The 72,089-nt window shown below is 36.7% G+C and overlaps 2 protein-coding genes, 3 long non-coding RNA genes and 1 pseudogene across 8 annotated transcripts; 5 read left to right on the top strand and 1 right to left on the bottom strand.

Annotated features, from left to right (window-relative positions):
- The first annotated feature begins 30,747 nt into the window (after positions 1–30,747).
- On the top strand, positions 30,748–36,173 carry LOC147515577 (trihelix transcription factor ASR3-like). 2 transcript variants are annotated; one of them, XM_086588409.1, is made up of 2 exons: positions 30,748–31,606; positions 35,529–36,173. In XM_086588409.1, the coding sequence occupies exons 1-2, from the start codon at positions 30,979–30,981 to the stop codon at positions 35,804–35,806; spliced, it is 906 nt and encodes a 301-aa protein (XP_086444535.1). In that variant the 5' UTR covers positions 30,748–30,978; the 3' UTR covers positions 35,807–36,173. The 2 variants fall into 2 exon arrangements, with proteins under 2 accessions (XP_086444535.1, XP_086444528.1); XM_086588402.1 differs by having other exon boundaries at positions 35,526–36,173.
- A 3,293-nt stretch (positions 36,174–39,466) lies between these two features.
- On the bottom strand, positions 39,467–44,597 carry CHLM (magnesium-protoporphyrin IX methyltransferase). Its single transcript, XM_086588389.1, has 2 exons — positions 43,963–44,597; positions 39,467–40,074 (listed from the first exon to the last, which is right to left on the bottom strand). The coding sequence occupies exons 1-2, from the start codon at positions 44,515–44,517 to the stop codon at positions 39,688–39,690; spliced, it is 942 nt and encodes a 313-aa protein (XP_086444515.1). The 5' UTR covers positions 44,518–44,597; the 3' UTR covers positions 39,467–39,687.
- A 5,337-nt stretch (positions 44,598–49,934) lies between these two features.
- On the top strand, positions 49,935–50,716 carry LOC147515575 (uncharacterized). Its single transcript, XR_015213466.1, has 3 exons — positions 49,935–50,107; positions 50,241–50,344; positions 50,644–50,716. It is a non-coding gene; the product is annotated as an uncharacterized LOC147515575 (long non-coding RNA).
- A 3,073-nt stretch (positions 50,717–53,789) lies between these two features.
- LOC147515574 (uncharacterized) lies at positions 53,790–58,054 on the top strand. 2 transcript variants are annotated; one of them, XR_015213465.1, is made up of 6 exons: positions 53,790–54,390; positions 54,884–54,951; positions 55,031–55,070; positions 55,191–55,349; positions 55,820–55,906; positions 57,889–58,054. It is a non-coding gene; the product is annotated as an uncharacterized LOC147515574 (long non-coding RNA). The 2 variants fall into 2 exon arrangements; XR_015213464.1 differs by lacking the exon at positions 57,889–58,054 and having other exon boundaries at positions 55,820–56,543.
- A 1,277-nt stretch (positions 58,055–59,331) lies between these two features.
- LOC147515573 (protein CASP pseudogene) lies at positions 59,332–61,236 on the top strand (annotated as a pseudogene). Its single transcript, XR_015212981.1, has 5 exons — positions 59,332–59,542; positions 59,630–59,762; positions 59,834–60,121; positions 60,205–60,354; positions 61,129–61,236. The product of XR_015212981.1 is annotated as a protein CASP pseudogene (transcript).
- An 863-nt stretch (positions 61,237–62,099) lies between these two features.
- On the top strand, positions 62,100–62,866 carry LOC147515572 (uncharacterized). The gene is made up of 3 exons (XR_015213463.1): positions 62,100–62,127; positions 62,326–62,488; positions 62,620–62,866. It is a non-coding gene; the product is annotated as an uncharacterized LOC147515572 (long non-coding RNA).
- The last annotated feature ends 9,223 nt before the right edge of the window (positions 62,867–72,089 follow it).

Genomic DNA, 72,089 nt, shown 5'->3' with positions numbered 1-72,089 from the left:
TTTTCAGAGGCTTGGAATCGTTTCACCGATCTGCTTATAGAGTGTCCACACCATAACCTAGCAAAAAGACACGTTAGTTCGTTGCCTTTTCAAAGGACTTCAACATCACCATAAAGAAGTCCTTGACATAATGAATGGGGTAGTTTCTTAAGTAAAGGAGACTTCGGAGGCTTATAAATTTTTAGAGGACCAAACTAAAGCGAAATAATAATTGGGGGTAGTGACGATTACTCCCCGCTCCGCTAGTTCTACTAATACGTTAAGGCCGCCCGGTATGTTTGAAATTAAACACGATTCGAGCTTAAAACTCTAATCGAATCACCCACTAAAAAAGGAGGCCATTTCGTACAACAAAAGCCTATCCCCTGGTCATGAATGTAAATTCAAACCCATGTAGTTTTACGTTTGGAGTCCCGAGCATCCCGACTCCCAGCGTCCCTATAGCCTATGAACAGGCTTGTTCCATTAATAGTGAACCTAACGCCTTTGAGACAAAATCCCAACTCGGTTGGAGAAATAACCAACAAGTCACACCTCGAGAGGGTACAATAATCAATATGTTAGGCCCACGCACAGCTTTAACCAAGCTCCACCACGACAAGGACAGGGTCAGGGTAATTTTAATAATTATAACAACCAAGTGCAACCTCGACAAGGTCAAGCACAAGGTCAAGGTAATTATAATAATTATAATGCTAATAGAGGTATCGTTCCGGTCAATAATAATTATCAAAATCCACCCATAAATAATTCCGTGAAATAGTTCCAGTCCACACCACCCGTGACTACTACACCCACACAACCGGATCGCCTTGACACCTTCATACAAGTGAGCCAAAAACTTTTCCAAACCATGGCTCAATCTAACCAACAACTTCTACAATCCGTTAATAATTTAACCCAACAGTTGGCTCAAGGTAAAGCCCAAACCAAAGGTGTGTTGCCGGTCACGCAATACCTAATCCTAAAAGAACAAACACAGACCTTTGAGGTAACCGATAATACTAGTAATGAATATGTAAATGTAGGTGAGATAAATGCCATCACCACTCTCCGATTAGCAGAGTGGTTGATAACAAGGTAACTATGCCTATAGTTACCCCACCATAAGCCCCTACACCGCTATTTTACTAGATACGAAATAGAAACCGAAGAGCCTACCACCGTAGAGGTACCGGTTACAACACAACCTAAGAAACGAAAGCCACGGTTAAACATCCGGTGATACCATTGCTAAATATCGGCGAAACCACCGTTTCCACAAAAATTACCCATGTTAACTAGGGATACAAATTACGAGGAGATTAGGGGCGTTTTCAAGAATCTAACTATAAACCTTCCCTTCCTCGAAGCTATTAAAAGCTACCACATCATGCTAAATTTCTTAAGGAATTGTGTACTACTACTAGGCGAAAGACAAATATACCAAAAGACGCTTTTTTAGCGAACAATTCCCAACCTTATCCGAACATAATGGAATTGTTAAGTACAAGGACCACGGTCGATCCCATCTTGTCTGATAATGCACCTTAGGAGATTCTTATCTGACGACCGTTATTAGACACGGGGGCTAAGCGTTAACTTACTCCCATTTTATTTGTATAGACAAATAGGTCTAGACAAGATGCAACCCACTAAAATGGCGTTGCAATTAGCTGATCGGTCTATTAAGTATCCTAAGGGTGTAGTCGAAAATGTCTTTGGTAAAAGTTCGGGATTTCTACTATCCGGCTGATTTTGTAGTCCTCGATACTGAAATTCGCTAACGACTCTGTCCGATCATTTTAGGGCGTCCTTTCACGGCAACCGCCAATGCGCTCATTAATTCTTTGTTGAAGTCAATGTTTTTAAAACAAAGACACATTTACCCGATTCATCTATGGAGGAAGAGGTTAGCATGATCGAGAGCTTCGCTCGAGATTATTTCAACAACACATTCCCTGATAGTCATATGCCCAAAATTCTTTCCTTTGGAAAGTCAGACTCCAACATTTTCATCCCTACACTAGTCGATACACATATTATTGATGAGGATGGGATAGATGACTTTCTCAAAGATGTAGAGGACTACCATAGTAATGTGGATATGACCAATCTAGATGAGGAATTCGATGAGTTTCTTCGAGTAGGTGACGATTCACCCTATCAAGATCTACCTTGCACAACATCCACCTCGATTCCCCTCCTTCCACCCTTTCAAAGGAATCTCGAGTTTGCACTTTCGATCCTTTTGTTTCTCCCGTAGCTTCATAATTTTTTAAATCCTCCTAGCAAACGGATACTTGAAAGGACAAACTATTTGACACCTTCATTTTCAGAATTGAGACAGTCCACACACACAATGAATGAGTTCGGTTGCTAAAACCACATCCTCATTGTGTATGCAGGCTGTCTTTCTACAACTTATCCATATCCACCATATTCTCCACAACCATTCACTTTTCCACACTTATTTACTAAAACACCCACGCATTCAAAATTAAAAAGAAGGTGCATTATAGGTTACACAATAGGGTTATCCGACTTCGTTTGGATTCCACTAGGTCGTCGTCGGAAATCTTGGTGCTTGATTGTGTTTGGATATGTTTTCTGTGATATTTATTTATGGAATGATCCACAACTATTTCGGTTGTTGATATATGATCAACTGCATGTTCATACATATGTTTTAGATAAAGTCTCGAGTATCTGACTATAAACGACTCAATTTCTGTATTCGGTGCACTTCCTTTCACTTTAATATATTGGTGAGTGCACCATTAAGGTAACCGGGCCCTCCTTATGGAGTGTGTGGCTGTAAGTACCGGATCCTAAGTCCACGGTTCACATAGTTCACGTTTTCCACTCTTGCATGTTTTTCTCGGATTTTTGAGTCATGTTTCTCTATGGTGTGAATTATGTCTTTATTGCTTATTGTTTTTCCTTCTAAAAATAAAATAAAAATAAAATAAAATAAAAAATAAAAATAAACATAGTAATCTAGGAAGTCTCGGGAATCTGACTTTAAAAGACCCACTGCTAAAAACAAATTTTCTAAGCTTCGTTGTAAAAAATTTGTTTGGGGGTGGGTGTTAAATGTTCCGTATACTAAAATGTTTTATGTCCCATTAGAGTTGCTTAGGCCGTTTTATTGTATTACGATTCGGATTGACATAATCTATTAATTTAGAGTTCATGCGTTAAGATAAACTTACGTCATGCACGCACTTCGGTATGTTTTCCACTATCTCGTATGTCATCTGAAGTCGAATAGAGTGTCTTATGGATCATTGGATAGGAAATTCTCTCCTGATCATGTCCATATCTCATTCACCAAAATCGGACCGTAACGGCGGAAATTTTAGTTTGAAATCGCTAAAAATCGTAAAATTCGACAAATTAGCATTGGGCTTGGGCCCAACCCGCTTAACCCATACAAGCAACAGCGAGCCACACCTTCCATCAGTTCATTCACCATTTTTTTTTTTTTTTTTCTCTCACAAACCTCCATTAACAAAGCTTCCAACCCGACCTAAAAATCAAAATAAAAAGAAAACCTAATCAACCCACGCCCAAAATCCAACTCTAACCCCAAATCTTCTCTAAAACAATACCACCACAACCACCACCGATTTCCATCACTAAAACCCACCGAAAATTCATAATTTTGGTGTTTGCCTCCACCACTCCACCACCACCACCACCATGTTGCTTCAACCGCCTATTCAAATCCCACCACCACATCACATTTCAACCCTCACTCCATTCCAAACACTAGATGGCTCAACAACGCCGAATTTTACCGGAGCAAGTTTTCACTGCCGACCACTTCGCGCCGTTTTACGGTGACGAAATGGCTAGTAGAGACTGGGGTAGTTTGTGGTACTCGACCGAAGCCTTCTACCACGAAGACTTGGTCCGACGGTTCTACAACACCAGGGAGTTGGAGGGGAGTAGGATTTTTGTGTTGGTAAAGAAGAAGAGGAAGGAGTTGACTCATCGGATCGTTGTTGGTTGAGATTCTAGGCATTCCGCCTAGAATCCATCCGATGCCACTTTACAGAGCCCCGGTTTGACGGGGGTAGAGCCTTTGATGGGCGTGGATCGTCATCAATGGGAGCTACAATACAAACTCCCATTGTGTTAGCCGGGCATCCCTCGGGACCAACCAAATTTCTGGCTCGATGGATTGGTCGGAATGTCCTAGGGAAGGACAAGGTCGGTGACATCGGTCCGACCTACCTCCACATCTTATGGGTACTCCAGGGAGCGTAAGTCACGATTTCTGTATCTTGGAGTTTTTTTGAAACATGATTAGGGGGTCGGAAAGTCTTTGGCACCTCTTCCCGTGTTAATTACCAAGATCATCTTTGAAGATGAAAGCAGCTCCGTCGATAGGATTTACATTACCCCGCACCGTAACTTCGGCGTATCTATAGGGAGTGTGTCCAACAAGTCTGGAAATTGCCCGAGGATAGGGAAACGGGATGAGGATGATTCGGAGGAGGATGAGGAGGACGTGACTTGCTTTGATAACGGATGCCTTCCGAGGTGTTGGTCGGATCAACGAGCACGGGCTGTGCTTCATAGGGGCATCGTTCACTAAACACTATTTGTCGCGGACCTTCGGACTCGACAGATGACTATTCATCACAACTTCGAGCTCCGCACCCGGAGAGGATGAGAGATGGGAACAGGCGAGGGCTGAGATGGAAGCCCAAATGGTTTAGAGTGGATATGCTTGCACGCTTCCCACCTCATACGATCGCCGAGGACACTTCTACGAGACATGGCGTCGTCGACGAAGGACGACTGCTGCTTTGACCTTCGGGGAGCCCGGAGAGCCACCACTAGAGAGTGCCCCCTCGCCACCCGCCCGTGGCGAGGTGTTTAGAGAGTGTGAGGATTGATAGTGGTTGTTGTTTTATTTATTTTTGTTGTTTTATTGTAATGTAACTTTTATTTTCGTAATTTGAATTTTGTGTACGAAAGGTACTCCGAATGAAAATTTTAATATAAGGGGTTATTTTCAGTATGTGTGGTTGTTTCATATTGATCCCACCTTCCCAACTTGTTTGGGGGTGGTTTTATCAATTCAAGCTTTATTTTTATATAACCCTAGTGTTAGAATTTATTATGAGTAAGGTGAAATTATGGCCGTTTAGGCATATCTATGATTGAGAATCATTGTAGGATGAAATCTAGATTAAATAGGTACATTCAATCATAAAATCAACCTAAAAGATACTGGGTTTGAATTAGAATCAAGAAAATGAGTTGTTTCCGTTTTCGGGTTTGGAAATTTTAGGATTTCCGGAAACTGCCGTAAATACTTTTTGGCAACTTCCCGATCCGTTTTAGCAACTTAAAACCTATATAAACTTCATACATTCTACACTCACAACTCACACTACATCTAACTTCCATCACACACCCTTCACACCCGCGATTCCCCGTTTTCGTCTCCATTTTTTCGCAAATCTGCACCTTCGGGCTTCCAGCGCTCTGAGGAGGCCGCGCCCTACACTTCGACGAAAATTTTGCTCGAGCGCCAGCTTAAGTCAAAGCGCGACTTCGGCTCAAACACCGGAATTCCAAAATACAAAAAGCGCGACTTCGCGCCCTTAGGCCTTCAGCGCCGACTTCCGTGGACCAGAAAAATTCCAGTTTTTCCGCAAGTTGTGCCGGTTGTTTTGCAACCGCTTCGAGGCGTAGTTTGAGATGACATCTCCTATAATAATACCGAACAGTCTTTTCGAAGATTTGTTCCAAAGCACTACTTACGGTGCTTGGTTTCATGAGGTGATCACATACATTGGTGGGAACCTCTTATGGTAAGACCGGTGAACTTTATTCTCCAAAGACTTGCATCTTATTTTTATAATAACTGCATTTTCTTTGAGAGACCGGATGGAGAACAAGTGTTCTCCATCAACATTGACGATGAACCAATGGAAATTACCGTGTTCTTGCTAGCATTTGTTCTTGGACTTGCTATGCCCGGAGATACAAGACCCATGGTGCTATTGGGTCGATAATATGCATGTCTACACTTATGAGTTTTGCACGAGGCTTATGGGGCGGGCATTTTCCGTATTGAGGACCAAAGGGGACTATAACGTTGCCGCGGTAGCCCGGTCCATGAACATAGGAACTGTTATGTTGTGGATTATGCTAAACATTTTAGGGAATGGCGTTTTTCTTACGTGAATGGCGCCACTTGCGGCGTTTTCCTTGCTTTAGCCACGGGACGCGCCCGTTCTATGACCTTCCCGAACTTTGATGTCTAGTTTAGCACGAGCCCATACCATGAGGCATAAAGTACCTTCTTATGCCTGTTCTAATTTCAATATTATGCTATGTTTCTTTCCTGTTTTTTGTACACGTTTCACGGATTGGATTAGGGTAGACGGTCGCGACCCACCAATAGTATTATTCGATCTTTCCGCGCAATGACTTGGCAAGGGTGGATCTACAACCTCACCAGTTGCACCCTACACCCCATCGGACCAAGTGGCACTTAATAGGTTAGCAACCATAGATGATAAATGGCGTGAAGCCCGGCAAATTATCATAGCATGGCAGGGCTGAAGGAGCCTCACTTCTTTATAGAAGTAGAGGATGACGAAGATGACAAATAACAAATGGAGTGGAGGTAAGTTTTAGTTTACGTTGAGTGTCCGCTATGTCCCAAGCAATTTAATTCTGTTAACCCCATAATGGGTGGAACTCTTATAGAGTTGCGTCAGTTTTTATTTCCTATATTAGTACGTTCTAACCTTGTTTTGCAGATGTTTCTGAATTTCACGCGTTTCAATGGTATTTTTCCTACCCTCTTTATTTAAATGCTTTGAGGACAAAGCATGCTTCTTTGTTTCAGGGCATAGAAACACGTGTAATTAAGACATCTGCTAGGATATAAATATGTATAATATGCATTTGTTTTCTAGTTAAAATTTCAAAAATTCAAAAATATAAATAAATAAGTTATGTTATAGACTTAGGAATATTGGTATTGTTTCTTTCTCCATGCTCTTAATAATCTAGAAGTCTCACGTAGCTGTTGCATCAGAATAATTGTTAGAAACTTAGGTTAATATATAGGTAATAATCTTTACATCTATCTATAAATATATTACATGAGTATCTATGATTGTTAGCGATGAAGTTTCTCAAATCTAGGCTAGACTACTTATTCTACAAATCCTGTGAGAATATAGCCTAAAGCCTTATATGAACGAAACATTTGAGAAATGACACAAGGGAGAAGTAAAATCCAGATAGAGAAATCACACGTCCACTTGCTTGATCACTAAACCATATCCTAAGCGAGAATTTAGGCCCTTTTGGATCGATATAGCTAGAAATTCTGACCTAAGTATATTTTTTCGCTAGTCGCCTAATCGAGCCTTTCATTAGCCCTTCCATAAACCACAATTCCTTTACCCTCGTTAAAAAAACAAAACAAAATAAAAAAAAATCGACCTACCCAATTTAGAATAAGTCCGAGAATAGAATGATGAAGAAAGAAGAAGAGAAAACCTCGTGTAAACAAAAATTAGTTAGTTGCTTGAAAAATAAAGAAAAGAAGTTTCCATCCAAAGAAAAGAAAAATAAAATAAAAATAAAATAAAAACTCCAAAAATAGAATAAAAGGGAGTCAAAAGCCAAAGAAAAGAAAAAAAAAAAATATGGCTAAGGATGGAAACAAAGTGTAGAAGCAAAAGTAAATAACAAGGTTTCTCTAGTTACGTAATATGAAGACTCTATTATCTCGGACTTGTCCTTTTAAATATCCATTTCCTTCCTTCTTAAACCATCTCCTAATCCCGTAACACCTAATAAAGACCTCTAGCTCAATTAGGAATAGGTTAGTGTGATAGTAAGTGGCGGATGTGTTTGATCGACTCCGCTTCCTCGCGTGTGTCATTGAGATTGTAAGGTAAAGTGTGCCCCACGCATTAATCGGAGTAGCTTAAACTTGAGTGGAAAAATCAGAGTGTTGTTTCTTGACTATTATTGTGAGAACCTACTTAAGGATGCTATTCCGAGTTCTCAGAAACAAACCTGCTAAACATTTTATAGTACTACTCATTGTGTATATGTTTATTGTAGATGATAGATTATTATGCATATATTAACTTAGGGTTCTGACTTGGTTATTCTTATTCAATTGCTAGAGAGATGTATAGATAGTTGAGCATGAATAAGGAAACAATAGTTTTATTTTCTTAGTCGTTGTAGTATAGATGAAGTTTGTGAGTACCTTCACTGGAAAACTCTCACGAGGCTATAACTCGTCCACTAGGGAATTCCTAGTGGTTTAAGGCCTTGTTGCATATGGTCAATGCAATCGCGACTCAGTAAAACGAGTAGTTAGAACTCCATTTTTGGTCACTTATTCTAATTTCTCATCTTTGCTTGAGGACAAGCAAAAATCTTTGTTTGGGGGTGGTTTGATAAGAGCCCAAAACTGTAGTTTTAACCCCTTAATAATCATCTTGTTAGACCAATTATGTGAATAATAAGTAAGAGTTAATACTGATTACGTGTTTTTATACATTTCAGGCTTCAAAGTCCATTATGTGCAGAAATGTGCCACTTTAGCGAGATAAAGGAGCAAAAGTCAGCAGAACTTCCGAATGCCATATCTTTGGACTCAGACCTCGGAATTGGGCCTACCTTATGTCAAAACGACCGACTCGGAAAGAGCTTTGCAATGGTCCAAGCCTTGACCCAATCAAAGGAGCAGAAGTGGACGAAAAGTCTGTTGAAGCCGAATCTAGCTGAAGAGGCCTTTTTTGACTGAAAGAATTGGGTTTTGGGCCTGATTCTCTGGCCCAAAACATGGCTCCAAGCCCATGCACGATTTTTGGATCTGGATGTATAAAAACAAAAGCTTAGCTCTTTGTTAATGGTAGATGGTTAATGGTAGATAGGTTAGAGTAAAAAGTAGCCATTAAAATAGCTTCTAGATCTAGTTTTATTTAATTGTTTTTGATTAAGTGTAGTTTAAAAATCCAATTATTGTATTAGATTAAACCCTTGAATCTTGTTCTTCATTTTGATTAGATCAATAAAGTAGTATTTCTATCAACTTCGATTTTTGTCATTTCCATTTCTAGATCTAATTTAAATTCCTGTCCTTATTGCATTTTAGTCATTAAATTAGATTTCATTATTGTTTAATTAAGTAAATTTCAATTCTTTATATCATGTTTAGTTTAAATTTAATCGAAATGATTAAGTAATGATTCTCGGCTAAACCTCCATTAGAGGGGGTGAGAAACCTTGATGAAAGCTTGATTCGATTAACGTAGATTAGTCGTAATTTCCTTTCCACTCTAGAAACGTTTAGTTCACCATGAGAATGGGTTTAATCGTTCACATGCTAGTTATTAATTGGTAGAAATGCCATGTGTAATTAGGGATTAGGAAGAACCAATTGTTCTGCGAAGCAGTTCAATTCGGATTATGACGATTCGTAGTTAATAGGATTAAGTCGAGTTAAGGTGGAATCAATTCCCCTCTAACTCCTTATCATCGAATCAACGTAGCATTCCCTTAGTTATTCCTATCGTCGACTAGTTGCATTTTAGGTGGGTAGTTGCATCGTAGTCTAGTTGCCTTTTCAGTAAATCTCTCATTAGACTTTAAGTAGAGAGTAATTACACGCCAAAACAAGCATCTTGGAAGGACTAGGAGTGGAACGAATCACTCTACTCCACTATATCTCATAGGATTGAGAGTAGAATCTTTGATAAATGTAGGCACGTATTAAGTTTTAGTTTACTTACGTTTTGAGTTTTATCGTTCATTTCGTAGGTAAACTATCTTTTTATGTTTTATCAACACGCAACAAGTGCCCACACATATCAGACACGCGCCCGCACATCGTTCACCCGCACCCGCATGTGACACGTGTCCGCGCCCCATTCACCAGTGTCGCGCCTTGATTTTTTCAAATGAAGATTCTGTTGGCTCATAATCCTCTTGTGTAAGTCACCTGTAATTCCCTCTAGTCTTTTTAATTCAACTATTTGTAGATAAAAAATAGATAGATTTGCAAAGTGTTGAGTTTTCAAAACCAAAAATTCAATTAAAAAAGGAATTTTAAAATTTTAAAATGTTTATTAATTAAAATGAATTAGTAACCCATTAGTAAAATTAAACATTAAAATTAGTTTAGTAGAATGTTTAGGTTTTATTTTCTATTAATTGTTGTTTATGCATGATTAGATTAAGATAATATCATATAGTTAAGTCAAAATACAAAAAAAATTAATTAGGATAAATACAAAATAGTTTAAGTTTGGAAGTTTATTCTTTTGGTTTAAGTTTACTTACCAAGAGTTGGGGATTCAACCAACTTGGACCAGTTGGGTGTGCGAGGCGAGTAGTGTAACATCACGCTCGCGCATCGTAACCCAACTTGGGGATTGAAGTTCTACTCTTTGATGAACTCTTTCCAAGCTTTTACATATTTTGTTAAATTAATCATTAGGGAATAGTTAATTAGCTAAACGTAGTTAATTTTTGTGTTTACTACTTCCATAGTTTTAAGCCCACAAAGGCAACCAATTGTATCTTATTGGCTTTGCCACATTTTCACCCGACTTGTGGGTCTTAGTTAGATTAAACTTGTAACCGTAAGGAAAAGCTCGAATGGTGGGTTGACACGCAAAATACCAAACACTTCGTCAACCCCACCATGTTGCCTTCACCCCAAGGGTTGTGTACGCACACCTTGGGCGGTAATTTCAAAACCTCCTCGCTACAAAGTGTAAGAGGATACTTGTGTGTTACTAAGCATGCTTGGATGATTATGTGATTTACGTTTCAGTCTCGTCTTTTGAAGATGTAGATTGTAGTGAGTATACTTCAAAGATTTGTAAGAAGTTGAGGTTCATCCTAGATTGTTTAGAGTTGAGAGATTGGGAGTTTAGGGAAGAAGGTAGACTCTTAGTTTAGGACTTAGCTAGTTTAGTTGTGAATGAAAACATTGAAAAGCAAGTTGTTGAAGATTGAAATGACTCAAAACATTGAAAACAAATAATTGAATGAAAGATTAAAACAATAAGAACAAGGAAATATTATTTGATTGAAATAAACAAGATAAAATAACAAGATTGAAATACAAGAAAATAAAGAACAATAAAGTAAAACTTGAATTGAAAAACAAGACTAGAAAAGTAAAACAAACCGAATGGTTTGGATCCTAATACAATGGATTAGTTCTCTCTCCTTTGCTTTTTTATTATATACCCCTCCTTTTGCCAATTATAGATTTGCCCTCATCCATTCTAAACTAGACACCTCACCCCTTTCACTTTTGCTTTTGCTTTATGGGTGCTTTCTTGACCAAGATAGGTTTAGGGATAAGTCTTCATAATTTGAGATAAGGGCCTCCATCTTTAGTCTTCTAATTTGAGTCCTTTGACTGTTGACTTTGACCATTGACTTGACTTTTTCAACACTTTTCCATAACAGCTACTGGTCTTCATAATAAGCGTGATTAATGATCCAAGACTATATGCATATGATGGATGATATGTTATTATCTATATACTAATAATCTAAATAGTTGGGGATCTTTATAGAAAAACATGTAAAAGCATACACCCCCAAACAAAATGAAATGATGCATTTGGAGTGTAAGATGCAGAATGATAAGAGAAATTTTATGCAACCCATCATGGAACTTCTGCAATAACCCGTCATGTTTGAATTGTCCAAAAGAGTGTGAGGTTGGTAGTAGATGTCCTTCATGAAGCTCAGATGATATGAAATAGGACATACCAGGTTTCTCAACTACTGAATTGATGGACTCTTGTGTTTGTATAATGGGCGAAGTCTCTTTACTAGGCAGGTTTAGAAAATTATTAATGATGTCAAAAGCAATTAGCTTAAGTGCGAATTTGAGGTTTCTTTGAAATGATTTCATGGTGCAGTCCTCAGAAATTGGTAGATTTTTTATGAATGGAGGTTAGATATCAAGAGGTGTTAAATTAAGATGGTGATGGTTGGGTGGTGGTTCTTCACATGATCTCGAGGACTCGGAATTCTTCATCTAGTTTTGGCATTTCCATAAGATTGTGGTTCATATCTATAATAGTAAGGATGTCACAAATTTGTTCCATCGATAAGTCTTTAACGGCCAAACTAAATTGAAATTCACTTTCCACCATAGATTGTATTCCCTCTTTTCCAAGCACTTTATTTTCTTTATCTTCTCTGCCTAGATCTTCATAATTTTTCTCAATGCCATTCTCCCAGTGTGTCGAGTCCAATACATGTTCTTGAGTTTCTTCTGTCGGAGTTTTCTCATTTATAGGTGGTGATGTATTAAAGCTTGAGAAAGAAACTATGGCTTCAGGCATATAGTTATTGTCGTAAGATCTAGAATTCTCACGATAGTCAGATGGAGGTTTATGGAGATTTAATTGGTCAAAAGTATCAAGATGGGCTTTAGCAATGGGCTTTGTTATAGTAACACCTTGTTTCTCATGTTGGATAGTTTCTGGACTGGTGGGAAGAATATTAGTCTCAGATGTGATATCTTTTGAATTGGATTGGAGAAAACATAAGGTAGTTGCTATTTGCAGAGTTAGTATTGTTTGCTTGGCCATTTCTTGGTAGAGTTGGACTGTGATGGATGGTGTAGTGGAATATGAATTTGATATGGATGGTGATGTAAATGGTAATGGGTTTTTGTTAAAACCGTACTCTGTCTGACCATATGGATACATGAATGGTAGTTGACTATTTGTGATGGAACTCCATGACTTGTCGGCATGACTAGAAAACTCTTAAGTGTATGTGGTACTAGGGAAATTTGAAAATTGAGGTTTGTAATCGAAAGGATTTCCCATAGTAGACTCGAATTCGGTATATGATGGACAATGGGATAACTAGTGATAAAGACTACCACAAAAAGAACAAGGTTCTGGGTTTGCACTGTAATTCCATGACGGTTGCAATGCATACTGATAGGACATGAATGCTCAATCAATGATGATGCACAAACAGTTGGGCGCAAAACTATGATTTTGGCTCTACACGCGTCAAGGGAGAAGATTGCTACTTCACCAGATGGTGTGCCACCAAGAATCTCACCCACGGTATTTCTGAGGGAAGGGAGTGAGGAAGGTGGTTAGTCCACTGGAATCTGGTAGTTTACTACTCTATTTGTTCGTGCTAGATGTTTGTCCTAATGGACGTGACTAAATTGGCTCTGCTTGGTTTATTTTATATTTTTAATTTGGTCTATGTAACACACATTTCACGCAACGTTCGTTCTAAAGTGGGTCTTAACCCCACTTTTTGTTCTTTTAGGGCTCGGGTTCAGCCTTAGCGTTAAATGTAAAGATGAGACTGAAATGTAAATCACACAATCATCCAAGCATGCTTAGTAACACAGAAGTATCCTCTTACACTTTGTAGCGAGGAGGTTTAGAAATTACCGCCCAAGGTGTGCGTACATGACCCTTGGGATGAAGGCGACGTTGGCACTTGATCTGAGAATCGAGCCTAACCTTTCGAGCTTTACCCTGTTTTAAGTTACAATAAAGGTCCACTTAAAAAGCCCACAATTTGGGTTTTCGACAATTTATACAACTTTGCCTTCAAGGGCCCAAACTTAAAACTAAACTAATATTATACTAATCTAATTAACTAGTTTTAGATTAATCCCTTATATTAATTAGAGTCAAATGGACTTAGAGTGTTGATTACCAAGTTGATCCATAGTGTGTGAGCTATGATTCACAACTTGCCTCACACACTTGGACTTCCCAAGACAATTAAAACTCTAACCCCTTGGTAAGTGTATAACTTAAACCAAGTTTAACTTATGTTCATCATAAGAAATCAATCAAAAACCACTTTTCCTAACTTTTTTCATTTTTCTTTTTATCTCCAACTATTACAACCAAGTTCTACTGATTTATCCTACTCTATTACACAATCTGGGCTCGGTGTACCAGTGTTCATCACAAACCAACCACGCAGCCAAAAAATCTGGACCCACGTCATTGGATGTGAACTCGCGATCGCCCCTTGGTTAGCCCGCGGTCGCCCGCACGGACACCGCTTGACTCCGGCCAAAGTCAATCGTCTTCCGGCTACTTTTTCAGCTCCTCTTCAGGTTCTTGGTTCCACACCCTGATTTGTAAGAAAATAGATCAGTAATGAAATAACAGCGAAATAAAATGATGAAAAATAAAAGAAATAGAAATGAAATGGTGAGAAGGGTGCTTCCTCCTTAGATGTTCAACCAAGCTCTTCTCCTCCTTCAATCTATAACGGCAATGCCATTTGAAGCTGTGGATTGTATTGAGTATACTTCAAAGATTTGTAAGAAGTTGAGGTTCATCCTAAATTGTTTAGAGTAGAGAGATTGGGAGTTTAGGGAAGAAGGTAGACTCTTAGTTTAGGACTTGGCTAGTTTAGTTATGAATGAAAACATTGAAAAGCAAGTTGTTGAAGATTGAAATGACTCAAAACATTGAAATCAAATGATTGAATGAAAGATTAAAACAAGAAGAACAAGGAAATATTGATTGATTGAAATAAACAAGATAAAATAACAAGATTGAAATACAAGAAAATGAAGAACAATAAAGTAAAACTTGAATTGAAAAACAAGACTAGAAAAGTAAAGCAAACCAAATGGTTTGGATCCTAATACAATGGATGAGTTCTCTCTCATTTGCTTTTTGATTATATACCCCTCCTTTTACCAATTACATATTTGCCCTCATCCATTCTAAACTAGACACCTCACCCCTTTCACTTTTGCTTTTGCTTTTGCTTTATGGGTGCCTTCTTGACCAAGATAGGTTTAGGGATAATTCTTCATAATTTGAGATAAGGACCTCCATCTTTGGTCTTCTGATTTGAGTCCTTTGACTGTTGACTTTGATAGTTGACTTTGACCATTGACTTGACTTTTTCAGCACTTTTCCATAGCAGCTACTGGTCTTCATAATAAGCGTGATTAATGCACCTTTTGGTGCTAAGATGCAGCTTTTATGATAAGTGGTCTGAATACTCTTTAACCTGAAAAAGGCAGTAAAAACTATGAGTTGTCTTTTCGTTAAGCGTAAAAAGGACTGTAATGCATTAATAAAGCGGTAATAAAACGCATATTTGGGAGTTGATCATCTTTACATTAACGCTAAGGCTAAACCCGAGCCCTAAAAGAACAAAAAGTGGATTAAGCCCCACTTTAGAACGGACGTTATGTGAACTGTTTGTCACATAGACAAAAATAAAAAGATAAAATCAACCAAGCATAGCCAATCTAGTCACGTCCATCAGGACAAACATTTAGTGCGAACAAAGAGAGTAGTGAACTACCAGATTCCAATGGACCAACCACCTTCCTCACTCCCCTCCCTCAGAAATACCGTGGGTGAGATTCTTGGTAGCACACCATCTGGTGAAGTAGCGATCTTCTCCCTTGACGTGTGTAGTTCCCAAAACCCAGTTTCGCGCCCACTATTAAATTCAAAAAGGGCATAGTATCTAATATAAAGACATTGCATGCAAACTTTTCAAAAACTTCAAAGCTACAAACGAATGTCGCTGTTTGAACATCCAATACATTTATGTGCGCATATAAGTAGATTCTAAATAATCTCTCAATCGTGCATGAGACTATGCTTAGGCTATATAAAGCTTAGCGCGTTTAAAACTTACCCACGTAGGAGAGCAAGTCGATCTCGACATACTCTTATTTCTCATCCCCCAACTGCTAGGATGGCGGATGAAGTAGTTCAAGTTGAAAAGCCTCTCTCTAGTTTCTACACACCGTTACAAGATGGGCATCCATCTTGTATACGACTCACACAACTCAATAGCGATTTCCGCATCCCACCAAACGTGTTCAATCTCTTACCCGTCTTTCACGATTTCGAACACGACTTACCGTACGAACACCTATGCCTGATACATGAGGTATGTAGTACTTTCAATCATCCGGGCATTTCTGATGTTCAGGTTAAACTATGAGTGTTTCCTTTCACTCTAGCTGGCAAGAGCCACGCATGGCTTCTATTGCAGAAGCCCGATTATTTCGATACATGGGAAAATGTAGTGTTCTCCTTCATGAAGAAGTGCTTTCCACCGAAGAAAATAGAGGAGATAGTAAGCAAGATACAGTTCTTCAAACAGAGTCCGAGTGAGACATTCTCCGAAGCATGGGATAGATTCTCTGACCTACTCCATTCATGTCCTCACCATAAACTAGAAAAATCCACTCTTGTCCAATGTTTTTTCAAAGGTCTTCCCCAAGAACACAAAGTTACACTGGATATCATGAGTAATGGAAACTTTTTAGATAAAGGTGCTACAGAAGCTCTAACCTTTCTTGAAGACCAAGCATAAAAGAGTACTCATTGGGGCGACACAAACAATTCCAGAACACCCCAGCCCAGTACTTCTAAAGCCAATGGTATCTTTAAGGTAAAATCCAATCCAGAGATGAAAACACTAATCGAAACCCTCACAAGAAAGATAGACACCCTTGCAACCAAACAAAAAGGCCATACTCCCCAACCAGTCATGAACATCGATATAGCACCATGCACTTTCTGTCTTGATCTAAATCATGTATCTACCTATTGTCCCTTGCTCAACAACGTAGCATCACTTCAACCAGAAGAAGTTTGTACTTTCCCCAAATGTACCATGGAGGCAACACCCAAATTTTCAATAGAATACTAATCAACAAACCCAACCACCTCCAGGGTTCACAAATCATGTCAAACCACAAAATACATTCAATCAGTTCAGAAAATGACAAGGTACCTACAACAATCAGAATAGAGCAATGGTTCTATCCAACTTTAACTAGAACTACCAAAATCCACCAATCAATAACCAAAGAGACCTAGTTCTAGTTGCCCAACCTACTAATGTCCTATTAGATAAAACATCAGATGAGATGATGTTATCTTTGATGAAACAACAAACACATATCATGGCAACCATAAAACAAACAATCCAGTTGTTACATCAAAGACAAAAACAAGCTACCAATGATCACACTAAAGTTTCCAAAACACAAGAGATCAAAGCAGTCACAACCTTGCATTCTGGCAAAATAGTTGACAATAGAGTAGTCTCGCCTAAAGATCCTGCACCTATAGAAATACCAGTTGTAGTACCTATATTACCAGAACAAGAATCTAAAAAACTAATACCTCCTACTGTCCCTATAGCAATTCTAGTTCTTAAACCATCATCTCCCACACCTGACCCAGTTAAGACATACAAACCAAAGGCACCGTTTCCAGCACGCTTGATGACACACAAGGATGATGAAAACTTTGATGAAATCAGAGAGACATTCAAGAATATAACCATAAATCTACCATTTCTAGATGCCATAAAACATTTACCCAAACATGCCAAATTTCTGAAGGATATGTGCACCAACAAAAGAAGAACTAACATTCCAAAAGATGCCTTCCTTACAGAACAATTTCCATCCCTCACAGAAACCAATGGAATCGTCCAGTATAAAGATCCTAGTCGTCCGACCGTTCCTTGCACTATAGGAGATAAGTACACAACTACTGCTTTTGGAGCAATTGTTAATCTCCTTCCATACTATCTATTCAAACAACTCGGTTTCCGTGAGCTTGCACCTACAACTATGACATTACAATTAGTCGATCGCTCTATTAAATACCCAAAAGGCATAGTTGAAAATGTTTTAATCAAAGTAAAAGATTTTTACTACCCTGTGGATTTCGTCATTCTTGACACCGAAGTCGCTCATGATTCCATACCTATCATTCTAGGGCGTCCCTTTTTGGCAACAGTCAATGCCCTTATCAATTGCCGCAATGGATCTATAACCATGTCTTTCAAAGATCTTTCAGTGGAAGTTAATGTTTTTAAGATGATGAAGCAGCATATGGAAGAGGAATTAGAAGGAGAAGTGAGTATGATAGAAAATGTCTTCCAAGAATATTACGACAAGACTTTCCTAGAAAATTATGTGCATCAATTCTTATCCTTTGGAGACTCTGATTTCGACACAGATCATTATATGGAAGAGACTAATAACAGCTTAGCATCCATTCCCTTGTACAATTCAGATGATGATCTACCTAAACACAAAGAGAACTCACCAGCCCAAGTGTTCACTGTGGAAGAACAAAACCCTGTGGAGACCTTGTTACCCAAATCACCTACATCTGACCTAAAAACTCTCCCTCCTTACTTAATATATATTTATCTTGATTCTGATGGCACCCATCCCATCATCATCTCATCCCATTTAACAAAAAAGGAAACGTCTGATTAGGGTAATTCAAAAACATCGCTCTGCAATTGGTTGGTCTCTTGATGATATAAAAGGAATTGATCCAAAGATTGGCACTTACACAATTCATCTAGAAGAAAATTCTAAGACTTCTGGATAACCATAGCATCGTTTAAATCCAGCTATGAAAGAAGTAGTGCAAGAAGAGATCTTACGATTACTGGATGCCAGAATCATTTATCCTATATCTGATAGCGAATGGGTTAGTCCTATCCATGTAGTACCAAAGAAATCTGGGATTACAATGGTCTGTAATGCAGATGGAGAGTTAATTCCATAACGAGTTCCTATCATGTGGAGGATTTGTATTAATTACAGGAAGGTGAATGTTGTCACAAGGAAAGATCATTTTCCCCTGCCTTTTCTTGATCATATGCTTGAACGCCTAGCAGGACATGTTTATTACTGTTTCTTGGATGGGTATTCAGGATATTTTCAGATTTTAATCGATAAAACCGATCAAGAAAGACCACCTTCACTTGCCTTTTGGAACCTATGCTTATGCACGTATGCCCTTCGGTCTCTGCAATGCACCTGCCACATTTCAACGCTGCATGTTACACATTTTCAGTGATATAGTGGAGAGATTCATAGAAGTTTTTATGGATGATTTTTCCCTCTATGGGGATTCTTTCAACGATTGTCTATCAAACCTTTCTAAAGTATTGGCGCGTTGTCAGGAAAAGAATCTAGTCCTCAATTGGGAGAAATGTCACTTCATGGTAAAAAAGGGAATAGTGTTAGGTCACATTGTGTCTAAAAATGGTATAGAAGTCAATAAAGCTAAAATAGATAAAATTTCTACTCTACCTAATCCGCGGACCATCCGTGATATACGAGCCTTTTTAGGCCACGCTGGTTTTTATAGAAGATTCATTCAAAATTTCTCCAAAACTGCTAAACCCTTAACCAATCTTTTTATAAAAGATACACCCTTTGAGTTTAATTCAGATTGCATACAGGCTTTTGAAACTTTGAAAGCCGCCTTAATAACTGCTCCTATAATTCAACCTCCCGATTGGTCGAAACTATTCGAGCTCATGTGTGACGCTAGCGACTATGCTGTTGGCGCCATACTAGGTCAAAAACATGATAATGCACAGACAATTATTTACTATACAAATAAAACGTTAAATGAAGCTCAATAGAATTATACATACAACCACCGAAAAAGAATTTTTAGCCATTATCTATGCCTTAGACAAATTTCATCCTTATTTGGCAAGTTCAAACACCATAATTTACACCGACCATGCAGCACTTAGGTACATTCTCGCGAAGAAGGATGCTAAGCAGAGATTAATCCGATGGATTCTTCTCCTGTAGGAGTTTACATTAAAGATTAAAGATAAAAAAGGAGTAGAAAACGTGGTGGCTGACCACCTCTCTAGATTAACCAATAATATTGATAGTGATTCCAAGTCCATTTCATATCATTTTCCTAATGAGCACCTTTATATTATCCTGTCCGCACCTTGGTATGCTGATATTATTAACAATCTGGGGACTGAAGACACTCCACCCAGGTGGAATAGAAATCAGCGAAAGAAGTTTTTAGCACAAGTAAAATACTATCATTGGGATGATCCTTACCTTTTCAAGTATTACATGTCAGGACCAGATTATCTGACGTTGCATTCCAGATTGGGAACAATCTGTCATTCTCTCTTTTTGTCACAAACAGTCTTGTGGAGGACATTTTAGTGCAAACAACACCACATCTAAAGTGTTGCAATGTGGATTCTATTGGTCGACACTCTTTCGTGATGCTTTTGACCATTGTAAAGCTTGTCTTTGTTGCCAACATCTTGTTCGTATTTCTAAACGTAACATGATGCCCTTAAATCCCATTCTTATAGTGGAAATTTTTAATGTGTGGGGCATCGATTTCATGGGACCCTTTTCCACATCTCACGGTTTCATTTACATCCTAATCGCCGTAGACTATGTATCCAAGTGGATCGAGGCCATACCATGTTGTAACAATGATAACAAAACTGTAATGTCTTTTATAAAAGAAAACATTTTTTCAAGATTTGGTCTTCCAAAAGCCATCATTAGTGATGGCGGGTCACATTTTTGTAATCGAGTCTTTGAACATGTCATGGAAAAATATGGAGTAACCCATAAGGTTGCAACTCCATATCATCCCCAAACAAGTGGTCAAGTGGAAGTCTCTAATCGAGAGATTAAACGTATCTTAGAAAAAAAAAATTAATCCAAATAAGAAAGATTGGTCTCTCCGTCTAAATGATGCCTTATGGGCATACCAAACCGCTTTTAAAACACCTATAGGTATGTCACCCTACAGGCTTGTCTTTGGAAAACCTTATCATCTACCAGTGGAACTAGAGCATCGCGCCCTGTGGTCAATAAAAAACCTTAATTACAATCTCTATGCGGCAGGTGAGAAGTGTAAACTACAAACAAATGAACTCGAAGAAATTCGAAATGATGTGTATGATCTCTCTAAAGATTATAAAACTAACATGAAAAGAATTCATGACAAGCATATTTTATGAAAACATTTCGAAATAGGTCAAAATGTTTTGCTTTATAACTCAAGGTTACATCTGTTTCCAAGAAAACTAAATACTTGATGGACTGGTCCTTACATGATCACTGCAGTCATCCCACATGGGGATATCACTTTGAAGGATTACAAGGATAACAACACCTTCCAAGTTAATGGTCAGCGCCTAAAACACTATCATGAGTTACGGTCTACAGATGTAGAATAAACCATTCTCGAAGAACCTATCTATGAAGATTAAATCCTCTGTTTCGTGATGTATTTTCAATCCTTTCATTCCCTTACATCTATTTCTATGAAATACATCAGAAAAGGTAACCGGGCCACTCCACTTGGAGTGTGTGGTTGTAAGTGCCAGAGCCTTGAGTCCACATATACTTGCATATTCCTTGTTAGCACTTTTACTCATAGTTTAAGTAGTGAACCTCTATGGAGCAAGTATACAATTTTCTTTTTCTTTATTTTACACTCTTTTTGTTAAAAATAGCTTTTCCTTGTTGTTTTTATAAAAGTTCTTGGTTTTTCTAGTTTTTATAATAGAGGATTCTCGATACAACATTAATCATGTGTTTTTGTTCCAAAATGGGCAATGGATTATACACAGACCAACCCCTAGAAAAACACAATCTAGGGGTGGCTTGAGATCAGTTTTCCTTATTAAGGGTCGCCTATATCACCGCACTATTTGTATGGGTCAGGACATTCCATGTCTTGCGCAGTAAAACCCCCAACTCGTATAACTGAAGCTCTGTCTGTCTAGATTGGGCTCACTCGAACTGACATGAAAGTTGCCTAAGACAATCTGTTATGATATGTTTTTATCACTACTTTTGTACGAGTCCTTTGTGTATATCTCTACATAGTTTTCACAAACTTGAGGATATAAAAATTTAAAATCTTAAGTCCCAGAGTAACCAAAATGATACTGGATAAACGTATGCTTTTATTTTATTGCAAAAACCCTCTATTTTGTTAGAGATATCTTTTAAGAAAAACAAGACCAACAAAAAAAAAACTCGGCGAGGCGTCGAATTCTAAAATTAAACAAATTGTGTAACCCAAAGTGAAACCATGATCTGTTTAATTCTATCATGCACCTCTCTATTATTGTCTCGAGAATCTGATGTTAAAAGACTCATTTTGTACAAAAATTTCAAAACAAAAAAAATCCCCCCTTTTCTTAATGCTCTAAAAAATTTCCAGCTGCCAAAAATTTCAAAACTTCTCTCCCCCCCCCCCCCCCCCCACCCCTCTTCTACAAACCTTTCAAAATGTCTAAAAACAGTTATTCTCCACCGAGCAACGCTCAATGGAGACTGTACCCTCTGATTATGAAGTTTTTGCGTCTCTTCCGATTGATATTAAGCATGATATCTATAAGAGAATTCACACCATCACACCTGGTGTAGGAAAAAGTTCCTATGCCCACAGATGGTGTGCAGTCAGGGAGAACAGGTGTTTGAGATGTCAAACACCAGACTGCCCTGGGCTTCAGCCGATAAACGAGGGCTCAGTATTTACAATCTACATGTGTCTTACAATAAAACATAGAACCCAACTTCATAGAGTAATCAAACCATCTGGTTGGGATTGACTCGAGTCTTGGGGATCTGACTAATAACGACCCACATTTTTACAGTTTTTCAAAATATAATCCAAAAAAATTAATTAAGCTTTAATTTCACATTTGTATATTCTTTCCACCATCTATTCCCTTCGCTCTCGTAACACTCTTTTTGGTTCATTCCGCTATTCGTGCACTTTGTTTTCAAGTTGGCATACTCTATTCTTTTTAGAGCTCATTTGTGTATACAACTTATGTCATTTTCACACTTTAAGGCGTTCATCTATTATCTCGTGTGTCATACAATCTTGGATCAAAGCATGTGGTATACGTACCATTGGATAGGAGTTTTCGTGCTAATCGTTTAGACAGTTCATGTCACACCCCGAATTTCGACAAAATCGGAAAAACAATATTTGTTCCCGACTCTTCGATTTTCGAGGTGTGATACACTCTCCACTTCCAAAAACCAATCATCTATTTAATTATTCTAATAATTTGAAACCAATAAAATTTTTAAATAAATAAAAGTCATCTTCATTACAAAAATTTGCAAATATGATTAAGTTACAAATTTCCTTTCAACAACTCTTTAATTATAATTACAACTGAAAATCTATTGCACCTCAAGGGAAAATAAAACATATCCTGTAATGAGACGCTAGCGCAAACCACAAGCAGCAACCAACCTTCTTCAACACTAATCCTGTCAAGACTTATCAACTATGTTCATTTAATGAACACAATCGATAAGCAAACATGTAAATCGGGTCAGCATTATAAACAATGCTGGTATGAGTAGCCCTAAAATACAAATCATACTAATACATATATATACACAATCAATAAGGCAGTTAGTTCCTCCATGGAGGTGCTTTAACTTCCAACGACTAATATGACATTCTTAATTATAATAATTAAGGCAGGTAGTTCCTCCACTGAGGCGCCTTAGCTTCTAATTCAACAATAGTAAGACATTTAGTTCCTCCACTGAGGCGCCTTAGTTTCAAACCGAACTAAGTCAACTGTATCTAATAATAACATAAGGAAACTAAAACTTACTCTATACTTACATTGGTGTAAGCCTAATCACAGAGTGGGTCACACCTGCATAAAATCAATCCAACCCACCCTTCTGCCAAACCATTTCGAATACAAAATAAATTACAATAGAACAAGCATATCATATACCTAATTCCAAACATCTCATTTGAACCAACAAGAACCATCTCAAAGACCAATTTCACAACCACAATAAATCATTTATTATCGATTTAACGTACGCTTCGATATATCATCACAATTATTGTTTAGAGTTTCTTCAAGTGTCTCTAGAATCACGTCATGTCTTACCTAGTTTCCCTGGCTACCACAATCGCTTCCCAACGCCGAACATATACATCCACATGCCTCCCCTCACGTAATGAACCACTACGTGCGTAGTTACCCTAAACGGGATATCGCATACCAGGTAACCCCCACACGAACGTCATTACGTGGGTACTGCCACTATTCGGCATAAAATATCGCGCGTCTCATTCTAATTTTGCGAACGAAATAATCAAGCCACTATTCGGTTACCCCAGAAGGGCCATTCAGATTCACTGAAACACCAGAAGGACCATTCAAATTCAATGAAATGCCAGAAGGGCCAATCATATCACATACGCCCATCACAAGAGCCAAATCATATGAGTTGTGGTAGCTAGGTTCTAGGATTTTCATTATGTAATTTATTCAGGTGTCATACATTTATATCTCATAATCATTTAACTATATCACGTGCATGTCAAATACATTATTGCATTAAGCCACAATATTTAGAAATATCTCAATACATCTCATCACCCCTTTTATTCTTTCACGTGCCAAATAAATTATTGCACTAAACCACAATCCCATGGAAAATATCCACAAATATTATACTACCTCATAGTAGCATCTCACATATATAATAATGGAGCGTTTATATCAATTTCTCCAAAAATATTGGGATATATATATATATATATATATATATATATATATATATATATATATATATATATATATATATATATATATATATATATATATATATATATATCCCAACATATTATATAATGTCACAATTGCTCCAAACGTATCGCATAACATTTTTATAGCATTTTAGAAATATTATATCTCCTAAAATTTCACTCTTGTCACGTGTCAAAAATTACACAATATCAACGTCAAATCTTTCTTATATAATGACGAACCAATTTATGCAGGCTTCCGCAACATTCTACCATTAAATTAGTCCATAAAATTTACAACATAAAAAGTAACGTAATTAAACAGTCAATAGTCCACAATCATGGTCCAAAACCAAACCCATGTTTAAAACAGTTCAGCCCATTGTCCTAATCCAATTAAACAAGACAAATCCCCAAAACCAAGACCCGAAACCAAAGCCTAAAAGTCTAAACATTTAAAGACCCAATTGGATCTATTTCAAGTTATATGGACTGGCCCAAAACAATCTTGAAATTGGCCCAAAGAAATAAAAGAAAAAAGAACTGGGCCAAAAACAAAACTGATGTGGTCCAGCCCAAACACAAAAGAAAAAGAAACTGGCCCAAAGCCCAACTAAGGGAACAGAGTCGCTGTCTTCCTCACCAGCGCTCTCCTCCTCCACCAGCTCGAATTCCGGCCACCAACTCTCCTCTTCCTCCCTCTCATCTAAGTAGTTTTGACCCTCATGAAAAACCCCATCTTTAGATACCATCAAAACCCGATTCCCCCACTCCTCAAAATTCGCGATCGGCTCCATTAACAAAGCTTAGAAGCTTCAACAGCACCATTAACAGCCCTTAGACACACACTAGACTACCCAATCACCAACAATCCATTCTAGTACTCAACCAAAACCACAACAACAAAGTTCAATTAATCTAAGCTATTGGGCGATTTCTCTGGCCGCCATTAACGCCTTTTCAAAGCTCCAACAGCCCCCAACATCAACAATCCACAATCAACCAAATCAATACTATATATACAAGTTCATAAAGCTTCATCACTTCATTTTCAAAGTTCCACCAGTTCCGACAATTTCAATAATAACAAAACAATATACTAACATTTAACAATAACGACACAGTACGAAGAAGAATGAATAGTAAAAATGAGTGAAAACATTGGAAAGTAAAGTTATTTATGTATACACATGAAGTAGAAAAACTAACTACTCACATTAATTATAAACTCCACGAATCCCTCATAGTCCGAATTGTTGCGCTCCAACTCTCTAGCAAACGAGTTTTATTTATCTCTGCCTCCATTTTATTTTATTTTTATTCAAAAAACCCTATTCTCTAAAAAAAAAATATGAATATATATTCAGGGGTTTGAAATCTAAGCCCAACACAGACTCGGACCCAAAAATCAGGCCCACATATCCCAAATCCAATCCAACAAATTTTAAAAAAATAATTAATTAATAGATAAATAAATACATATTACAAATACGGGCGTTACAGTTCATTTGTCTAAATCGGACCGGTAACGAAGCGGGGATTTGTATTTTATGAGTTACGAGACAGAATAGGACCTTTTCGGTATTTCCATATTTCATATGGGCTTGGGCCAAAAATTTCAAACCCCAAAAAACTCAACAACCAACGGTAGTACGCGGGTTGAAATTCTAACCACGCGACCGCCCGCCGCACCGTCTCCCTCACTCAAAACCCACCCTATCTTACAAAAATCCACCCGACATGCGCCCACGCCTCCTTCTTCGCCAAATCCAAAACTTTTCCTACTGATACTAGCAAACCTTCACCCCACCTTAAATCCACTTTCAATTTAACCAAAACATCCTCTCATGGCTGCCAATCGAAAGATTGTACCTGAAATGGATTTTCCAAATAGGGTTTTTTATGTTTTCTTCAAGGGACAGATCCTTAGAAGAGGTTGGAGGCCACTCTTGCTAGAACCCACTGCTCATTACTCCCCTTCTCTTATTCAAGCTTTCTATCGCAACTTAGCTCACAATAACGAAGGTATGGTTACCGTTTCGTTTGGGGGAGGCTCGCATGTGTTGACTAGGCAGTCAGTTGGTTCGGTTTTGGGTATCGAAGCGCGACACGAGATCCCGGAGAGTCAATAGTTCTATGGCACAATGTTCGATTTGATGCATGCGACTGTGTTAGAGGGCGAGTATGTCAATGGTTCCACCTATGCAAGGCAGACTTCTTTGAGGAAGAACCAGTTGGCAGTGGCAACTTAGATTGCGCACAACCTAATGGGGACGACGAAACCTTCAAATATAGGTAAGTCAATCCTTCATATTCTTTGGATTTTAGAAAGCTTGAACAACGGGTTCTGTATTAGTTCTTTCCTATGGGACCAGATTTCTCAGTCTAGACAGAGTACTGCTCCCTTTCTTACCCTTGCAACTAAGAATAGTAGTTCTGAGTGACTTTGTGGTAGTAAAGTCTGCCACATTTACTCCTATCTACCTTCATTGCGTTCAGCACGACTGGTCCCCAAAGGTTGTAGAAGAGATCGAGCATGGTCTCGACGATGACGACAATCCACTTCCACCTCTAGTCGGCTACTTTGATCCAAGAGCTCTGTCTCAGTTCACGCATCCCTTGGATGCTTTGCGATTCATGCATGAGGGTCAGTGTCAACTACATCAGCAGTTGAGTATAATTCAGCAAGAGCAACGCAACTTCTAGGCCATCACTCTCCATATGTTTCAGGAGCTACGAGATGAGTTTGTTCCACAGGCTCCTACGCCTGAGAGAGCTAGATGAGAGGGAAGAGACAGGAGTAGCTCGAGTTCATCTCGACGTCGTTAGTTACCCCGTGCAGATTCTGACTTGGCAACTCCCTAGTGTCCGTATAGTTATATGTAATTTGTTTTAGTTTTAGTACATTCTTTACTTTCTACACTTCTAGTTGTTATTAGTATTATCTATTATGTATGTCTGTGTTTTGTAGAATGTATAAGGATTTGTGGTATATGAGCATAAGGACATACAAATACATCATGCCCAAATTTTTGTATTTTCTACACTATGCATGTTTTTACAAATAAATTCAAAAAAGCCAAAAATTTCATAGTAGAATAATTATGTAAATCTCTTGTACAATAAACCATGTATTTCTTGTTCTATATCCAGCAACCTACACTCCAAACTTGTGTTGGGGGTGGTATATTTCCATCACAAAGAACAGAGTACAGGTTACTGCCATTTTTGCTCATGTTCCTATGGTAATCTCCTTCTTTTTCTTCATACTTTGAGGACAAAGCATATTTATGTTTGGGGGTGGTATAATAACATTCTGCAAAAACTAGGTATTTATTATATAGTATTCTTATATTAGATAGATTTACTATATTTCTATATTTATTTCTTTCTTAAAATATTTCGAAAAGCCCAAAAATTAATATTTTTTCTATTTAGTACTAAACTTCTTGTTTTCCTTTTTCTATGATGAATAAATGGTTTAGAAGTCTCATTATAGCAATAGAGTAAAGATTCGTTCTTCGAACTCAGACTAATATACATACAATAGTTTATGCATCTTTTCATAAATGGCATGCATCAGCATTTGATTGTATATAGCAGTAAGTTTCCGAGACCAATGTTAAAATAGTTAAGTTCTATATCCTGTGAGAATCTAACCAAAAGCCTCATCTGAAGGATTATTGAGTGATGACACAAAGGATTTCCAGATAGAAAGATAGCACGTCCACTTGCTTGATCACCACGTACGTCATATCCTAGAAAAGAATATAGGCAATTTTTGGATCGATATAGCAAAATAAACGTTAAAAACCCAAAAAGATAATTTTTCCTCCAGTTACCCCCCTTGAGCCTTCACCAAATTCTAAAAACCTTTTTATTTCTTCGCTATCAACCCCTGAACCGTTATTACACACAATAAGTGCTGGATATTGACAAGGGGTTTTACTTATGTGGAATTGATAATAATGAGACGCGAATTGGTAGTAGCACCTACAATTGCTATTATGATATATATCCTCTTCGTCCGAGGCAAACATGCCATATCCACACTTTTGTAAGTTATGAAACTTGATAAATCTCAAATAAAACACATTTGAAATAAAAACATTGCATCTAATTACATAAACCAACAAGCATCACATTCAAAACAAATTCTAACTAGCTTCATTAAGTCAAGAGTATTTCCCAAAGAGTACATGCTCATAAAACTAAAGCACCTAATGATCCTAAAAAAGTATACATTTTCAACAACATACACAAATTAAAATGGATCATTGACTCTAGTCCCTACGTTCTAAATCATTCTCATAAAAACCTAAAATACCTACTAATGATCTGAAGGGGCACTTGCTTTGCTGGACGATTAAAAGAAGGCAATCATGATGAGGTTGATGATCGAGAGTTATACAACTATGATGATTTATTAAGTTCGTAGTTATTGATCGAGTTGCAAATCGAGGAGGTGACTTATAAAAACTAAAGCACATGGTCCTCGACAAGATATACATTTTCAGCAATATACACAAAATGGATCATTAATTGCTTTAGTTTCCACTACACATTCTAAATCAGTTTTTTGAAGATGAAATAGCAACCATTTGATCCCTTCGCCGCACCACCTTAACCCTATGAACACGCTTGCTTTTTTCCCATCCTCTGGGAGCTCTAAGACTTGCATGAAAGTAAAGCTACCATGCCCATGCACATGTGGACTCTTGCCTATGTATTTGAAATTACTTCATGAAAATCATGGTGATCTAGCCCCATTTGTTGGAATTTGAAATGTTTGTTGTGGAATGGGGGTACAACAGCATGTGTGTTGAGCAAGATATAACTTCATCTCGAAAATTTTAGGGCAGATATCTAAGGTAGGCATGAATGAGATTTAGATTCCCAAGATTTATCATGTGTTTGCAATGGAGGAGTTGCAACCTATCTACTATTCATGTTTTAGGGAGTGTAACATGAATATCAAATGACACGTATATGATGGTAATTAAATGTGTAATTTTACTATGAGTAGATAAATTTATCTATATTTTCCTTTCTAAGGCTAAGTCCAATGGTTTGGTGCGCCATCCCGCCAAACCACAATAGCATAGTATATACAGTTAGCGGCTTAGCGTTTCCCAACCCAATGGTTATTTTCACAACCGCCATAGGATTTTTTTTTTTTTGAGACTCTCCAACCACCATTCCCACAGTGTGGGGAAAATAATATATATATATATATATATATATATATATATATATATATATATATATATATATATATTTTTTTTTTTTTTTTTTTATTTTTTTTTTATTTATTATTATTATTCTTTTTTGGACTCTCAACCGCCAATGCCTATGGCGGATAGGATTTTTTTTTTTTTTTTTTTTTTTTTTTTTGAGACTCTCCAACCGCCATTCCCAGGCGTGTGGGAAAAATAAAATAAAAAGAAAAAGTTTTTTTTTTTTTTTTTGGACTCTCAACCGCCAGTGCCTATGGCGGATAGGATTTTTTTATTTTTTTTTTGGACTCTCCAGCTGTGGGAAAAAAAATAAATTCTAGCGGCCACATAGTGTGGTGTGTGGCTCAGATTTCTTTTATCCGCCACTCATAGTGGCATGTAGACTTGACGCTATATCATTAAAACTGGCGCTATATATAAGTAAATTTATACTGATAGATTTGGCGGGTTAGCGTTTTGATGCATCATTGGATCAAAATTTCCGTGATATTTGGTGTTTTGCTGCACCATTAGACTTAGCCTAACTCAATTCATCACCAACTTCTATTGGTATGGCATAGGACCTGGGGCTACTTCTCAACAAAGCTACACTGTTGTTAGTTTCGCATAATACAGAACCATTATCTAATTGCAGGCTTGAAGTTTGACTATAGGCAATAAGTACTAATGAGTTAAAAAAATGTTTGCTATTAACATGCCAGCAAATAAACATCGATTGGCATTGTGAGTTGTGACAGACATTTGCCATTTACGATTTTGGTACAAAATTGGATTACAAGTTGACTGTGACCCGAAATCCTTTGTTAAGTTCCATTTGAGATTAATTTGACAAAAGTAAAAATGACCTAATTACATATCACTCTTTATGAATTGAAAACTAAAATGAGATTTAGTCCTACAATAAAAGAGTGATGAAGAAAAATGGAAAATTAAAATGGGATTAAGTTCTACAATTAAAATTTCACATCTTCTAGTTGTGGTGACTTATTCGTAGGGACGTTATTGACTTAGTGGTGCCTTATCAATATCCAAACCAAAGAAAGTGATGCCCCCCATAAACAATGAATATAAGACATGACCCTATTAGTCCTAATACAATTAACCCAATTACAGATTAAGGCTATCTTCTATTTCTCTCTCTCTCTCTCTAAAACAATGGGGTTAGTCACTTAGTCATATACTCATTAGTGACCCTTTCCTCTAAACGGGGTTCCTTCTAAAATATTCTCGAAAAACCCAAAAGGGTTCCTTCTAAAATAAAACGCCGTTACTCAAATCCCCGTTCCGTTCTAAACTCACGTGCGCATCAACTTAACACTTAATTTTATTTCATGGCGTTAAAACCCATTGACGTAAACGTTAACGCCGTTACTATACATAACGATGAACAAACGTCCGTTACCGTCAACGATGACGGAAACAGACAACCGAGACTACCAAGATGGACAAGACAAGAAATACTAGTTTTGATACAAGGAAAAAAGGAAGCAGAAAACCGGGTTCGAATTCGTAGACCGGCCAGTTCGAACCAAGTTACTGAACCGAAATGGGCCACGGTTTCATCATACTGTAAACGACATGGGGTGAACCGGGGTCCGGTTCAGTGTAGGAAAAGGTGGAGTAATTTGGCGGGAGATTTCAAGAAAATAAAGGAGTGGGAAGTAGTGAAGAGTAGTGAGGACAGGGAGTCGTTTTGGGTAATGAGGAATGACTTAAGGAGGGAGAGGAAGTTGCCTGGGTTTTTTGATAGAGAGGTTTATGATATATTGGATGGTGGAATGGACAAGGTGGTGGGAGTGTTGTTGGATAGGAGTGATGGTTTAGCTGAAGATGCTTTGTCTTCGGATTTCGAGATGTCGGAGGAGGAAGGAGGAGGTGATCAAGATAAGGTAACAGTGGCAAAAGACTGTTTAAAAAGTACTGTGCCTGCTGCTGCTGCTGCTCCATTGCTGAATTCAGGTAATTGTTTTTTTTAGCTAAAGTGTAATAATGTTTATGAATAGTAAAAAAATGGTATAGAAGGAAAAGTTACATTAAATAAGGATAAAGGGTATATTGATATTAGTTTCACTTTTTGGGAAGTGAGTAATTAGATTGTAATTGTGCTAGATATGATCAACAAAAGGTGCTTGGTAGTAGGATGAGAAATCCTACAGTAGAACTATGTCAGTAAGGCAAATGGAGAAACAAAAAATAGGTACAAGATCTCATTATCTACTCCATGAATCACAGCTTGCACTCCCATGAGTTTCATTTTAAACGAATCCTGTATGAACCCGAAGGACATGAACTGTGTATATTTTCGTTCCTCCTATATCTTCGAATATCTATTGAAATTGCATTTGCGGTATAAGATCGATATCTAGCACAATAAATTTGGGTTGAAAATATAAATTTAGGAAAGTGGAGATAACGTAGGAGAGAGAGAAAAGGAGGTAACAAATGATTCATAAGCCTAGTTTGGACTTGGAAGAGTTGGCTGGAATTCATGTTGCCTCGATACTTATTGAATCCACGTTAATCTGGCTCTATTTTTTGGACTATTTTCATTAGGGAGCTTGTTGGTATCATAATGAAGATCTTGCAGCACAATTTGCTGGAGATGAAAGAGGATTCGAGAGTGTTATACTTAATTTTGGTTTTTTCATGGTTTAAATTGGACTCGTTAGTTGAGTTAGATTATGTACATTATTGTCGTTTCTTGGTATTCAAATTATAGTTGCTACTGGCATAAGAGAAAGAAATAGGAAGTTCAGGATTTATTGCCAAATGTTCTGATTATTTTTCTCAGATGTTAGCTCTCGCCATAAGAGAAGTCATTCAGGTTATAAGAAAAATATTCAGGAATAGAGTGCAGTGTTGGCACTTGAAGAATCAAAGGTGCCAATCATGTCTTTAGGTGAGTTTATATGTTCACTTCAAGCAAGTGCATTTTGGACTCAAGAGAAGATTGAAAGTCCAAATGAAGAAGCATACAGAGCAGATCAAAGTTGAATGGGGAGCTCAAAATATAGTCTCTTTGAACATAAATAATTAAAAAAGGAGAAAAGAAAAAGGAAAGGAAAAGGTATAGATTCAAAAAATTAAAGGATCTGACTATCCAAGTAGGCCTAAACCAAACCAGGAAGGAGACTAGCAGAGTAGCAGGTAGCAGGTAATGTAAACTGTTTAAAAAGTGAACTTCCAATGCTATGATTGGAAAAGGCTTGGTCATTACAAATTTTAGGTATACAGAAAAATAATGATGGTAGAATCAGGTTAGTACTGTAAATGTTGAAAATAAGAAGGAAAAATAATTCCAAAATGTAGTCATTAGTCTTCAGTTGCGGATGAATTGTATAGCGCAGGTAAAAAATCTTACAGAAGTTTGTAGATACTTAGTTATTACTTCTGTGGAAGCATCAATTTGGATGAACTTTTTGCTCTGGAAGTAGAGTGTGAACATTATGTAGAGATTCTGACACAGGTAAGATACTTACCAATCACAATGTGGTTTTGTGATGATACATCAGATTGTAATCCTTGGGACAAACGAGTCAGAGCCACTGACAGTTGATGAGTGAGATTCCTCTCTTCAACCTGGTACACATATATATCCACCTCAGTGGGTGCACTGCAAACACATGGGGTAGATTCCTCATTCCATCCTATGCATCAGCTTATTTGTTCTTTATCAGGAAATCCAAATATGATTGATGATGTGTCTAATGAGGACACTGAATATGCACACTTTGGAGATTGTGATCCAGTTACTTCTTCTGAAGCTATGTAATTGAAAAGGGGAGCTCACTGCATTTCCATGCAGCATGCAAACGACTAGAGGTTCGCTGCAGTTCCACATACTCACATAGCATAAAATAATGGAGAGGAAATCTATTTGGAATCTAGATCAGTACTCTATTGTAACTACAGTTGTGAACTTGTGAAGGTCAATATGGCTTTGTTGCATTTTTCCAATATGTTGATCAAGTAGCCCATGTCATTATAGAGCTCTTGCGCAGAGTTATGATGCTTGGTTATCTGGTCGTCTTTATGAATTGTGATTGATTCATAAATTTAAAGAACAAATTTTGTTTTGGTATTTCAAGTTTCAATTGACATCTATTTTGATCTAAAGATATTTTAGATTCTACAAAGTTTGCTCAGGTTACCCTGATGCAATACACCTCATGGCACAGTGCAAAATTTTCTTCATCTGCTCATGCTTTAGGAATGTGAGGAATACTATTCTGATTGTGTTTTACACTAACACCAACGGTCAAATGCTATGAAGCACGGACACAGCTGTTAGTGGGCTGTGTCCACGTCAGACGCGGCATGAGCGTGCGTCTGACACAGTCAATATGGTCAGAACGTGGTCAACTGAATCAGACACGGGTCAGGACACGGATATTTGACTCTCACAGCACCACTCGTTCTTCACCACCACTCCACCACACTCATTAACATGCAGCACCACAAGCACTCTACCACTAACCAGCGTGCAGCACCACCACCTGTCCACCACTCTTGCACAGCACCCACCAACTTGATTAAGAACTATGTTTACTTGATCTTGTGGCTGTTTATCTTGAATAATTATGAATTTATGAATTTATGAATTATGATACATATGAATTAATATCTAATGTTTAATTATTATAAAATAAAAGTACTAATATTATTTATTTTCCACGTCCTTGTCGCGTCTGTGGCCCTACTTTTTCGAGATATAACTGAGTTGCCGTGTCTGTGTCCGCGTCTGTGTGTGTGCAACATAGGTAAAATGTGTGTTGCTGCTTCTCCTTCCACTTATGTCCAAAGGCTTAAATCCAACTCATAAGCTGTGTACTTGTGAAATGTGAAGGATATTAATGAAACTTCATTTTTGGTTACTGTTAGGTTCTATTATCTATGATACATTTCCTGAAGGTTCCTGAATTAGGATGTAATCAACCGAATATATATGTGGGAGAGAAGGACGAAACTATTTAAGGCCGTATATTTTTTCCTCTATTCTTCTCCTGATTTTTGTTCTCTTCTCTTATTTAATAACTAAAATGTATTTTGAGTTTAGATTTCTCCACCGTTGAAAATTTGTGTTGAGACTCGGACTTCGAATATCCAAATGTCTACCAAGTAGAAAGTAGAGATAATAAGGTGTTCAATTTCAAGTTTCGAAAGGGAGTTGCAGAGGTGATTCTTCGTGTTGTGCTATGATAGGTAGCGGATACAAACAGACGATTCTGGTATCTTCATTTGTAGGTCCCTTGAGATTATCTTGTATGGAAGTACATTAGATAATCCTACCTGATCTCCCGCGGTTTTCTGTACAAGATATCAGGACTTTGAACAGAAAGTTTCCTGTCTGTATGGTAGAGATGAGGAATACATGTTTGGTCAAACCAAGGAGATCTTCTTGGTCTAAGCCTGATTCAAAGAGTTTGTACCAGATAATTGCAGGGACTTCCATTTAGACGATCCTGTTGATCTGCCACATGTTTCTGTACAAGAAACCAGGACATCAAACAGGAAGTAAGTAGTTTCCTGTCTGTATGGTATGGGTGACGAATAATCGTTTGGTCTGACTAAGGAGATTTTCTTGGTCTAGAACTGATCTAACCAGTTTTTTTCTTTATGCAAGCACCAAAAATATGGCAATAATCAATACTACATGCAAACCAAGTTAACTTTTAGTAAGTATATTCTTATCATACTACGGAGGAAAAAAAATTCTTGAGAATAGATAAGTCATTGTACAGGCTTCATTGCTTTTAACTCTTTTTATGCTTAATCGACCATGAATTTGTATACTGCTGGATATCACAATCTCAATTACAGGGGAGGTCTTTAATCTTTTAAAAAAACTTGTATCGTTTCCTGATTGCTTTTAGTTCAGCAGGCACCACAATTGAAAAGAAAAATGCTTCAAATCAAGGATCTCCATCTCAAGAGGGGCGGAAGCGGAAACGTGCTCCATCAGAAGATGGGGATATGGATCTGCAGGGCCAATTGATCAACGTTTTGGAGAAGAGCAGTATATTGCTGACTGCTCAACTTGAAGCTCAGAATATGAACTGTCAGTTGGATAGGGACCAGCGGAAGGACCAAGCCAACAACTTAGTCACTGTTCTTAGCAAACTTGCTGATGCTCTAGGAAGAATTGCTGATAAACTATAGTGAAGGACCATTGCGATTAGTGTACAGGTAGCTAAAAGATATCGTTGCGTAGTTACATTGATTTTTCTTATCATATTTTGATTATTTTCTGGATTTTGATCCCATCCCTCTACTGGGAATATATGTGTATCTGGGATCAAGTAAAGAGTCGCTTCTTCATACCTCATTTCCTTTTCTGGCTCTGCCCCTTGTTGGCATTACAAGGCCCAAACATATAGCAATAGAAAGTTCAAAAGGGTTCGGCAGCATTGTTCTTGCCATTCTATTTATGTACAGTACATATGTATGACAGACTCTTGTGATTTTTTATTGATTTTGTATATGATTGCATCTGTTAGTTATATAGTATTTGGTATGTTTCCCTCAATCTAGAATTGCTCTTCCTATTCGAAAGTTATTGAGTCTGAGAACTTTGCTTATTGATTTTTTTTTTCTTTTTTGTTTTTGTTGCATTGATGAGTCTTGGTGAGATTTATGCATTTTACTGAGTGCACAATATCTTTGGTCTTCCGATATAACTACTTGACTGCTCGTACTGAGCTGCATGGCGTTTCACACAGTGTTTTCAAGTCATTGCAACAGATGCCAAAAAAGAAAAGGAAAAACTACTAACATGTGCAGATTAGAGATTGTTTAAGCTCCAAAAACACACCTTCGACTCTGTTGAATTCTGTGTTAGTGGAGATGCTAGGAGAGTTGTGACATTGATATATTAGAAACACCAAGAAGAAGACCAAAGAAGACTAGAGATTGATTAGGGTTAAAGAGTTCTTAGGTTGAGAGACTGTTTTCTACTCAGAGTTACATACTTATATTAAACTCAAACATGATAATAGAAACTACTAGATATAGATGTCCACACTTATGATAACGTGGGACTTTCCATATTAGACATATTCTAATACTGACATATTCTAATACTCCCCCTCAAGCTGTAATTACGCAAACTATGTAAATTACAGCTTGGATTACAAAAAACAAAAGATAAGAATACTGCTCCCCCTTTCGCATAGAACTGTCTTTAGTTGAAGAACTTCGAACAACCGTTGAGACGCTTAAGGTGAAACTGTCGGTGTAGGCAATGACCTAACCTTGAATCTTGAAGGTATACCATCCACAAACCTGAAATCATAACATTGGTTTAGTGGCGCCATGCTTGGCTACTACTTACTCCATTCGTTGTTATGGCTGTCATAATATAAATTGAAAACAATAACACTGACTTGATCTGCACTTCTTGGCTGCTACTATCAATATCATTGTTAATGTTAACAAAATACTATTATGAGTACTCCTGAATACTGAATACTGGTGCAGTTATAACTTGACTGCTACCTGAATCCTGATGAGTGCAGTTAAGGCTTGACTGCTACCTGAAACATACTTGCAGTTTAGGCTTGACTGCTACCTGAATACTGAAGACTGAATAGTGGGGATGTCAAGGCATGCTGGAATATGGAGACATGAGTACTCTTTCTCATACGTCTCCATATTCTCCTTCCCTTATATACTACTGAATGTCTTTATATCTCCCTATTCCCCTTCTCAAGTTGGAATATACAAGATTGAGTAGGAACATACAAAGACTTGTCTATTCAGACTTGAACTTGAAACAGAGAAAACTAAATACCAACTTATACAACCAACTAATGCCCACTTCAAAAAACAATATTTCATACTCCAATACACAAAAAATTCTAACAGAACATGCATCAAACAATACTCACGAGGGTGGAGGGTGGGTCGCGCCTTTTTATAACTGCGAACTTCTGGAATAGTGGAAAATGGAAAGAATAATTCCTCGTGAGATAGAGGTCATGTGTCCCTATAATACTTCAAACAAACAATTTGATCATGTTCTAGAAACTGAGACAGAAGACGGCAGCAATACCAACTACGTGGAAGCTAGAAACCCAAACATCCATAACAGCATACAAACAATACTACCCCTCCAATCCTGGATGAGAGTGTAAACTACTTTCCAAAGGCTTGATACTTCAAAAATCTCGAAAACTGATGAGTGGAAGCTAGAGCGCAGGCGCACCTTCGTCAAGGCATATTGGAGCGCACCCCGCGCCCAACTGCCTAAAAGTCGAGTCAAGCAAAAGCGCACCTCGCGCCCATCCCAGTCAATTCCGGAGCGCGCCCCACACCCTCTTCTTTGAATACAATAGGAACAATACTGAAAACAACTTTTGACGTGCGGAGTGAGAGCATGCGCGCCTGTCCAATACTAACTTCAAAGACTCCAGAATACAGAGAGGTTGTGCCCCTCTTATCAATACTAAGACAGAGAGATTGCGGAAGACGTAGATTGCAGAAGCGAAACAATACTAAGAAACCAATACTGAGAAACTTTGGATCTCTCTCCTAGCATTCTTCAAACAAACTTTAAACACTAGTAGAATCTTGAAAACTTACTTTAACATGACGATGAACACTACCGTGAACAGTGTTGGTGAATAGTACCCGTAAACAGTGCCGGTGAACAGTAAACCCGCCAGAGAAAAAATTGAAACTTGAATTGAGATATAAGAACTTCTTGTGAGAAATCCTTCTTCTTCTTAAAACTTGACTTGAATATTATATTGAAAAACTTAAATAAACTTGATTTTGTTTCTTGGTGAGGGATTCCTCTCCTAGGATACTAATGAACCTCGCTCCGATACCATGTTGAATTCTGTGTTAGTAGTGATGCTAGGAGAGTTGTGACATTGATATATTAGAGACACCAAGAAAAATATCAAAGAAGACTAGAGATTGATTAGGGTTAAAGAGTTGTTAGGTTGAGAGACTGTTCTCTACCCAGAGTTACATACTTATATTAAATTCAAACATGATAATAGAAACTACTAGATATAGATGTCCACACTTATAGAAACGTGAGACTTTCTATATTGGACATATTCTAATAGACTCCAGAAGAGAAATCTCAGAACGAAACCAGACAATTTCTCTCTCCAATGATTTTATTTTTCTTGATTCATTATTTAGCAGCTCTGTGAGCATCTTTAATTAATCAAGCTGCCGACTAATGACTTCCTTTTGTTCACATAATTTACTCTCCAGCTCTTTAGTATAGGATTCAGCTTACCCAAATCATCCTTCACGAGTATGGAGAAAATATAGTGTTTGACAAACTGGCTTTTTAGACCTGTCACTTACATTTCCAAGCAGCCCTTCAAAAAATTGGACTTTTCCTGTTTCTTATATCGTAACACCAAACTATCGACATTGCAAATTATAGTTTAAACCTAAACTTTGGTCTTGTACGCCACCCCTAATGTCAAGTTCAAATTCACAATCACAATCACAATCATCAAGATGACTGTCCCCTGTTTCCAGACAAAAGAAACAGGATTTGTCATAGAGACGGTTGCAGATCAGGTGTGAGGTAGTACTGAATTTCCGCAAAGTCACATGGTAAGGGAGTAGAACTTGGATGAGTATGCCTGCCTGATGTCAATGACAGACTTTATCAAGCTGGCATATTTTCAAGTATACATCAAATTTAAGTCCTTAGTAACTAATGTTCGAAACTTTATGTTGCAGAGACACTTCAGAGAAATAGGGTTAACACTGGAAGGAAATGTATTATCTGTTGCATCAAATTTCGCATTGGGAGATCTTATAGGTAGGACGTATCTTTGGATGCAGGTGTACTGAGTTATACTTAGTCATTTCACATCTATAATTCTCAGATGCTAAACAATTCTTCTAGGCCTAATACAATGAATACAGTTAAGAGAAGATACAATGGCAAGAACCATGTAGGTACATACAAAACATAACATACAATGAAGAAGATTTTAACTCGAAAAAGTGTAATTAGCAGCTTGGATTTTCTTTCAGAAGACCAACGAAGAACCTGGTCTTTGCAGTTAAGCAGGGACTGCCTCAACCAGCACTGCAAAGTAGAACTGTGTTGTGGTAATGCCTCTGTTCTTTATTTTCCAACCCACCTTCTGTAGTGCCCTCTCTATATCTTGCTCCGCATGGAGGTAAGCCCTTGTCGCCTTTGATGGTCCTGGGAACAGCTCGCCTATCCTCTTCAATAGAGCGTAATAGAATGTCTTGGGAGCAAAGCTCAGTATCAATCGCTCCTCCGCTAGTGAAGCAAGATGTGCAATCATAGCATCAGCTTTATTCTGTGGGTAGTGTATCAACACATCTAGGCAGACTACTGTATTGTACTTCCCATCTAAGCTCTCTAAATCCTTCACCTCAAACTTTGGCATTACATCGTCTCCGGAGAGTTCTTGTTTTGCCTGCAATGTTTGCAGACTGAGTGTGTTAGTAGAAGGCAGTTAACATCATAAATGGGTCAAAGTTCTGATCATGGATTTATTGGTTGAGGATTTAGATCGGCAATTTCAAACGGTTTAAGTTTTGTTTGAGAATCTTGATAGATGGACGTGTTAGTATGTGAATTGCCATATCTTTGGAAAAATGTCTTTTATATCAGTTATCATTTTCAAGTAAAGTAAACTAGATTAAAACAATCAGATAGGCTCTCTGTGCTTCACAATTTTCTGGTCATATATCACAGAAATTTGGAGATTTCAAGAATTTTCCATATCTTAGTAGACCAAAATTAATCAACGGATTAGATAATTAGATAGATAATTGGATGCCGAGATGAAACTTTTACAACATCATGACTTTATTCTGAGACAGAAGCATTTGCATTGGGGACAGAAGCATTTGCATTGGGGACAGAAGGCAGGGTATGATTGGGATCATAAGGGTGACCTTGATACAAAATTCTTCCATGCCACAGTGGCAAGACGACGAAGTAGAGCCAATATCAAAAGTATTCATGATGGCCATGGGAAGATGCTCACTTCGTGGGATGACATTGGTGAACATTTACAAGGATACTTCTCTGATTTGTTTGCCTCTGATGAGCCAAATAATAATTCTAACTTTTTAGAAGCAATACCTCTTAATCTGATTTCGAATGATGATAATATATCTCTGCTGAAGCCTGTTACACATGACGAGATTTTTCGAACCTTAAAATCAATTGGATCTTTGAAGTCTCCGGGACCTGATGGTTTTAATGCTTTGTTCTATAAGCATTTTTGGGACATTGTTGGTCCAAAGGTTGTAAGTGTTGTCACCCAGTTTTTTATGCATGGTTCATTTGCTAGGGAAATTAATCATACGAATATTGTTTTAATTCCGAAAACTGCTAATCCTTCTGCTGCTGAGCATTTCAGGCCTATTAGTCTCACTAATGTGATCTACCGGATAATTACAAAGATTATGGTGAACAGAATGAGGCCTATTCTCCAATCTATCATCAGTCCTTATCAGAGTGCGTTCTTACCGGGTAGGTCTATCCAAGATAATGTGTTGATGGCACATGAAGCTTTCCACTTCATTGAAGGCAAAAGGAATTGTAAAAAGAGATTCTATGCTTTAAAGTTCGATATGAAGAAAGCATACAACAGGCTCGAATGGAAGTTTATAGAAAATGTCTTGATTAGATATGGCTTTCAACAAACATGGGTGGATCGAATCTTGTTTTGCATTTCCTCACCATCCTTTTCCATTCTTCTTAATGGATCTCCTTATGGTTTCTTCAGACCGTCTAGGGGCATTCGTCAGGGGGACCCTATCTCACCATATATCTTCATTTTGTGTGCGGAGGCCCTATCACGACAGTTTCAATATGCACAAGTTAATGGGAAGATTCAAGGGATTAGAGTGGCGGATCTGCTCCAAATCTATTGCATCTTATGTATCGCGGATGATTTATTGGTTTTCTTAAAAGCCGACGTGGCGGTTGCTTCGAAGTTACAGAGAATTCGAACAAGTATGAACAGTTTCGGTCGAGCATTAATGAGATAAATCCCAAATGATTCATAACAACCAATTGCGGGCGGAATTGGTGACTTCTCTTCGGGCGGTTCATCATGTTCAAACTACAACAACATTTCCCACCTATTTAGGTGTTCCTGCTGTTATTGGAAGAGCGAAACGGGAGCATTTCAAACCTTTGATTAAAAGGTTCCAAGATCGACTTGCGGGCTGAAAATCCTCTATTATTTCTCGAGGAGGTAGACTCACGTTGGTTAATTCCGTATTAACTGCGCTTCCAGTCTACTTTATGTCATGTATCCGATTGCCTGTTTATATCATTGAAGAGCTTGACCGTGTGCAGAAAGCCTTCGTGGAATCATGAGAAAGGTCAAAACAAGTTTCATTATTTCTCATGGGAACTTGCTTGTAAACCAAAAGAGGCTGGAGGGCTTGGGATTAAAGATTTAGAAATTCATAATATTTCTCTACTTGGCAAAAAAGCTTGGGAGCTTATATCACCCACGTCTATGTGGGCGAAATGCATGAAAGGAAAATACTTCCCAAGGACTGATTTTCTGAGAGCAAGATGTCCGAGATCAGCATCTAAGATTTGGAAAACTATTATGAAGATTAAACCTCTTCTCGCAATGGGTATCCGCTGGCATGTGGGCGATGGTCTTGCGATTCGTGTGTGGCTTGACTCATGGGTGCCTGACACAACTTCCCCTTTGCAATTGCAGCCGAGTAATTGCATCCTCAATCGTGTCAGTGATTTCATTGAACCGTCTACTCAAACGTGGAGGGTGGAGGAAATTCGAAACTATTGGTCTCCGGAATATGCGGCTCGGATTCTATCTATACCTTTATCTATTCATGCTCATCCAGACTATAGAATATGGGCTCCTGATAAATCTGGTCGTTACTCGGTTAAATCGGCGTATCGTCAAGTGCACCATTGGTTACATAATGACAATGTACAAACTGATCCTATATTTAAGAAAATCTGGAGGGTTAATATTCCTTACAAAATCAGATTTTTCTTATGGCAATGTATTCAGGAGGTGGTGCCAACTGCTGATTTTCTCACAACGAAAGGCATTTATGTAAACTCGGCATGTTCTCTTTGTGAGTATGGTAATGATACGAAGGAACATATTTTTATTGGATGTCCGTTAAACGGGTACCGCTTTGGTTTGGTGTTGGTTTTTCCCACTAATCATTATGGATAACACCTTTGCTGATTGGGTGAGGAGAATGATGGCAGTGGCGTTACAACACGAGGATGCGGATTGGTCCTTATCAATTACTACTGCTGTTATCTGGAATATATGGATAGCTCGAAATAAAGCTAGATTTGAGGATGCCACGGCATCACCTATCTATTATATGATGAAGGCCAAAAAGTTAGTGGAGAATATGTGGCGCGAGGACAACGGCGAGATAGTTTCTGCATCTTCGTCAATGGAAAAGTGTAGGAGGTGGGTGTCCATTAGATGGATACCACCACCTGTGGGTGTGTTTAAATTAAACATTGATGGTTCGTCTAGAGGAAATCCAGGTGCTGCAGGAGCAGGTTGTGTTCTCAGAGATTGGGATGGAAGATTTATCTTTGGTTTAGCAGTACCGATATTAAATGCGTCCACTATTATGGCTGAAGATTCTTTGGCTTGAGGATTTTATCTTTTCTGCATCTAAATGGGGTGCGTGTTCTAGTGGAAACGGACTCAAAGTTCATTCAACATTGCATTAGGCATTCATCAATGGATACACCTTGGGAGGTGCTTCATGTTATTCAAGACTGCTTACAGTTTTTCAGTTCAATGGCATGTACGGAACTGATTTGGAATTACAGGGAAGCTAACTTCGTGGCCGATGCATTCGCCAATTTTGCATCTGATCGTGCCGAGGATGATGCGTGGTTATCGAACCCAATGGGTATGAAAGTGAATGTTCCAACTGGATTATTGGAATTGCTGGAAGATAGTTTTTTCTTTTGGTGGTTGAAACCGCCAAACTTTGTATGTAATTTACTGTTGTTTGATATTACTGCTTCTTGTACAGAACGGTTTATTCCGCAATAATAAATAGCAGTTACCAAAAAAAAAATCAGTGAAGTAGTTATTATTGCCGGTTCAAATCATCAGTGAATTGTGATTTCTACCATAGAAAACATTGGCATCATTCAGGTGGCAATGTCAGCCAAGCCTAGCAAGTGACTAAGAATCTGCATTAGCTTATGATTCTAAGTTGGAATTCCTAACAATGTATGTTCAGTATATTTATATGGTTGTAAAATAACAGACAATCAGACATTATGTTAACCATTAAGTGGTAGCTGTTAAACTAACCTGTGCCTGAGCCTCGGCAACCATAGCAGCTGAAATATCACTAGCAGAGACAATAGCAGCTTGCTTAGCAAGCAGAATAGATAATAAACCAGTTCCGCAACCAGCATCGCAAACCGTAACACGTTCAAGCGACTTCCCCTCGTCAGTTAATATCTTCATAACATTCTCAACTGTCTTAGAATGTCCAAGACGGATATCTAGCTGAACCTTATTAACATCATCAGTTTGTCCATATATTTTCTTCCATCTTTGGAAACCATTGTTGTTAAAGTACTCTCTAACTACCTCTTTATCTCCCCCTCCAACCTCTTCCGCTTGTAGTTGTCGTCGCTTTTCTGGGTCGGATAGGGAGATAACAGCTGATAATGCTGCAATGGAGCTGCCTCCAATTACTGCTAGTGTTGTTCCATCTAGTGGGACATCGGTTGCTGCTGGAAACGCTTTTAAAGTTGGTGTTCTAGTTCTTGACTTGTTTGTAGTAGAAGAAGGGGAGAGGTTTGGGTTTGGGTTGTTGTGGAAACATACTGGAGAAGATATGGTGGAGGAGAAGGCCATTTTTTTCACTTCAGTTGAAGCAACGACCCTGGAGTGTTCAGTTCAGTTCAGTTCAGTTGATAAAGTGTAATCTGAAGATAGATAGGATAGCATACATAGATTTGCTCTTCTTGTGGGTCCACTTGCACTTGGGCCTGTTTAGAACAACTAAATGGCTGACTTGAGGCCCTGCTAAACATGACAACGATGCAACCCATTTACCCATTTAAAAGTCCGCACAAAATTCTTTTGTACCCACTTAACTACAGTTGGGCCGTTTGTGGGTTTTTATCTGAAAATGCCTCGGTGCTAGTAGGAGATGAGATCCACATGTCCAATAAGGACGAGATACAGTTTTTGGAGCACGAATATGTTGTTTCCGATTTAACTTGCAGCTGTTAAAAGCAATTTAGTGTGATTTTTGGTTGGTGTCATTTTGTGTGTCCAGCCACTGCAAGATATGAATGATAACCATGACTAATGAAAGAAATGACAAAGTACCATTAATGTGGTATATTGATCTAACTTTCTGATCGTTGAACCAAGCATGTATAACATATGTATGTGGAGGACTTATTGCATTATATAGAGAGTTAAAAGCTTTAAAAAATCAGCTAATCATACTAAATTTTTTTGTCATTCCAATAACTCCTAAATGGAACTTAAAACTAGCCAACTAAGGATTTCCTATATGTCTAGTTCTGCAAGAATATCTCCAGAGTTCTCTCTAGAAAACTGTATTGGTTTAGAAATGATTCATTGTGTGATAATCAGTGTTCGTGATTCCGAACGAAACGTCGGAATTCCGCCTAATATTTTGTTTTTTCAAAAAATCAGAATTCCGAATATAGAGTCGAAATATTAATGATTTCAAAATCAGTCGAAATTCCAAATATAATAGGGGTCGAAATTTGATGAATTTCGGTTTTTGAATTTGTCGAAATTCCAAAATCCCGAACTATGGCGATAATTCATATGAGACATTGGAGAGTACCAAAACCCGAAGTAAGTTGCTTTTCACGTGGCCTCGCCCAACACAGGAAGTACGTTCAAACTTTGAAGCATTCCAGTTCAAGTGTTCCACCTTCCGGAGTGAGAATATTAAATTTTGCTCCAATACACCAATAATATTTTCTAATCATTGGATTCCGAAATATTCTTTGAAGTGTTTTCTTAGGGGCGCGACTACAACACATGCCTAGCACACAAAAGTTGCGAAGTGATCTCTTATTGGCTGGATTGGAATGACCCAGGGCAGAAAATAAAATAATGAAATAACACCAAGAAACTGCGAGAAAATAAGCAAATTCTTCTCTTCTCGTTTCACTCTCCTCATTTCCCCTCCCTTCTGTTCTCACATTTGTAAAGAACTAGAAAACATTAAAGCTGAAAAAGCTACTTGACGTTTTTGTCACCAACTTGTCCAAAAAAATAACACTAAACAAAAGCGTCATATACTAGTTGTTGAAGCAACTCCGAATTCATATTTTCAACACCCAACATTGTTTATGTACAATTTTCATCTTTGGTATTACTTATATCAACTTCTCTACATTTTAAAGGAAGAAACGAATAGGACAAATTTGTGGGTTTTTGAGTATGACACTAGTTGTGGGATTGAGATGGAAAAGGGTGTGGGTATATCGTTGGTTAGAGCAGATTGTTTTGGATAAAGTAGAAGAGCAATTATTGAAGAAAAATTGACTAGAGGTTGTTTTCTTGACTATGTAAAGTAGAGATTGAATCCTATTTTCCAATAATAAAATCCTCAAATTGTGAACTTTGTAACTTAAATATGCTTTCATTTTGATCTTCAAAGTCCAATCCTAATAAACGTTCACAAACTTATAAGCATTGATAATAGTTTGGTATTTCTTCTCCACCAACACATTTTAGTGGTTTTTTTTTGTTTTGCAGAAGAGGAAGGAGTGGGGAATCAGGGAAATGAGGAGAGAGAAACGAGAAGAGAAAAATTTGTTTATTTTCTCGCGGTTTCTTGGTGTTATTTCTTTCTTTTATTTTATGCCACGTCATCCCAATCTAGCCAATAAGAGATGACTTCAACTTTATTTTTTGTGCTGGGCCATATGGTGTAGTCGCGTCCTTTTTTTAGTATGGATGCTCTGTATCGTGTTGATCACTTGATCCAGCAAGGTGAAACTGTGAAAAATTGTGTTTAATTTACAATTGCCTATATTCTATTTTATTTGGATGTTTAGAGTGAATATCACGTGAACTGAAGTATGATTGACCTGAAAAGGAGAGGATATTTTGGTCTTTTGAGTTTTGGTACAAGATGTTTGTAATGATAAAGATAATCATTCAAGTTTAATGAAGTTTTCTTATTGATCAACAATTTATCAATACCTCTTTTTTTTCCCCTCAAATATGAAAAACAGAAATGAAAATGTGAAAATGAAATCAATCCCCTCTCTCTTCTGCATCTAGTCCTTTTATAGTTGCTCCATCTGGTTTCATCCAATAGTTTTTTGACATCTATCCATCTTTCTTATTTTTCTTATTTTTCTCCTTTTCTATTTTTTTTTTCTGAAACATTCAATTGAAAGAGATATATGTCGATATCTCAGTTTATATACCAAATTACAGATCGACTAATTAGGTGCACATCAACACACATGCCAACAATATATCACCCTGACAACAGTATTAGCTAGGACCCAAGCTACACGAATTAATCTAGATGCTCTTCCAGTGGTGTATATGTCAGAGTTTGATAGGCAATGGCGAAGCCACATGGTAGTTACATGGGGCATGTTCCCCAGGTGAACTTGGGAGAAAAATCTCAAGTATGCATACATACTAACATACCAACTTACAAATATCTACCATGCAAGGACATGAATTCCTCCAATATAAAGGTAGCCACCACATTAAGCAATATATATTCACACCACAATCAGTATAGGACCAAATTTAAATGTACAAGGGTACCCAATGGACAATTTATCTTGTATTCTAATCAGCCAATGTGTAAGCATATATATTAATTCTTGACAATCAATATTACATATTTACATATACCTGCTGACTTTGCACAATTATTGATTTACAAATTAAGTGATATGGGGTATCTCAAACATGTCTACAATTAAGCTATAGATGATATTTTGATATTTACAGTTAAGCTATAGATGATGTTTTGATATTTACGTAAGTCTCACAAGTGAACCCTAAAATTTTGTATGAATACTAGACATTTTTGTAACTTTTCAATAAATTTTCCCAAGAAGGTTGTTGTGGGTTATGTGATGTATCTATACAATAAAACACAACATGATTTCCACTGTGCAACAAATGTCAGATCATTCCACAGTTACTAATCTATAAACAAATCATTCCACAGTTACTAATCTATAAACAAATCATTCCACAGTTCAAACCTTACCGACTCCCGTCCCCACTACTTCACAGAAATCCTGTCCCTACCAACAAAAAACCAAAAAACAAATAATCATCATTCACCAACAAATAATCATCATTCACCACTGTCTCGCACATTGGATTCTTCTCCACTATCTAACTTCTTTATTAACCACTTCTCTTTGCTTCCATTGTCATCGGAAAAAAATGAATACGAAGGCGAACACTGGAGAGTCTTCTTTGTTACTCTTTATCACATAAGGACGGGGTAAGAAGCTTTTGTTATGTTGCTTCATGAAATGAATATTTTGTAGTAACCACCTAATTCAATCTTTGCAACTGTGTTATGTCCTAAGAATGATGAGCTTTCTGATTTCTTTTTTGGTCGCGCTCTCCGATCAAAACTCCTTGTGCGCAATTTAATCGTTCAGGTAAGACATAGCTTTTTGACGCAACTTAAGTTGTAAACCACAACAATCTCCGGCCACTATCATCCCACCACAATCACAAATGCCATATATATATATATATATATATATATATATATATATATATATATATATAAGAAAAAGAAAAATCCCACCACACTTCTTTTGAGATGAGATTCTCCCTTATCTCTGCTTTTCTCATGGTTAGTGTGTCATTCATTACTTCACCAAACTCTTCTCTCTTCTTCCTGCCATATATTCATAAATTCGCCATGAAAGAAGACGAATCAGGTTGAAGTCACTTTTCACTTCGATTTCCAAAACAAAAGGTTAGTTTAAAAACAAATAAATAAAAAAATTGATTGATTAGTTCATATGTGGTCAACAAATATTAAATTATAATATAATACCATTTTATCATAATGCTAGATAGTTAGATGAGGCGAGAATTCTAAAATCCAGTTGCCGTTTTCACTTACCAACTTTCACCAATTGTTTTTATTTTCTCTTTTTTCAAGTGGGTGATTTTATGGATGCATGTTATGGGGGAGGCAAAATCGATTTTAGATGGGCTCTAACAGTTTCCTTGGTTTATTAAGATGGTGTGTCATTCATTACTTCACCATAATACAAGGTAATTGTAGTTTTTTTAATAATGTTTTCTATTGCGATAGAATGGATTCATTATATTGTCGTTGAATCTTTCCCCTCATTTGGTTTCCGGTTTCAGGATAACAACTTTTTTGATTTTAAGTTCTCAGATTGCACAAACTCTCAAGTGCGCGGTGCTAAGATTTCCCAACTAAATATTGTACTATATCAAATCCTATAAAATTCATTCATAATTTCATCCTAATTTTTTTGGTCTCAAAATATAATCTACGGTCACCTATATATATCTAATTTTACCTTATATTTTCTTCTAGTGTGCTAATACAAACAATTAGACAATCTAATTAAAATTTACTCCATCAAATATAGAGTAACCTCTTTTGGTCAAGATACTTTGTTAATCAGTTGCACAGAGCTACCATACATCTAACATTGAAAAATACAAGCTCACCTAAACTTGATGAAGTTCACCATGTGCCCACATTAGTTAGTAGTCTCAAGGGGTTAAGGGGTTTTCTCACAAATTCTGGTGATATATAACGATTATATCGAATTTTGGCCCTATATGACCGGTGTAGGATATTCAACAATTTTAACTAGCCATTTCTTCAGGATCAGGCTGAAATATTCAAAATGTAGCTTATGTATAAATATCTCTATTAGTAAAATACACCATAATTAACCTGGCCTTTTAAATTAGACCAGCCTTTTTTCTACCACCTAATACCCCTGATTAAATACAAAAAAATATTATTCAATGTCTTAAAAAAGGACTATTTCGTCATTTAATTTTTGATTTCTATTTATACCCTTCAATTACAACACACAGACAAAGGAGTTTTATGTAAATTCAGGGCAAAAACCCAAATCCACGCCTATATTGACATGTACGCGGTGTTACATTGCCATTAATACCCACTTAAATACCATTAATACCCACTTAACTACCATTAATACTGAGTTCTTTCAACTTCCCCTCCTTTCTTCATGAACTCTTTCCAAAGATCTTGGTTTTGCTTTATGCTTCCAATTCGGTTATTGTAACTAGATCCGCAAAGGAAGGTTATCAAACTTTCATTGAGTTCTGAAATTTTATGATTCTATATTGTATAGCTGACATATTTATGTTCCCTGTTTTTGCTCATCTGCCTGAAACAAGATACATCGGGCTTAATATCTTCTTGAAATCGGTAATTGTTTGTTAAGAAGCAGGATGTTTCTCCATATGAATGTCAAGGAAATTTGTAGTAAAGGTGGATGGATATTTCATGAAAATAGCTTAACCGATGGTTGGTAATCCTTTGTCATGTTTATTTTTTCAAGGAGAAGAAGTTGGAATGGGGCAAAGGTTTGGCTCAAAAGCGGGAAGCTGAAGCCAGGGAGCACGAATTAGAAGTTGAGAGGGAGAGACCATTTTCCAGGACCAAGTAAGCTTACACCATCTTAATCATGGTCAATTTGCAGTCCTTCACCTTATCTTATGTAGGTAGCTAGCGCACGCATAAATCAGTTGGGAGAAATTAATGATATTTTTAGTATATGCTTATCAGCTTATGGTTTTTGAGTTAACATGCACCTCATCGTCATTTTTTAGTAGGCTTTAGAGCATTACTTAAATATACACAGTAAATTGCTGGGATGGTTCCTTAAGTCTGTACCTATCACGGGCATAAATACTATCCTAATTGTATGTAGACATTGACCACATAAATGATCTTTATTGCAGAGATGATCCGGAACTTGACAAAATGTTGAAGGAAAGGGTTAGATGGGGAGATCCAATGGCTCACTTGGTAAAGGTAATAAAATAAGTTTTTCTTTTAAGTAATAACAAGTTAGCAACACACGGTAGTTTAAAAAAAAACTGTGTCATCCATGTATACAAGATACTGGCATATTGAAAGGTTATATACCTCAAGTTTTGGTATTTCACCATGTAGGATACTGTTAGACGACTTTGTAAAGTTCACTTTGGTTTTTTTTCTATTGATGATTTAACATGGTTACCAATGTTCATGTTCTTTTTATCTTTTGCAGAGGAAGCATTCTCGACCTGATTTTGGAAGATTTGGGCGACAATGAAAAGATGAAAGAATCTGGATTTATTATTCCTCAAAAGGTTCCTAATCATAGCTGGATATTAAGAAGAATAGATCTTTGCACCAAACCGTTATGGCATAAAACACGGGAGGCATTGGGATGGGGTTGATCGTAGCAATGGTGTGTTCCCATCTACCTTCGGTTTAGAGTCCGATTTATTTTAGTGATGAGTATATACACTTTCCTGTTAATCATTGTTGTGGTACATATAAAGGGAGTGGGAGCTTGATTATGTTTGCATATTCTTTCTCTTACAAGTAAGAATATGATCGCATATCTGAAGTTCTTTGTCTTTTTAGGTGTGATATATTTTCTTCTTTCTAGGGAAAGATTTGTCATGGTAATGTGCACATAAAGTTGCCATGGTTATGATCTGTGAAATGTAAATCAGAAGAATCATTAAATAATCCCGATAGATCTTTTTAAAGGGTTCAAAAGATTCCAGTTGTCTATTATCCGCTTTTAGGTTGTAGTTTGAAATCTTTGAATCATAAGTATTTTCTCGTGATAATGTCTTTGAGTTTTTGTCTATAGGTCACTACCCCTATTCATTTAAGTAATTTCAAGAAATGAATACATGTGGACATGTGTTGTTGTGTATGTATTGTTGTGCAAAGATATCTAAGTATCTCTAATGCCTTCTCTTAAAATTGTACTTTTATTTTGGTCCATCGACAAATGACCGGAAGAGAAAGCAATACCAAAAGTCGTACCCCCCACTAAGTTTGAGTTTAAGGGATACTTAGGACCTTAACCTATAGTTGTCGGGTGTGATATTATTCCGTAGAAAAAAATATCGACCGCCGAAAAAGGAAGACTAAAATAGTGTTTTGAAAATAAATAAAAGACAAGGATATAAATTCTGTAGCCTTAATATACTGAATCATACCTTTTGCAGTTTCCTTTCGACTTTTTAGTAAAATCACATCTTAAAGCCTGTTGAATTCAGTATTACGATGAGTATGATGCAATTCTATGAAATATGGCTCAGTCGGAGTTTTTTACATTTAGAGTTGCAATAATGAAGTAATATGTTCTTACGTCTTGGTGCGGGATATGAAAAGGAATACTTCAAAAGAACAAACGAAAAACAAGCTACTGAAAGAGAAGCGTATCTTTGGTCGGTCTCCGATATGTAATTGAAGGATACCGTATCAAATTTTGCTTCCATTGTATGAAACAGTTGATTGACATATTTGTAATCTGCTGGCCAGCTGCCTTGGTAAATTTCTCGGAACTCCGTAGAAGCTACTGGTGTATACAAGTTGTTTCCTATAAGTTACATTAATGTGTATTGTCTTCTCTCAAGATTGTTGACTCTTATATATTTTTGTGCATAAGATAACCACCACCACTAAGTTCTACCGAAGCTTAGGGAAAGGATGGGAAAGCACCAATCCATACGTGTAGATAAAGAAGAATACAACTAAAGGCGAGCCTAGCTCTCCTATGAAGAAGCCCTCTTGAATTCAAGTAGCGAAGACAATATTTGGCGATAGACATCATTCGATTAAATGGGGTAAGATCGTTTGTGTACTTTCACTATTGGCTATATTTGTGCTGTAATTGAGTCATGAGTTCTAACTAATATATAGCCGTTATCCAATATATGTGTTGTGTGGGTACTTCAAAATGGAAGTCGTACCGCCGTGTCGGACACTCCATATTTTAACCGAAATGCCATGTCTCGGAGTGTCTTTCTGCTGTGTCTCAAACCATACCCGTGCAACACAGTCCAATATCAAATATTCATTTCACCAATTATTTTTTAAAAGGCTGCTCATCGGCTTATTGTGCAAGCCGGAGATATTAGATGCAAGTTCAAAACGTAGATGAAATTGGGAGTAGGATGTAACCCGTGGGCGGACTATCGCGGCACTACTTTTGGTCCTTTGTTTTGACATTATCTGGCTGGCTAAACAAGAGATAAAAATGCAATAGGTAAGTGTCTTTAACTTTGATAATTAATTTTTGAACCACTTACACCGCATTTAAAGTTCATTATTAAAGAGTTGTGTTTTTTGTGATTCAAATAGCTGTATGAGATGGGGTGATAATAAAGTCTTGAGAGTCATCCCAGTAAAAGGAGTTTGACCGATATTTCTCGCTATAGTTAGTGTATTTTATTTGTAAGGTTAGATAAGAGTTTGACCACCATAGGTTGTATTTTTTTATGGTAAGAGGTTGTATTCCATCTATAAGTTCCATTGCTAAGTTCTAATAGAATTTGTGTAACATGTCATAATGATTATAATACTTTTAAGTAAACAATTAGTTGCTATCGAGTTTCAATCGACAAAGTATCCCAATTGACGACACAAACTATGCTATATTTCAGCTCAATTCATATTCAAATTTGAATTGCCCACATGGGTGTATCAAATTTGGCAAGCATGGTGTATTGGCTTATGTTGTTTTTGTTCTTTGTCGGTCTGAGAGTCTAAGCTTCAATTTAGGTTGTTATTGATGTATTACATTTTGATTTGGCGAAGCAAATGGAAATAACTTAAAGGATCCTAATTATGCTTTGACTTGAGTTGAGTCTATATGTGGCATTGCCGTTATGACTGTCTGCATGTTTTTCCTATCGATCTGTTAAGTGGGTACTTTCTCATGATTTCAATTTACTTTTATGACTTCATCCAACTGAAATTTGTCTTTGCACTATCGTGCTGATTTTTCAAGTACTTGCATGGGAAACTTTACGAGATACTTCTACGCTTTTGACTTCAAACCGCGGATGGTTGCCATTTCCGGAAACACCATCTATAATGCACGCAAAATGACGCTAATAAATTTCTAAGATAGTTTGAGAGTTGAACTTGGCCCTGATGTTGAAGTTACAGTAGTGACTCATGGATTTATGTTAGTCCAAAATGGCCAAAGGAGGCACCTGTTTAGGGAAGATAGTAATCAATCAAAAAGTAAGTAATGAAATGTTTGATGTTTGTGTTGGTTATTTATGTATGACCATCATTTTTACATTTTTGATCTAGCTGGAGTATTATGGAAATACATGTTTTAAAGTGGTTACATCATTTCTAAACACAAGGTTTCCAGTAATATTCTTGCAACGATACCTTTACCCTGTTACATGTTCGATTGAATTCGTGCTGACAATCAAACACACCTTAAATGATTGATCCATTGGCTCAAATTTCTATTTTCTTGGTGTATTATATTGGTGCAGTAATGCAGCTCAAACAAGGGCAAACACTTAAGATTATGCATAAGGAAGTACGATAACTCCTAGAAGCCAAGGGGTTCATTTTCTTTCAAGCTTTTATTCAATTGCAACAATGGATGGGAAGACTGCTGCTCACCTTCAACAAGCTATTTCTAAATATTCAAGAGAAGAGATACTTAAAATAATGTGAGTCCCCTTTTTTTTTTTTTTTTCTTTTTTTACCTTGTGATGCAACATAAGCGCGTTACAGAACTTCCTCAACAATGGATGATTTATACTGACATTTGGTATTACAGAAATAGAGACCATACACATAAATGCTTTGTCTCATGAATGTTACAGTACTTATGCTTTGGTGTCACTCCATGAGACATTACATCCAAGTAGTTGTCACCCAATTGATTAATTTAATGCTCATGCATCATCAACATCAACTTAGTAGTTGACTCATTGACTTGATCAAATTGTTTCTTTCGAAATCTTGAGTTGATTTTTCAAATCATGTAATGTTTAAGAAACAAAAATAAATCAGTACGATGCAAATATTGTCTGCTAAAATAAAGTGACCAGGAAACTGAAATCATCCATTAGTCCATGCTAATTTTGATCTGATTTTCCAGTTCCTAAAAAATATTGGTATGATCCTTTTTTCGCTTAAAGCTGATTAGCAATTTTACAGGACTCAAAAGAAGATCCAGTGACCCCATTTCCGTCGAAAATAATTACATCATCACCCACTGAATGCAGGTTGGTCGATATCATTTATCGTGTAATTAATAAATTATGTCTTTTAATTGATAAATTTTCTCAATTTTGAAATCTACAGGGATACTCGGGCAAGTTTAGAAAGAGTTGCTACAAAGCGGGTAACACTTAAATTAGAAATGTGCATTCTTCTTCAAAATACTGCTGTTATAATTTAGGCTTTATCAGTCTGAAGCCTTTTATCCAATTGGACTTTAACCATCTTTGTCTCCTATGCTTAGGTCCGTAGCTCTGAGAATCTGCTAGGTGGCTACAACTCCTCCCCAACTTTTGCTGTTCATTGAGACGAATGTTTTTAAAGAGCTCGAAGTTCCTTGATTGATGGAAAATGATAAAAAATGTTAAAAAAGGCCTAAGCGTATATAAAGGAGCTTGAAGATGTAAGTAACCTATGGACTTTACTTGGGTTATAATATGTTACTAACGGTCTAATGACATCAAGTATTGAACAAATAAGGTTGGGAGAAACTTCCAAACTCATAGTTTACTTTTCTTTTCTTTCCATTTTCCCTTTCTTCTTTAATTGCAAGTAAACTTGCAGTCATTGAGGAGAAGGATCCTATGAATGTATTTCCTTTTTGTGTATGCTATCGTTCTCACTTTTCATTTTTCCTTATTTGCATCGACGATACTTAAAATCAGAAGGACCACATGTAAGAAACTTCTGGGAACAAGTTCTAGGAACAATTGTATTCAATATCACAAATGTGTCACATAATTTTGCAGAGGCAACTGGTTGTATATGTTTAGCTTTGCATTAGCTTCTGAGTTTGCTGCTACTTGCTACAGGTTTAGAACTCTTTATCCCAGTCTAATATACATTTTCCTATTTTGAACGTACAATCACCAGGGTACAACGGTAAGCAACAAAAATGCATTTGCCAAGGATGCTAGAGTAGATTTGCACACGGATGGCTGAGGATCCTGATGTGTGTTGGTATTCAATCCTTAATCCATTTTTCTAGATATAGATTTGTCTTTAGCTTAATTCACCCGTTAAGTATTTCATGGTATTGAGATGGAAGAGTGGGAATGCTAACTTTTATTTATGAATGCATAGGAATTAGAATTTCATTCTGACCTTAGGATATTCATCTAATCCAAACCATTGCAATTGATTTGTTAAAAGGTTTCAATGGTATTCTTTAAGGTGATGTAGTACTGATAACATACCCAGAAAAAGCAGAATGAACTCAAATTACTATAAATTTATGAGAGGGCTGGGATTCAAATCTTTGTTGTTTAAATCTCTATAAATCGAGGGTCAAGGCTTAAGACACCTGGATAGACACCTCGACCATTTAGAATTAAAAACGCCAGCTATTAAAATGCCTGCCGAACTAGCCACCAATTTAACCACTCTAAACTCTTCGTTTTCAATCTCCCACTTTCTGCCCCTCCATCTACCCCCACTCAAGTGGATTTCGGTTTTGCCAAGGAAGCTGAACAATTTCTGTATTTTGAGTGTGGTTGTTTCACTCATCTCCTTACTTTGCTCATTGACATTGTCAGCAGTGAACTTCACACTCTCAACAAGTACTAACTCGGTAACTTTGGTTGTCTCTTTTTGAAACTCTCAAATCTTTGTTAATTGACCCACCCCTGTGGTTATCGAGGTATGCCTTATAATGCATATTTCTCATAAAAAATACGTAGTAAAATGGATTACAAAGCAATAGGCAGGCTTGGTTAATTGTTTGTGCAGGATTATATTCCATAAAAGCGTGTATACTTTATTTTTTTTTGTTCATGTAATTTGAAACTCATTTCAAGTCTACAATGGTGTATTTGGATATCACAAGTTGTTTCAATAGCTAATGATTAGATTGTCTCATCCCTTGGTCATCCACGAAGGGATGCAAATGCATGATTTAGTAGAGGCATGTATATATCTGATTTTTTTAGAGTTTCATTGCCCTTACATTTTCAATTATTTTTGTTGAACGAAAAACAGTTCTACTTGAGTCGATATGAAGTAAAGAATATTATTTTTGATAGGTACGTAATTTACTGAGTTATTAGTTGCTTTTGGAGTCTAAATTCAGTGTTTCAGACCTATATGTAGTTGGAAATATAAAGCCCAAAAAATACTTCATGTAGTGTAGTTGTGACTATAACCAACGATGGTGGTCTATGACACGGCTGAAATCAACTGAAAATCGACATGACCGTCACAAAATGAAGACAAGTAGGTGATGGTGCAATACTAATCTCACCAGTTCTGACGGCAAGTCGCTCTGATGTTCTATCTTAATGACACTATTAGGAACAAATTTTAGATTCCCTACCGTGGAAGAACAATATTTCATTTCCAAAGAAGGAGTACCAAGGTGCTTGTGATTCTTGGCGTGTTTGTGAACTTAGAATTTCAGTTTAAGTAGGTAACTTATGCATTTCTTTTATATTGTTTGCATGGATAACTTTCTTTTTGGCTTATTATCTTAGACAATCTATTGGTTTGTATTCCCTTTCTATATGTCTACAAGGTATTGACATTTGATATACATCCTTTAATTATAACATACTAAAGTACTAAACTGGCTGAATGGGCGATCTTGAGTGTAACTCATTTAAGGAAAATGGTCAAATCTTTGTGTGCAATTAAGCGAACGATTGTATTTTAGTTGGATGATTTTTTAACCTATTGTGCTCACACAATATTCACTCAAAACTTACTTGCATAAATGAAGGATTTGCCTTTCAATACTACTCTTGCTTGGTTGAATATCCTAATATCGTTCTTTGCCATGTTCATCTTAACAATTACAAAGTTTTTTATGTTATCTTTTCTGGAATTGTTGAGGTACTCCGTCTGTTGCATTTTTAATTTTTGTTTTTGTTGTAGGTGGATGTTCTATTAATATTGCAAAACATCCTGATTCATAGCTCTCTTCTTTTTGTATGTGATTTTACTTGCAGCCATACTTATATTCAGTGAAGAAGCTGCTATTGATAAGTTGCTTAGCACTTCAAGACAATTGATAAGAATGTAGCAGTCAGCATGGACATGGAGCTTATATATAGAGATGAAAAGAGTGAACGAAATGGTTTATGATCATGCAACAACAAGCTTTCTTTAGGAACACCTCGGAAGAGAATACAATGGAAGTGCCAGTTAGGATGCTAACCAACACATCACGGTGTCATGGTTATTTATCTCTTTGTAATTAACTCTTAAACTGGTATGTGGTTGCCCTCGATGTTTGCAATCATTCTTTCATTTCAAATTCATGCTACCAAGAGGAAAAATAGATAATTCGAGGCCGATATGAAAGGTACAAAATAGGGTTCAGACTGTGAAACAACTACTAAAGTGTCTATGTTATGTACGCCAATAATTTACACGTATACAGGCATGTACTTATCCAATTTTTTATGCCAAGAGTAGGTTTTAATTGCTTTATCTCTTCATTCCTTTTATTTGATCTCATTATTTTGCGTGTGTGCATATTTATGTATTTGAAGCCTTGAATATAAATTGCGTTTTCCTAAGACATATTTCTCTTTTGCTTTTGCGTGTAATCTGAGAAGGGCATCCTTGGGGCAGTACTTAGAAGCATTCAAAGTTATTAAAGATACACGAAAAGTGGCATCTAATACACCATCAACTGAGAAGAAAGAGGAGCTTGAGATACTTGAAACTCAAATAGCATCTATTGCCACTGATGCAACTGATGTGCATCCAGAGGAAGAGGCCACTGTTCAGAGGAATCCCAAATGTATTAGTGACTGGAACTACTATTACTGAGTTAAGTTGAAGAGTGACTTGAAAAATCATTCTCTAAGTTTTTTAATATAATGATGCGTTCAGATCACACACATTTCGAGGGCATCGGTTTACACGATCGACCCGAAGATCGTAGCCGCAAGTCGATTATCTGGAAGCCTATAAACTATCGAGCCTCTAAATCGTTATGCTACCTCCTTAGTTTGGGATCCGGGGCCTATATGTTTAAATGATTTGTAGGTAATGAGTTCCTAAATGGGTTAATCTCTCAAGATTTTAATTGTCTATTTTCAGATTTCTCGGAAAGCCTCAAATCGTAAATCGATCTTCTTGAGTAGAATCTGCAGGTACTTTTTCAGATTAAGCGCGTGGATTAGATTTAATAAACTTTTTCAGATTAAGCATCTCTAAACTTTGTACACGTTCTGATGTTATTCTGCATTATTTTGTTCATCTTTTCTATTTGTTCTTGGTTCATGTGACCAAGTGCTATATGGCATTTTTTTTAGAGGTGATATGGGAATTGAGTTATAACAAAAAAAAAGGGAAGTTGCAATAAGGTGACCAACGAAGAAGATGATTTTGCGTAGACTATGTCTGACAGATTATATCCGTTTTTGTTGCGATCATCATGCATGGAGGTCCATTGCAGTAAAGCACATACACTACCTTCATGGACTCAATTGACTTCCTTGGTTAATGATCTCTCGCGATGAAACCACACAAACTGGAATGTTCTTAAGTCTCTCAGAAGGTACAATCTATAATCTTAAGCTGCCAAAGTTAGCAAGTCGGAGTATCTGTTGTGGATCAGCCCAAGGCTATTTGAGATGGCACATCACAATGGTAACTTCCTGTTTGATCTTTTTTCTGGACGTCAGATCAGTCTTCCACCACAATTAAGAAAATTAACTGTACATAAGAACTCTACAGCAGTGATTTGGAGGAAAATAAAAAAGGCCCATTAGACGCGATTCAACAAGCAGTCACCATGAGGTTAGTACATAAGAACTCAAGACATACGAAGAATCTTTCCTGAAATCAATTTTTCGGCGATAATATGGAGGTATCTCAGAATCATCTCAAAACTATATATCCCCCTTTGTTGCCTTGATCCCCATCAATGTCTTCTTTCAGGTGAGTATTGTGGGAGATTTTACATAGGATGAAATTGAATCTTGCATTCTGGATTATCTGGGGACAATTACCGCGAGGAGAAGTGCTGAGCAAGTGCATGGATTCGATCCAATCATGTTTCGACCTTCACCATCTGATCTTCAGTCTCAACAAGTAATCTGACCTTCAGTCATCTGACCTTCACCATCTGATCCAATCATGATTCGATCCAATCATGTTTCGACCTTCACCTTCACTCAAAAGTTATATGAGGCTCCAGATCCTTATCCAGCTATTGCTTCAATTGCTGTAAGTTTTTTTAGTACGCTTGCGTTTTATGCGTTCGATTTATGTTGTTGCAGAGAATTTGATTGTGTTTTTTTTTAATGTAGGAGCAAGATGTGAAAGTTTCTGAACTAGAGTCTGAGAATAGAAAGATGAAGGTTGAACTAGAGGAGTTTAGGATTGAAGCTACTCATTTGAAGAATCAACAAGCAACTATACAGAGACTTGAAGACCGCAATCGCCAACTAGAACAACAGGTTAGCATAGTTTATATGTCCTATTCATGTTTTCATGAAAAATTATAATACAACTTGGTTTATTTATTATAGTATTGCAAAAGATGAGTTTCCCACATGCTTCCTTGAAGTAAAATTTGTTTTGGCAACCCCCTATTTTGTTACCATTACAGACTCGGGTGGATGTTGCTTTAGGTTCCTTCTGATATCTGTCATTCCCAAGTGACGTGCTGAATTTGGGTTGGCACCCTGGCCATTTGACATAAAACTCTCATAGGGGCAAGTGGGGACAATAGTGACAGTAGGAGCTGGCTTTTGCAATGTGGTATCATAGCCCCAAGGACGGGTTCATCTAAAGGTGTGGGACTTTGATATTCTGAGGTTATGCTTGGGAAGTGCCTGGGTTAAGGAGGTGAGAGTTGAAGCTAGGTTTGTAGTTCTACGCCTTTAGGTTCACTCCTAGACATGGGGTTCTGATGGAGATCATTTTGCAAATCCTTAGAACCTAGGTGTTTTGTGGCAAATAGACTTTGTTGAAGTGTGATTGATCGAACCAAGCAACGAGGTCTTTTGATTTTCGCACACCTCTTATGGGGGTTAATTATGGAGACCGTAGCAGATAGTAGAAGGGCGTTGTCGCATGTACTGCTCCTTTATATAGGTTGCTACTGTATCATGTTCTGAACTTCTCATGCTTTGGCATCTGTCAGTCGAAATTTATAGATTACAATAGTAATTGTTATTATGCTAATGATTATTGTTGTTTTTCTGATTTTTTTTTTGAGATGAATTTAGATGGAGGAAAAAGTGAAAGAAATTGTAGAAATCAAGCAACGTGGCTTGGCAGAAGAGAATCGAAAACACCGGGGCGCCCTTAAAGAAAGGTATACACATTGTTGTTAAAGAAAATTTGACTCATGTTCTTGACTTTTGTTACTTTGTTTTGGTAAACATGGCTATGTGAAGCTCTCTCTCTCTCTCTCTCTCTCTCTCCTTTCATTTTTTCAGTTGTTATTTTGTATGCTCATGGAATGTGTAACATGTTTTGTGTTCTTATGGAGGCAGGGAGCGACTGTTGCAGGATCAGTTACGGCAAGCTAAAGATAGTGTTTCAAATATGCAGAAGCTGCATGAATTTGCCCAGAGCCAGTTATTTGACTTTCGTGCTCAATCAGGTATGTATATTGCCATTGTTTTAAGAATAGGTTTCGGCATTTTATTTATGTCACATGCAATGCTGATGTCTACTCTCTAAGCATTTTATATTTTTTATTCTCTCAGAGAAGCTTGCTTAATTATTTAAAAAGGTACTTATGAAAATGCGGTTATGTAACACATTCTCATTTGTCTCTTTCAGATGAGGATACAGCAGCAAAGCAATCAGAAGTTAATCTTCTTATGGATGAAGTTCAACGGGCTCAGTCACGACTACTTAGTCTTGAAAGGGAGAAGGTGAAAATTATGATAAATGGTATCATTTCAAATGTCCGTGATCATGAACCTTTAGTTTAGACATATATGTGCATCTTCCATCCGTTTTCTGCTATTCTTCAAGACTGTAGATTGTTCATTGTAAACAGTCTATTGCATCTATTGATAATCGTCTCTTCATTTCACTTGAAGAAAAGGAATCCACATGATGTCCTTTTGGGATCAACATTAATGGAAAAAAGAAACACCTTATTAAATTATTACATGATCTTGTGAAAACACCTTATTTTGCTTTGGACTTCCCTGCGGGGGACTTTTTAAGCTCAATTAGAGAGCGACAAATGAAGAAAATGGAAACAAAAGGTGAGGTTTCATAAGTCAAATTCTACATATGAATTCAATCATCCTTACATTTTAGTTTGGTAGACCCCGGTGGTGATAAATTGCATTGAATGTAAGATTAACATTGACGGTAGCTAATAAAAGGCGGTTTTGAGTGTTATCATGCTTTTCTTCTTCGTATTATGTTCCTCAGCTTGATGTTACTCTTTTTTGCATCAGTAATATGGATTTAACTACTATCCTGGAGAATTCATTGAGTGCGAAAGAGAAAATAATCTCCGACTTGAATATGGAACTTCACAATATGGAAACCACTTTGTCAAATGAATGGGAGGAACACATGAATGAGATGAAGAAGTTGAATGCATTAATTAGTCAAAAGGTATTTATTTTATTTCAATGAGACATGATTCAACAAAGAATTTAGCAATTTGAATGAGGAAAGGACGAAGTCGAATTACTTATGTTAATTCACATGCAGTTTTCAGATGCTATTTATTTGTTAATTTGCAGGAAACTTCTATTCAAGAGATCAAGAAAGAGCTTCAAGCAAGGCCAACTGAAAAACTAGCCCAAGACATTGGTTAAATATGAAAATTTAGTCTGTTATAAAGTACTAAACTGCTATGGTTAAATTCTTTGTTGAGGCGCACTTATACAAGCCCAATAACTTAAGGTCGATTATATAAGTGACTGTGAGGCGCAAAAGGACACAAGCTATGAAAATTTCGCAGAAAACACTATGGTTAAATATGGAGCATCTTAACTCTCTTCTTAATAACTATGTTAACATTCTCTTCAATAAGTTTTGTGTATTGTTCATGTGCAGAGCACGTGCATTTTGCTAGTTGATATAGTGTTTCGAACCTTGGTAGAGCATAGTAGTTCACTTGGTATAATACACATTTATTATCTACGTTTTGCAGAATATATGCAATTTGATTGGCTGATGATAGAGAAAGAGAAAAACAAAGGAGTAAAACGTCCTTAATGGCAATGGAGGCACGATTTTGCATTTACTAATTAATATCCACTTTTTTGTCTTCTCTTTATGTTAATTTTGGCCCTATATAGGAGGTGGTGTATTCTGATTTTCCCCGACTTTTATGAAGTTCCTAGGTGTTTGTAGTAGATGATGACATAACACTTCCCACTGGAGAAGCTGACTACAATCGTAAAGTTCTTTCCCTTTCTTTATGCATGTTGAGCTAATGTACATCGATTGGGTCGTTCAATTATGGTAGAACGATTGACCGCCATGACTTGCTGCGATGCGGGCCTTTATGGTTTTCATCACAGTCCATGTCTTTTTGAGAATGTAAGTTTGTCTCAGACGTACTCATAGGAGTACTATTTAGTGATCTGAAATTCAAAATAGAGCAAACGAGATTTTAATTACCATAAAATAACAAGATGAAAAGTTTCTAGTAGTAATGAGACTTATTGGCTGCCATTGCAAAGAAGATGATCCAAGTTGGAAGCCGGGGGGAAATCATATTTGCTATCATATCACAAGCTTTTTTTTTTTCACAGACATATTTCACATGGTCAAACCAATTGTTGGGATATGTTGATATTTTTTTTCGACCCCCGTCGTCGACAACTTGGCCCTTTATCATCTAATTCTGACTCAAATCAGTTATGTACATATATGACTTAAGAAATTAGCTCAAGTCATCTTAGTGTACTATTTCATTTGGAATTTAGTATGTATATAAGTTTTGGGATCGAAATTATAAAGTATTTTTTTTTCTCATTAGGTGTATTAATTAATGTTGTTTTTCACTATGATTTATTTAATATTGCAGCAATTACTGTCAACCTTTGACACATTTCTATGGTAACCTCTACAATAGTTTACTCCATTACCATGATGCCTTTGATTTACACTGAATGTAATGGTAGCAACACCAACATCCACAACTATATTACCTCGAACAACATCAGTTCTATCATCTAAAATTTGCATTTCGACTATTTTTTTATTATTATTTCCGTATTTAAATATAACTATCCACATTCACCTGTTAAATCTCCTCCTCTATATCTGCAAATTAGTGGATCCGAAACGGAAGTGAACAATATCAGTTTTTTAAATCACACATTCTCTTTTTTAATTAAGGTGGTCCCTAATGTTGAAATGTTGTAGCCATTCTGCCATTATGCTTTCCTTATTCATTCATGCAAATTGTCAACTAATGAAACTCCCGGTAGAGCATGCATGATTGTTAAATATAGATGCATACAAGTACAGAAACATATATGTTTAACTTTTTATGGGCACGCCTTTTAATGATGTCATTTTAGCTTTCTCAAATTTTCAAGTCTTCAACCTTCAAATCAACATTTTCTTTATTAAAACCCAATAAATAAAATTCATAACAGACCCACCACTTTTAACAAGTCTCTCACTCCCAAAAAACTAACGCCATCCCTTTTTTTAATGTCATCCCGAAAATTTTCTCAAGTCTCCTCTCCCAAAATAAATCATTCCACCCAATTTTTCGAGTACCATCCCAAAATTTTATTTTCTTATTCTCATACTCATACGCTCTACCAAATAATTAAGGAGAAGATGCCAAAAAAATAATAATACAACCTTTCTCATTACAAGGTATTTGAAATTTTGTCGTAGCTGGGCAACCCCACAAGAATTGTGTATCCTATTACCTTTATATTTTGAATTTTGTTTACTGCCCCACCACTCTCTTTTTTCTTATAAAAAAATCCAAGTCCTAAAGTTAATAACAAAATTGACTATTTAAAAAAGTTGAGTTAACTAATCACTATTGATATAAAAAAAGAAAGGAATACAAGTGAATACACGTCACTTTCTATCATGTTAGAATATGTTTTTCTATATGTGACAATAAATGTGCATTTCACATTTCAATCTTCAAGAGTGAGTAAATTCACGCAAATATCAAGTGAGTCAAAACTTCACAAAACCAGCATAGACAACCTGAGATACATCGATCATTTGCATATATAATTGGTTTTTATACCTTATTATCAAAATAAACCACCTAATGAGATACATCTCACATTTCGTGAACTTAAAGAAATTAAAAATAAATAAATAAAAGTAAAATAAAATAATAATAAATGTCAACTTAATTACAATCACAACATAAAAAAAACCCAGTATGGCGCAAATAAGTATAGATCACACTGGTATTTTTTAGGTCTCTCTCCATCTCCCGACCTCTTCAACAGCTCCTGAAAAGTTTGTTTTTTCTCAGTTTGATATCCTACCAACCATCAACCCCATTAGGTAATATAATTTTTTTCTTATTCTTACTATTCTTTTTTCCATTCTTCTTATTCTCATTTTGCTTCTCCTTATTATTTATAGTTATAACATCCCATATTTTATTTTTGCTATAAAAAAATAATAAGTATTATTAATAGGGTTATAATAGTAATATTTTTTTTTAAAAAAAGGATAAAGATTAATAGAAATATGAGAAAATCATGGAGAAGAGGAAACACACGTATCTCTCTCTCCTTTCTCTCCCACGTTTCTAAAAAGAGAGGGAGAAAAACCATATTGTCAAAAAGAAAAAGAAATGATTAAAAAGAGAAGAAGAATAAGAAGAGGAGAAAAAAATAACATGTTGGCTCGCCGTAACTACCTCTATTTTCGGTTGTCTTCGTTCTTGCTTTAAAAAGGTGAGTTAGAATTTATGTTCTTAGTAGAAACATGATATGTTGTGCTTTTGTGCTGTTCATATGATGATAAGTAGAGACTAAATGTTAAAGAGATTTGAATTACGACGATTCATGCGTAGGTTTATATACTAAGTTATTATATTAAGTTAATATGCTTTCTTTTGATGACAGGGCCTGCTCAAGCCAAAATGTGGCCTTAAGCGAGGCCTTTATTTGCGAGGCCTTTATTTCCTAGGCCATCTATAATCACCAAAAAAATTCACTATATATTCACAATTTTATTATAAATTAAAAGCGAAAATCTAGTATCATGACTAAAATCGAATGAAAAAACGACAAGAACATAACCAAATAAACATCAAAACTATAAATAAATAAAATAATAGATTCATATTGAAATAAAATAAAAAAAAAATCAAATTTCACAAAAACTGTGAGTATTAGATGATGAATTGATGATTAACCGTTTAGAATTCAAAAGTGAAATTGACAAATGGTTAAACTTGAAATTGGTGAAATAGAACAAGTGAGAGAGAAAGATTTAATGAGAGAAGTGTAATGACAATTTCTTTAATTAATACAGTTTAATTAAGAGAGAGAAAAAGAAAATGCATACAAGGTGGAGATTCTTTCACTAAATGTGGGATTTCCTATTTGTTTTTATTCTTCCAATGAAACAATTTGATTAAATAAGCACACTCCTACAAAAACTGAAATTACTACGCGCTTGTAGCCATTATTTTCATATTAATACATCAAGATGTTATTTGTGCGGTGGACTATTGGATTGTATACACTCCACATTAATTCACTCTGAAATTTAGTGCGTGGATAGAAAACCCATTTGTAAACAAATTGACTATCATATCCTTTTTTGGTGTTTTTTTCTTTATAAAATTAGGTAATAATAAACAAATATGTTGATAAATTAGGAAATATGAGGCCTTCCAAATTTGAAGCCTTAGGCGGCCGCCTAACTCGCCTAAGGGTTAAGCTGGCACTGTTTGATGATTTGGTGATGGTAGATGTTTTAAATCATGTGTAACTGTTTTGATATGAAAATCTGTGACTAGAAAGCCATTATCAGTTGTGGAGAATCATTAGAGAAGAAGGTGAACAGTAAAAGGGTAAATAGAAAATTGCACTACGCAGTCAAAAGTTTCGTATTAGATGGAGGTCGATCCATTATTAGATGGTTCGAAAATTTAATCTGAAGTTGTATAAGACTATTTAGTTTGATATATTCAAATTATAGACAGATCCAACGGTTGGATTTCTGTCGAGGCATGCATAAGCGTGACCAGTCAAAGTATAAACTACGCCAGAAAACTGCAATGCGCAGTCATACGTTTAGGCGTAGATGAAGGATGACCCAGTCATGGAGTTTCCTCAAACTAAATCTGTAGATATATAACTCGTAGTATAATAACATATTGGAATATAAGACAGATCCACCGGTCGGATATCTATCGAGGCTTTCATTAGCCAGACTGGTTGTAGTTGAAACTACAGTAGAACACTGCAGTGTGCAGTCGTACTATTTTGCTTAGATGGAGTTTTATCCATTACCGGATTGACTTGAAATTTAATCTATAAGGTTATCATACATAGTGGTGTGACATATTTGAATGGTAGACAGATCCAACGGTTGGTTATCTGTCGATGCAGTATAGAAAGACAAGCCTATTTATATTTGTTAAGTTGTAATGGAAACTGTTAGGTGTTTAACTTAAGGGTTTTATATAGTATTTGTAGCCTACTTTTAGACTGTGGTTTTATTTGGAACTGACATGGTTTATAAGATCGTTTTTGGAGAATCAAAAGTAGAGAAATATCCATTTTTTAGTTTTTGGATTTTAAGGTTCATAGTGTATCTCTGGGTATGAAACTTTACGTATATAATTGTGGGAGTATTTGAAACTTATTGTGTGTTATTCTATATAGTATAAATTGTTGTTTTCTTTAAAGGTACATACAAGGATATTGATATTTATTAGTTAAGAGCTACGTAAGACTTGATTCTAATCTTGAAAGATTGGATATGTAGGCAGCTTTATGTAAAGGTGCAGCCACCATATTATATATTATATATTAGTTTTAGTGATAACTATATGTGTACAATGTTAGTATTAACGTGATAGTGGTTATTTTTAAAAAAAAAAGGTATTCATTGAATGTGTCATGAATGACTTGTTGGTGTTATGATGGTATTCCTTGAATGTGGCGGGAATGACTCAAGGTATTCATGAAATGTGTCATGAATGACCTGTTAGTATAAGGATAAGTAGTATTCCCTAATATGCAGGACAAACCGTGTGGTATCAATTAGGATTCCATGTATTAAATGATGTTTTGATTATGAATGGAAATTTGTCTGGTTGAGATAAATCTTTTTATTGTGATGTTTAACTCTGTTTTTGTAGGAAGGTAGGATCCGTTAATCTTGTATGCATTGACGTAAATATCCTACCCTAAGACGACGTGCTGGCATGTAAAAGTAAAGTGTATCAAGCTCATATTAAAATAAGTTATCATATGTGCATTTAATAAGTGGAAGAAAAGTGGTATTTATATTGTGAGTTAATTTGGAAAATGGGAATGATGAGTACTGTTATATAAGTTTCTTGGAAATGTATATTGGGATTGAAATCTTACATGGGAAGAAACTACATGCCGTTTTGAGAAAACGGAACTAACTTGTCTTCCAAGTTGAAATGATTGTAATATTTTTATTTGTGAATGAAAAGTTGTTCCTTTTGGTTTCATTTGATTTCGTTTTTTTTTTATATCGTGTTTGATAACCTACAGGGTATTAGGTTTTTGTTTCATCATGGGTTTCTAGATTATTGAATATCAGTGTTTTTTTATTGTTTGGAAATTTGGTGTGTGACAGTTTGGTATCGGAGCCTAGGGTAGCCTAGATTTGGAAGGTCTAGTGATCCTCGGAATGTGGTGATTGGGTGTGTTTGAGTTTAAGATGTTTGGAGTTCTTATAGATGTCTATCTTGTTTTAAGGTGATGGCTCGAGATGACAATGACATTACTGGTACGGGAGGTAATATGATATTCGTTGATTTGGGAGCAATATTAACTCAATTAGTGCAAACTGTTCATATTGGTCTACATGCTAAACTAGGGGATCCTTTTGCTAAGGGAAACAAGGATTTTGCAACTTTAGGAGGGCAGAAGTTCAATGGAGAGAAAGGGGCCATTGATGCTGAGAAATGGGTCACTATGTGTGAGTCCGTGTTTGCTAAGATGCAACTCACTGAGGTGCAGAAACAGGAGTTGGTTTCTCACTAGTTGGAGGGGTCAGCTTTATTTTGGTGGGGGTCTATCAAGGATAGTGTGGATGTAGGAACTATGACTTGGGAGGATTTCCAGGTAAGATTTGAGAGAAGGTTTGTTCATAATGCTGTTAAGGAGCAATTAATTGAGCAATTCTGTAATCTGACCCAAGGAGGGAAAACTGTTACGGAGTATGTGACTAAGTTTAATGAACTACCGAGGTATGCTCCTTATCTAGTGGATACCCAAGTAAAGAAGAACCATAAGTTCATCCATGGACTAGAGCTATATCTATCGAGTTATTTGATACCCTTTTATTCAAAAAAATTCGATCGCGTGTTAGATTTGGCATTAAAATACGAACATCTGGATAATGAATCCCATGAAAAGATCCTTATAGAGAATGAGAATGCCCCTAAACAAGCTAGCTTGCATCTTATTTCTAGTCAACCACGTCAAGGGCAAAGACAAAATTGACATCACCCTTATAATAGGCAAACATTTAAGCATGTGAAGAAGGACGTGATGTTCACCTTTTGCGTATGTTAGAGATTTGATTCTCTAATTTGACAAAGTGCGAATACAAAGATATTTCCTTACTCACAATATTCGTGTGCATAGTTTTGAGTAGGGATTTCGAACCATCCTAAGTCTAAGACAACTTACAATTTGTTTTTGCTCTTTTAGGAAACTAGTGAGTAAGTTTAAGCTATGGTTGAATTGATACTAACTACTTGGTTTCTTTTAATGCAAAAAATGAAAACTTTAAGTTACGTAAACATGCAACTAAAACAAAGATAAAAATTTACTTCTACATAGATGTGGAGAGTTAGTTCTCCTCATGTGAAGATAACCTCTCTTGTATGATTTTAGGTTCTTGCATCATAACCTTCCTAGAACTCATAGACAAGTCCTAATAAAGATTAACTAGATCCCTAACACTATGACTCATCTCTAAGATCATATTGCTAGCATGTAGAACCAAAGCAATGACTTATCTCTAAGATCATCACCATGATTCCTAACTAGACTCTACACCAACTACCATTTTGGGATAGGATGTAGGTCTAGTTGTTCTTCCTAAACAATTTACTAAAATCACATCACAAAGGTTATCCCTCACATGAGGATCATTAACCCCTCCACAAAGGGAAGGTTTTAGCTCATGATCCTAGGGATAAAAATGAAAGATACAAAATAGAAATGTAAAATGAGAAAGAGAAAAAAAAAAAAAGAAGAATAATAGAAGAACTCACTTGCATTAAGAAGTTTAGATTTTATTTAGAACAAGAACACAAAGGTTTCTACCATTAAAACTATTACAAGCTTTTTCATAAAAACTCAAAACTAAAACTAAACTAAAAACTTTCTAAGGAACTAAAAAAATAATCCATGATAAAGGAAAAGAAGTCAAGGGAGTAAATGGAGTGCATCCCCCCTTGTTTTGTTTTTTTTTCCTTCCCTTTAGAATTCTCCCCCTCATCCCATGTGAAAACACACACACACACACATTTAATTCACTTTTATCCACCACATTAAAACAAAGTGACACCTTGTTTTTTTTCACTATTAACACCTAATATTATTAATTACATGCAAGGTGTCCACTTTGCACCAATAATTTGGCACTTCTGCCTTGACATGCTCCATGATTGATGACTCATCTCTTCTTGTGGGCCTGAAAGGTGGGTCTATGTGCTATGTCCATTGGTGGGTCCGGACTTTGATTTCTGCAATTTCTGGCCTACGATAGAGCTAGTCGTGCTGATCATCTGGGCAACTTATTTGCTAAAATCGGAGTCCAAGTTAACGAGATATGAGCTCCGAAAGTTTACGCTTTCCTTTACATAGTCTCGTTCTGACTCGATTCTGTCATGTTTGAGCCCCCGGCTTTGATCCATCTTTGTTTAGCTTCACATGGCTAATTTGGAAGAATTTATATATACATCGTTCCCCGTGCTTTAACGCAGGTTTAACCAATATTTTCATGTTTACTGCGAAGACCTGCAAAAGTACGAAAATATACTTATTTTATGATTATTAAACACATAATTAACTAAATTTATATATCTCAATGAGGTTTAATATTACAGTTTTGGGTGCTTATCACACTACCCCCAAACAGCACTTTGCTTGTCCTCAAGCAAAGAAGAGACATTAAAACAGATAAGTGGCCAAAAATGTGTAGTCCTAACTAATTCTCGTTTCGCTGAGTGCGGTTGCATTGACCATATGCAGCAAGGCCTTAAACCACTAGGAATTCCCTAGTGGACGAGTTATAGCCTCGTGAGAGTTTCTAGAGAAGATACTCACAAACTTCATTTATACTACAACGACTCAGTGACAAAAACTCGTTTCCTAAATTAATCTCAGATATCCATACATCTCCTTAGCAGGGAACGAGGATTAATTTCTTTGAAACTTAAGTTAATATGCATTCAATAATTAAAACATCTACATGTGATCATGCATACAGTGAACTCTTCATTGAAATGTACAAATATGGCCGTTTCTGGATCCTTTGGAGAGCGTACCTAAATGGGTTCTCACAGGTATGTGTCGAAACACAAATTCGCTCATAATTTTTCCACTTAGGTTTTGCTAACTCCAGTGTGCAGTGGGCACACATTTCCTCACGTACTCAATGACAGTCAGAGGAGCCGAGGTCGATCAATCACGTCTACTACTTATTATCACACCTTCCTACTCCTAATTGAGCTAGAGGTCTTCATTAGGTATTATGGGGCTTAGGTGATGGTGTAGAAGAAAATGGAAATGGATAATCAAAATTGACGAGTATGAGAGAATAAGGTCTTCAAGATATTTATACTAGAGAAATCCTTGTTTTCTTTCCTGCTTCTAACTGAGTTTCCCAACCTTGCTCTTAAACCTCTGGATACTAATGATGATTTTTTTTTTTCTTTTTCTGAAGCAAATAACTGAATTTTATTTGGGACAAGTCTTTCTCTTTATTTTTCTACATTTCATTCTATTTCTCATACTCCTCACTTGGGTAGGTTTAA

This window comes from Coptis chinensis, chromosome 2 (assembly GCF_015680905.1).
Source record: "Coptis chinensis isolate HL-2020 chromosome 2, ASM1568090v1, whole genome shotgun sequence".
NCBI lineage: Eukaryota > Viridiplantae > Streptophyta > Magnoliopsida > Ranunculales > Ranunculaceae > Coptis > Coptis chinensis.
The sequence above is the reverse complement of the archived record's forward strand: the minus strand, read 5'-3'. Positions and strand labels throughout refer to the sequence as shown.

What these genes read in the sequence shown, in the direction of transcription:
- LOC147515577 (XM_086588402.1), top strand. Translation starts at nt 30,979, where the DNA reads ATGGCGTTAAAACCCATTGACGTAAACGTTAACGCCGTTACTATACAT. An exon ending in TGCTCCATTGCTGAATTCAG is followed by an intron (nt 31,607 to 35,525) that starts GTAATTGTTTTT and finishes CTTTTAGTTCAG; the next exon opens with CAGGCACCACAATTGAAAAG.
- CHLM (XM_086588389.1), bottom strand. Translation starts at nt 44,517, where the DNA reads ATGGCCTTCTCCTCCACCATATCTTCTCCAGTATGTTTCCACAACAAC. An exon ending in TTGCCGAGGCTCAGGCACAG is followed by an intron (nt 40,075 to 43,962) that starts GTTAGTTTAACA and finishes CAAACATTGCAG; the next exon opens with GCAAAACAAGAACTCTCCGG.